Raw genomic sequence first — 72089 nt, forward strand, 5'->3', positions numbered from 1 at the left:
GAAGAAATACACAGGGAGACAGACACAGAATCAGAGAAAGACAAACAGAGAAAAGAGAGCTGCAGGGCATGGGGTCAAGGTCTGGAAATAGTTGAAAAATCAAAAACGTAGGAAAAAGATGAGCACTTTAATGTCTAAAATAACTCCCTGGAATGCAAAATATGAACTCATGAGCATCAAGATAATAAATAGAAAAAAGTTTCTAGGGTAGTGGTCCTTGTCTCAACCTTGGTTGAACACAAGAATTATATTATTTAAAAGATCCTGTTACCTGAGCACTTCTCAAAAGCTCCTAATCTGATTGCTCTAAGAATGGCTCAGACAATGGGTACTTTTAAAAGCTTCCCAAGTACTTTTTAAGAGTTGATGGTGCTGAGAACAATTGTGCCAGCAAATTAGACACCAGAGTTGTCATTTTAAGAGGACTACAGTTGCCAGAACTGGACCATTATTTAAGGGAGAAAAGTAGGGGTCAGGATCATGCTAAAAAGGAAAATTGAGACTCACAGAGAAGTTCAGCCCAAGAGTCACTTTTCCTTATTCAATAACCATAACCATCACCATCACAGCATTGAATGCCTAACATATACATATGAGGACATGCAACATGCAACACACACAAACACACGTTGCTTTATCTCTGTGTGTGTGTGTGTGTGTGTGTGTGTGTGTGTGTGTGTGTGTGTGTGTCAATGGTGGGGCTTGAATTCAGGCACTGGGCACTGTCCCTGAGCTTTTTCACCCAAGATGAGCACTCTACCACTATGAGCCACAGAACCACTTCTGGTTTTCTGGTAGTTAATTAGAGATAAGAGTCTTACAAACTTTCTTTCCCAGGTTGGCTTTGAACCAAGGTCCTTAAATCTCAGCCTCTTGAGTATCTAGGATTACAGGTGTGAGCCACTGGCTCCAGGCTCCTTCTCTTTTAAGGCTACCTTTAATCTTGAATCCAGCCTAAACATCAGCTGGTGAGTGTACTATAGGTAGGGCAGGAATGAGATTTATAGTAGGATTTTCCTCATGGCTTTATATTCCTTTAGAAAAGCTATTCTTAAATATTGGGATGAATAAGAAGCACCTGGAAAAATTTTTATTAAAAGTTGATACCTACTATGTTGGATATGAACCTTACAACTTGGTGGGGAGGGGAGTAGGGAGGGGTAAGTGGGAGAAAATTAGGTAAGGGGTAACAATGATTAAAAACAAATGTACTCATTACCTTACTTATGCAATTGTAACCCCCTGCTCATCACCTTTTCAATAAAAATAAAATTAAAAAATAAGTCGATACCTGGATACCCTTTGTGATGTTATGATCTAGTTAGTCTAGGGCAGAGCTTAGGAGTTTGCATTTTTAATGAGAGTAATAGGGTCTTCAGATACAATTGTTAATAGCTACATTGTTTTAAACAGACTTAGGGAAAACTCTGCTAAAAAAATAATAAATGCGGCTGGGAATATGGCCTAGTGGCAAGAGTGCTTGCCTCGTATATATGAGGCCCTGGGTTCAATTCCCCAGCACCACATATGCAGAAAATGGCCAGAAGTGGCGCTGTGGCTCAAGTGGCAGAGTGCTAGCCTTGAGCAAAAAGAAGCCAGGGACAGTGCTCAGGCCTTGAGTCCAAGGCCCAGGACTGGCAAAAAAAAAAAAAAAAAGAAAAAAAATAATAAATGCTATGTGCCTAAGAGGTACCCAATGGGTTCAAAAGACTTGAAGTGTTAAATCATCAAAGATTGAATACTATGATCAATCTCACATGAACAGATGATCATAATCATGCCATTAAGAAAATGAAATACCCACACTAAAATCACTACCAACCTATTAGAATGCACCAATCCCCTAATGCCAACTTTCTAGTAGTAATACACATTGGTACAGTCACTTTAAAAATCAGACAGTTATTTCTAAAGCTAAAGAAGCATTCATCTATTGATTCAGCACAAGCCCCATTGTAGGTAGTTACCTAAATGAAAGTTTACAAATGAGTTCACACAACATCATATACACATTATTAGAAACTCTACTAATGATTACTTTTACATAATTAGCTTTCAAAAACTAGAAATAAGTCAGGTAATAGTGGCTCACACCTTAATCCTAGCTACTCAAGGGGCTGAGATCTGAGGATAGCAGTTCAAAGCCAGCCTGGGCAAGAAAGTTCCCATGAGACTTTTATCCCACTCAAAAATTGAAAATGGCTCAAGTAGTAGAGCACTAGCCTTGAGCACAAAGAGGCTCAGGGCCAGTGCCCAGACCCTGAGTTCAAGTCCTACAACTGGCAAAACAAACAAAAAACTAGAAATGTTCTTCAAATGATAAATGTTTGTACAATCTATGGCACATCAAACTATGGAATCTTAGCAATCAAAAAGAAGGAATGAACTATTGACATATACAAAAAAACATGGATGATTATTTTATTTAAAAAGCTTTGTACTAAGTGAAAAGGGGCTCTTTGTGGTCTGATTGCATGTACTTGGCATCTAGGAATGGTGGAATGGTGGAACTACGGGGATGGAAAATGGATCTGGTTACCAGGGCCTGGGTTCAGGGAAAGACTTGACTACAAAGGGATAGTTATGGGCAAGGTTTAGATTGATGGGAGGTTTTCTACATTTTATGGCTGGTTATTCAACTGTAGGGAGAACATTTTATTTTCTTTAAATTTCTTTGTTATTGTAAAGGTGATGTACAGAGGGGTTACATTTATGTAAATCAGATAAAGGGTACATTTCTTTTTGCACAATGTCATCTTTTCCCTTGCTCTCTCCCATTTTTCCCTCCTATACCCACCCACAAGTTGTATAGTTCATTTTCAACTTGGTGCCTACTGAGTATCACTGCTGGAGGAGTTTTTTTTTTTTTTTTTTTGACCATTCCTGGGGCTTGAACTGTGGGCCTGGGTACCGTCCCTGAGCTTGTTTTTTGTTTGTTTGTTTGGTTGGTTGGTTGCTTGCTTTTCTTGCTCAAAGTTAGCACTCTACTACTTAAGAGCCACAGCACCACTTCCAGCTTTTTGAGGGTAATTTACTGGAGATAAGAATCTTATGGACTTTCCTGCTTGAGCTGGCTTTGAACCACAGTCCTTAGATCTCAGCCTCCTGAGTACCTAGTACAGGCATGAGGCACCAATACCCAGTGAGAGATCATTTTGAAAGGTGACTCTTGTTCAATGTAAATTGTACCTCAATGGAGAAAAAACTCAGTATGAAGAAAAGAATACCACAACTATAAAAGTGGGATTATTCTGATTAAAAATCTAATTGAGAGCAGAACAAAGTTTCTGGTTTTGGGTGTATCCAATTTCAGCAGCTTGAGCAGATTCTTATGTGTAGAGATAATGCCCAACTTATTATTCCATGGATCAAGAGTACTTCCATATGCAACACAGGAATTATAAGAATAGCTATGCAAACTGGACACCTTTACTTATGCTCAAGATTGAGAGACGTTGAGCTGAGAACTTGAGCGAAGACATCTAGGTGTACAGGAATTAAAATGGTTCTAACCCTTCAGCCAACCATGTTTGTATTTTGAAATCACTGCCTGGTTATTTGTGTAATCCTAGAAGGTTAGGTTGGAGAACAATTATGAAGGTTTACTAGTGAGGAGTGGAGTGTTGAGAGATGAGGAACACACAGTCTGGGAATGAGCTTTTTTGGAGGCCAATGTTTTTAAAGAGAGTGAAACAGTTGGCTCTTACAACCTATCTATAAAGTTGTACTTTCTCTAGGGAATTTCTTCAATTCACATGTTCCCAACATATTCCTAGAATTCTACCTTAAAACAAGCTGAATAGAATTAGGGCCAATTTCTCAGCGTGGAAAAGTTTTGCTTAAGAAATGACACACTGCAGTTGGATCCTATTCTCCTACATCTGGAAGCCACATGTCTGCAGCAGCTGTATAAAAGTCAACCCACAAACCTAGGGTGACATTTTTTGCTTCAATCCAAGCAGCATGGACCTCACTCTTCTGTGGGTGCTTCTGCCACTGGTCACTGTGGCGTGGGGCCAGTATGGTGACTATGGGTACCCATACCAGCAATACCATGACTATGGTGATGATGGTTGGGTGAACCTGAACCGGCAGGGCTTCAGCTACCAGTGTCCCCATGGGCAGGTGGTGGTGGCTGTGAGGAGCATCTTCAGCAAGAAGGAAGGTTCTGACAGACAGTGGAACTATGCCTGCATGCCCACATCCCAGAGCCTCGGGGAGCCCACTGAATGCTGGTGGGAGGAGATCAACAGGGCTGGCATGGAATGGTAAGGGGCAGCTGCCACACACGGGGTGGGGATAGCTCTGCATGTCTCCCGGGTGAATGCCTGAAGTCTCAGGGGATAGCAGTGTCCATAATCTGAGCAAATATTACCTCAGACTCTGGTGGGTGGGTTCAGGGCTGGTGCAAAATGGGTAACATTATTGGACCAGACCAAAAGCAGAAAATGTCCATGGCAGATAGACTTTGTGCTTCTCTTCCTTCCAGAGGTAGCTGTATGCTCAGATTAGTTCAGGGGCTAGTGAGAATCTGCAAAATGCTCACTGCAAAATGTTGATTGCAGAAAGCTAAGTACAGAAGTTGAAAATCACTTCACAGTAATTGAACTTTGCTGTGACATTGGAATGTCATTTCCATTTTGTAATGATTTGCCATTTTACAAAAGCGTTTGGTCCGGACTAGTTGGGGGAAAAAAGAAACAGTTGATTCCCAGCACATACAGCTTGAAAAAAAAAATATTGATTTAGAGCAAGTGAATGGACAGAGGGGACAAAGAAATTGAATCAAAGGGTAGTGAAATTAAACAGTTTTTGCTGCTCTGATTAAATGTGGTCTCAATTTTCAGTACTAAGGTCCTTCTCTGCCTGGATTTAAAGTGGGTTCTGTTGCTGGGATTTAGTTTATGAAATGCTTTTAAAGAAGTGCTCCCCTTCCTGGACTATACTCTGCCCTTGTCAGTGGCATGGAATGGGCAGCAGTGTGTGCTTCTCTGTGGACTGGGATGGTCCCAGTCTGGTTCTCAGGCCTTGTACTTGATCAGAAGTGGCCCATCCCAGCAGCAATGGATGGCTAGATGATTCATTCACAACTGCTTGGAGGACCCTGGCTGTAGGGGTGGGGGAGAGGGTGAAGGCTGACCCTGAGGGAGGCAGGCACAGAGATGAGGAGGCCCTGCTGGCAGGCAGCCATCAATGGTATCTGGAAAGCGATTCAGACAGCTCTGCAGTGGGTTCCAGAGGACCTTGGTAGCTGAGGAGTTGGGAGGCATCAAGCATAAACTCCTAGGGCTCGCATAACTGAGAATCCAAGAGGAAAAGACATAAATAGGTAGATAAGTAGGTAGAGAAACCAGACAAGAGAGGAGCTTCTAATAAAAACAGCTGTGATTTATTGAGTACTTGCTCTGAGCGGCCTCCATGCTAAGCACTTTATATGGATTATCTCATTTAATGTTCAAAACAAAGCAATAAATCATTTTCTAGGTAGACAAATTGCAGCTGCCATTTAGAGATAAGGGGTGTGTGTGTGTGTGTGTGTGTGTGTGTGTGTGTGTGTGTGTGTGTGTGTGTGTTTCAGCTAGAAAGCTGGGATTTGGGTCCAGAAAGTATGTATTTGCAGTGATGGGCCTGAGAGCTTGCTGCCCTACCTACTGTGAGCTCCCACCCAGCAATGGACCTTCTTCCACTAGCACATCCAGGGCTCCTGATCCAAACTCAGGCTAGCGCTTCATGCTGGATGAGACGGGTCTTGCAAGGCCACAGCAGGAGTTGAACCCTGCAGATGGGGAGAGGGTCACAGAGCTATAAGTCTATGAGTCAAGGAACCAGGCTGCTTGGGCAGCCTTTACTGGGTTGTCCTTATCCACCCTACTCCCTTGGCAACCAGATTTAATGATCTAAAAACCCCTCTAGACAGATGGCTGACTCAGGCCAGGCTTGTAGGGAGGATGGAGTTCAGTAAATCCCCAGGCTCATTACCTGGCACGGAGCATGGAAATGACCTAGTTACAAATGTCCCTCTAGTCCCTCCATCTTGGGGGACCATCATGTGGGTAGGGCCTCTTTCTAACACCCTTTTGTAGAGCCACAGTTAAAAAGCACTCAGCAAAGATTCCTCACATCCTAAAGGGACAGAACTGGGCTGAGTCAGGAGACCTGGGTTTGGGTCATCATGCTAAGGTCAATGTACTGTATGATCTTGGCCCAGGGCTCAGCTTTCTAGGCTCCTTACTTCAATGGAAAAGGAGCCTTCATCTCAGACTGTGTAGACCCTGGAGGATCCACAGGGGAGTAGTTTATCTTTGAAAGTGTACTTGGCTTTGTTTAGCATCCTATTGGTCCTTGTGGCCAATCCTCGTAGGTTGAGAAGCCAAAGGATGTTTAGTTTTCAATTTGCCAACTTGTGGCTGGTCTGTTGTAACCTCTCAGTGTGAAGAAAAGTGAAATAGAAAACATGAATGTGAATAAATAGAGTCCATGGGAGTCTAATGAAAAAGAATGACAAACGAGACATGTCTTCCATCTCTGCTTGCACTTTCTGTGTGCAGAATCCCAGGATTTTTCCTTTCCTCCTCCACCCTCTGTTGCCTCCTCCTTATCACAGGGCTGAATGCTCACAAACAACTAAAATGGCTTCTACTGTAGGACTCAGCTGCCCCAGAACTGATACCAATTACTCCCCAGGCATTTTTTTTTTTTTTAGATGATTATGGCTTTGAGTTCAGACTCCAGTCTCAGGGAAAAATTTGGAAGGAAAGAAATTGCTCACAGGCTGAGAAGCAATTACATCTTCCCGTGATCTATTCTGGGGGAGGAGTTGTTGATGACTTAGTGCTATTCAGCTTCCTTGTATAAGTAAATTAGCTTTTCAGTTTCATTTTAAAGGGGGAAGTAGTCTCAAACAAAAACTTGACAACAATACAGTTGTCATGAAAACTTGACTTGCTGAAGAAACATACCAATAGACCTCCATCTTTAAAAGGTGCTGCCTGAAAGCTACTCTTGGCTAGATGGCTTTAAATGGTGCTGTTCATCATCTATTTTTCTGCTGAAAGCCACCTATTTAATAGATGCCGTTTTCAGAAGCATGGACACCAGCCTCCAGTACCAAAGCCTGCCAGGAGGCTCTCCCTGGGTCTCCAGGTACATTTGCCACCTTGGGACATGTGGATGCTGGATGAAGTGAGATGACGTTGGAATGCTAGAGTGAAGCTGAACAGACATGTGGGAGAAGGAGCCTTAGGCTGTCTTCACAGCTCCCAATGGTATCAGTAAGAAAAAGAGCAGAAAGGTGGACTCAACAGTCCAACAGGTTTTATTTAGAAGAACAGCCTGGGAATGGCAACCAAGTCTCATTCAGCCCAGCTGAAGGGGGATAATGGTGCAAAAACCACACATCCCTCACACCTGCAATCTCTTTTTATTAGGCAGGGTGAAGTCAGGTGGGACAGATGGAAGTAGGATAAGATGGGGGTGGGTTGGGAGAGCAGTCTTACCTTAAGTAGAAGGTTTCAAGGTTTCCACAATATCTGTGTCTGCCAGAGGCATCATCGCCAGACATAGAGTTGATCTCTGGCTCTCTTCTGAGACTGTTAAGTGGGAAGGGGTGGGGAGGAGATGATTCACTGGGGTTGGCAACAAGGACAGTTGTAAGACACAGTTGTCAGGGGGTGAAGTGAATGCTTTCAATTTGAGTTATTTTCCATCAGTATCATTTATCTCTGTGGCCCTGGATATTTGGGATTTTGTTTTGTGAAAGAGAAATGAGAAAGGGGAGGGGTGAGATAGAAGAGGGAATATGTGAGGAGGGGAGGAGAAAGAGAAGAGGAAAGGAGAGAGGAGGAGAGGGATGGAAATGAAGTTGTGACAATCATCTCACAAGGTATGTTCCTTATAAAAGAAAGTACAAAAGAACTCAAGAACAAATGGCAATCTAAGACAAACACCTGCCATATTATATCCTATTGATGGACAATCAATTAAGATGTAATGAATGTGGAATTTGATGAGGTTTACATGGAGTCTGAATTCACAGGAAGAATGTTGTGTATACTGATCTTTTGTTTTCTCTTCTGTGCTTTAAGGTATTCTCAAATATCAGCTCTGAGTGGCAATTTATTAGAACTAAATTTATAAATCCATCAATAAAAGTCCACATGGTAAAGAAACAGAAACTATCCCACAGTGCTCTGTGGTAAACTTGAAACTGATTAAGTTGGAAAGACACTCAATTTTCCATACTCTGACTATAATTATAACCAAGGCTCCATGAAGTACATAGCCACAGTTCCAGTTCCTGGTCCTGAATCTTTAGTGTGTAGAGTGCTTACTTCCTCTGATCCAATGTCTCCTGCCCTCATTCAGCATGCTTTATTTCCTGAAGTTCACAGACACTACCAGATTCACGTTTGTTGTTTCCTTCACATAATATAAGTTTCATGAGCATGGGGCCTTGTCTCATCGCCACTGTGTCCCTGGTGCCAGAAATGATGCTGACATATGACATGATTAATGAATATGAAAGATTAAATCAGTCTAGATAGTGTTTCCAAATCCCAGCCAATGTCCAACAATCTCAACAAAGAAGCCTACAGTTTCCCAGGGGGAAAATATTTTGCTAATAGCAGATTCTCAGCATGCCCATATCTGTAATATGGGCTCAGCATTGCACTTTGGTTTGTGGCATTTACTAACACGCAAGACAGTCCTTTAAGAGTTCTTGAGGATCGCCAAAATATGCACAAAGGGTGGCTTGTACAAGTTGATATTATGGCACAAATTCTTTACTAGGTTTACATTTGCTCAGTAATTTAATATATCAACAACCTTGAAAAGAAGAATAGTAAACTCTAATTTCAGAAGCCTTATTAACTAAGTTGTATCCTATGATATCGGAATTGTATGGTTAAAAATTTCACGACTAAATATTCAAGATCCTGGTTTGGATCTTGAGACAGGGAAAGTACATTGTTGAAATCCGAATAAAATCTAGATTTTAGGTTTGCACTAATGTTAATTTCTTAGCATTGTTAAACTCACTCAATTTACAAAAGCAGCACTATACAGTTAGGTGGTGAGTTGATAGAAATCCTATCTGTACACCTGTTCTGCAAATCTAAAACTTCTTCAAAATTTGAAAGATTTTTAAAAACATTGGAATGCAGACTGGCTTTGTCTGTGCTGGAAACTTAAGAGGCAAACATTGATTATAAAAGAATCCAAGAATCCAAATATTAGATGGGGTCTTAAGTGTAATGTAAAACAATCTTCTCACATAGTACTCTCAGAATTAGAGCCAACAAAGTAATGCAATTAAAAAATAAATGAGATCATCACAATAAATGTAACCTCTGTGACTCAGGCCTTAATTTACATAGTGATTTGTGGCTTATAAAGTATTCTCAATGGGACATTCATTTGCAAATTCAATGCTTGTTATCATGAGCTTTAACAGAATGCAGAACTGTGCCAGTTAATGACATATGGAAGGTGCCCCAGGTTCCTGATAGTTTAATCTAACTTACTCTTCACAACAGTAAGTGGAAGCAGGTAGTGATCACCACCTTTGTTTTGCATCTGAGGAAACTGACTTGACAGCATTAGGAACCTGCCTGTTCATTCCTAGTGACAGTACAACAGCCAGTCTGATACCTAGGGCCACAGGTAGATTTTTTTTTTCTTAGATAAGGCTACTGTGAGTTCAGAGCTTAAAAAAAAAAAGTCAAGTCTCTGCCAGAATGACTTCTGAGGGCAAAGAAGGCTGAGTGTGGGAGAACAAGATTATGGCAGATCTAGGATTCTTTCCATCTAGGTCACTCTCCTAAGAACTGGGAAATCAGTTGCCTGGGGGAACTTGAGCTTTCCCAAAACAAGCAAATTAGGGAGGTGTTGGGGGGTGGGAGGTTTCTAGGCTGTTCCTATAGGATAAAATCTTCCCAATCAATGAAAGAACTTTCATGAGCTGGAGGTTCAGGCCTGTAATCCTAGCGACTCCAGAAGCAGAGAACCAGAGTATTATATTTCAAGGCCAGCCTGGGTAGAAAGTCTGCATGCAAGACTCCATCTCCAAAAGAACCAGCAAAAGCAGGGCTGAAGGCATGGGCCACGTGGTAGAAGGCCAGCTAAGCAAGAGTTAAACACATTCATATTAAAAGAATTTGGGGAAATTAGAAACTACTCCTCCCTCTTTCTCTCTGTGTATATGTGTATGTTTCTGTGTGTGTATGTTTCTCAAAGTTTATGAACTTTAAAATCAGACAAAACAATTCCTAAAATGTAGCCCGACTACAAATCTATTTTTAACTCCTTAAAATTATTAAGAATTAAAAATGAATGGGTATATTTTAATGGTTGTGTGTCATTGGGGAAATTACCTTACATATTAACACATTGGTAATGGTGTTAAGAGATATTCATCATTATTATTATGAACTCTGAAGAAACTAAGAATCACAGAGACAAATCACACATGATTAGGAAGTTACAAATCTGGAGTGGAAATTCAAATTGATAAATATCAGAGCCTTTGATATGTTCACTTTTGCTTTGGAAGCATATGAGTCAATTATAATCTGTAATATTAAGCATATGTTATCAATAGCAGCCCTTGTAAGACATATGTATCTTTGTGCTATGGGGAGAAAAAGATTGGCAAACTGTCTTATCCTTCTATAATGTTTGAGACCTCTTGATGGAGATGATTCTCTTATCACTTTATCCTATCCTATACTTTGCTCAACTTTACTCATGACCTGCTAAGAGCTTAGACTTTTTGTAAGTTGTTTTTTATTTTTGGATTTTTTTCTTGTACATTTGAACTAAGACAAGTAGGGATCAGGAGGCAAGACTAAAATTCTATAGAGTAATTCACAAGCTAAACCAGGTTCTTACACACCTCCAAGTTCTGAATTCTATTCTTGATGACTAATGCCCTGGGACTTGAAGAACATAGACAACAGGAGAAAGCCTGGCTGAAATAAATTTGAATTGGGGATCATGTTCTTCCAGTTACTGTCTATTTTGGCTGAGGGTTTTGCAGGCGTTATTTCATGGAATCTTGCATTCAGTATGTTAAGGTCTAGCTGGAACAAGAACTTGTGTCTGTTGATTGCTCAACACGGACTCTTCCCTGCATTTTGTTGCTCCTATTTTACTTCTGTAGACAGAGAAAAGTTCTCTGTCTTTGCTTTCAGAGTGATGGCCATGTTCAGAAAAGATATTTTCTCAGAGCATAGCTCCAGATTTTGTTGTCAGAAGAGTCATTGCCTTATGATTTTCCTTACAGAAAATTTCTAGTGTCAAATAGAACAGGATTGATATTGCTCCAGTTTGTGAAAGTGAAATTGATTCTCAGCCTTCAAAGAGATGGTGAGAAAGTAGGGGAGAAGAAAGGCTCTGAAGCTAAGCACCAGACCTTCATCCTGCAAGGGAATGTTCCCATGGTATCTGCTCAGAATTCAGTTGGGGCTAAGACACAATTTACAGGGAAACTGCAATCTTGGCCTAATACTATGTTCTGCACATGCTTCAGGAGCAGCAAGCAAACACAATGAAGCAAATCAGCACCTCAGTGTGTCTTTGTACCTTAACCATTTCTTTTAGAGTAGACTTACTTTAGCAAGCACTTCCAGTTCCCCTCATATTTCTTCTTGTCTGCCTTGCTCCTGTGCCTGTAGCTGTGGCTAGTGTTCAAATGAGTCTAAGAAGCCTTTAAAAAGAGTGAGAGAGATGGAAGCAAGACCATGTACAAACTGTTCATGTTTGTGCCCTCATTTTCTAGTGGGCTGTTCTGGAGGGGGAAGGTAGAGGCAGAAAGATAGACCACTTTCCCAATCTCCATGGAAACTACCTGGAGGGAGCCTGGGGGCCTCTTGTAGATTTGAATGATGGGCTCTGATAAGACCATTCCACCTGTGATATGGAAGACAGCTCGTCAGTCATTCATGGTATTTATTATAACAAGACATAATGAAGCATCTATGCTACAAAGTGAGTGGCTAAGACATCCAGTGTTAGTGAGTTTTGTCTTGGAAAAACAATAGCTCAGAGAAGCATGTGAATATTCCAGTGACTCAAGACAGGAGAGCATATTTCACAAAATAGTCTCCAAACTACTGTGTAGCTTATGTGAAAGCATAATGACAAACATAAGTCATTTATTAAACATGAAAGACTGCTAGCCTAGACGTTTTATATGCATTGTCATATTAGCTCCTCATAGTAACTTTACAAAGTATAAGCTACTACTGTGCCCATTTTGTAGATGAGGAGATGAAGCCTGCTTCTCATGACACAGCTAAGCACAGGACACCATTCTAACAGCATAGCCCTTGCGCTTAACAACTCCATTCTGCTCCCCTCCATGATGTGAAAAGGCACCTCTATGTGGGGCACGCCCGGCTGGCTCCGCCTGTTTTCCCAGCCCTGTGGCCCCGTGGCTATTACCTGGAACCGGAAAGGCGGTTCTAGCTGCCCCCCTCCCCCCCCTTTGGGACCCTGTGTAGCCAACATGGCCAGGTGGTGAACCTGGAGGCGGTCCTGTGGGCCACCTCTTAGGATTGGTCCCTCAGCCATCCACCCTTGATGGACAGCTCAGGCCTCCCCTCAATACCTTGCTAGGTGCGCCTACACCCCTCCCCTTCCTGCAGCTTTAAAGGCCAAAGCTCCTCCCAAATAAGGCAAGACGGTGCATGACACTCTCCTGGGCTGTCTGATTGTCCTCCAGCGAAAAGACCCGGACACCTCTACCCGAATTCAATTCTGGAAGGGATGATTGCACACTACCAAGCTCCCAAGCAGGCTCACTCTATCAAAGTGAAAAGGCAATCTAACTGAAGGAGAGGGAGGATGGTGTTTCATTATCTTTTACTGTGTGTTCTTAGGCTCAGAGCCGTAGGGTCCAAACACTCTTCTTATCTGAGGTGGTTGAGAGAAAATGACGCAACAAACTTTCCATCCGGGCTGTGGGGCTAGCTGCCTGGCTGACAGCGGATGGGAAATTTGTGGAACTTGGATTGCCTTCTGAACTCGGACTTCATGAGACAGCTCTCCTTATCTTCCTACATTTATTTTTACTGAAGGGAACTTACCACCATGGCAATTCCATCCCTTGTAGAGGTTTAAGTACATAGGACAGATAAAAATAGAGGAACAATAACTCCAGGGAAGCCATGGGAAACATTGTGCTACATCTTCTCTCTTTGGACACACAAACTTTTGACATTACCTCTTGAAACTCAAATTAAGATTACCTCTCGTCCACATTACCAGGAATTAGGATCGAACAGACCTACCTAGAAGGACAATCATTTGGCCTCCCAATTGCACACCAAGTGGAAATAGTCTTGACATGATGAGATCAATGATGTAGTTTACCTAAGGCTAGATCACCAAAGGGCCATAGGTCTCAGATTATAGCATTGTTTGCATTATTGATTTCCAATAGCTGAATTTTCTAGTTTACCAGAAAGTCTTACAACTCCTGAATGGTTGACCAAGTACCAAGCCCAACTCTTAGTTCTTCTCTTTTATAGTACAAAGTGATTGAAATAGAATAGTAGCACTGTGTTAAGTAGTTGAGTGGATAAATGAATTAAAAATGCCTATTTGAATGTATATATGTATAACTGAATGACTACATCAGTGACAGGTGTTTTCCAATCAACAACAAAAATACTTAATATCTAGCTTTGGCAGATTTACAGGTTCATTTTTGGCAAGGAGAAAGAATAAAATATTATCTAGTTGCAAATAGTTTGAATGTCAGTAGTATCTCCCTCAGAAATCAGCACAGGTTACTTATTCTTACTTTATTTATTATATTTTCTTGAAATTTATCTTTACTTGGAGGAAAGCAGTATTATATTCTAGCAGCCATAATGGCCTTCTTTATCTACATACAAGAAGGGACAGCTCAATGCTTAGGATGAGTAAGAAATGCACAGAAGTAGCTAAAGAGCAATTCTGGAAGGACTTGTACTACTCTTTGATTATATTCTCTGAAGTTCATGGTAGAAAACTTAATCCCCAAGTTCATATGTTGATGGAACTTTGAGATGGAATTTGGGTCCTAGGCAGGTAATTAAGAATACAAGGTAAAGTTTCATGATCGTTACAGCATCAGTGGCTTTATAGGAAGAGAGAGAAAGACTCTAACTAGCACTCTTTCTCTGTTCCATCCTGTGATGCTATCTACCACGATATATAATATAGCAAGAAGGCCCTTTTCAGAGCCTGGCACCGTGCTCTTGTGCTTCCCAACTAACTGATTGATGAACTCAATAAGCCTTTATTCTTTATAAGTTATCCAGTATGATACTAATTTATAGCAACAGAAAACATACTAGGGCAGTTTGTGAAAGACTTCATTCTGTATAAGGTAGGAAACAATGTATTTATTATAGAGCTAAAAGTGCCAAACCTTAAGGTAGTATGGGATTGGGGGAATGGTAGAAAGTATTGGAGATGGAACAAAAGAAGAAATGAGTGTTCAGTTCTAAGCCAACACTTAGTTAGAAAGATGCCATAAAGATAATAATAGGGTTTTTAAAAGTCTAATTCCTAGACCAGTAGCAGCACAGGTAGAATGAAAGTAAAACTTCTTTCTGGATTGTGTATTAGAGTGGAGGAGTTACCATATTTGAAGAATTAAGACTATGGTAAGTAACTCTTGAGGGAATCTGAGTTCATTGGCCTATTGTTATACTGTGAGGAGCACCTCCAAAGGCTGGCCATTCTGCAAAAACTGGGGAGAGAGTTCTGAGACTCACCTAGTAAATGGAAGAAAGGTTCCTGTGTTAGCAGCGAGAATCTGGGGCTATGGACATAACTTTCCTACTGATTGGTCCTGGAAAAATCACTGTACCCATCTGGGCTTTGTGTGTTGTGTAGGGGACAATGAAAAGTTTATTTGAAGTTCATCACATATGTTTTTTTCTTCTTTTGTTTTAAGTTCAAAGACAATGGTTTCTATTGTCTCTTATTTTAAATGGCATGAGTAATAAACACTTTTGTAAAATTCATAACCAATCATTTGTGTATTCTTTCATCTAATTATATATTCATAGAAGTACATCAGGAACAGTGCCTCCCAAACTTCCTTCAGTTAAGATTCTGAGTCATTGAACAAATGTCATTTCTACAATATAACAAAGCCTGTTATATATAAAAACTGGACAAAGTGTTAGGATCCTAAGTCAATGAAATCATGTATAATGGTAGCAGGTGGAGCCTTGGGAAGGGTATGTTTATGTACCAGTGTCCTTAGGTTCTTTTCTCTTCAGGTACCAGACATGCTCCAACAATGGACTGGTGGCTGGGTTCCAGAGTCGCTACTTTGAGTCAGTGCTGGATCGAGAGTGGCAATTTTACTGCTGTCGCTACAGCAAGAGATGCCCATATTCCTGCTGGTGAGTACACAAGCCATCCTCAGCCCTCATGAGTCCTGGAGTGGTAGTTGGATTTTCTGGTCCATATTTCGGGCTTCAGATAAGTCTGAGCTGTCACAAACTAGCTTGGAAAACAACTGTCATCTAAAAGAGAATGACTCAGTAAAGAAGAATGTTTACACCCAGAAGGACCTTGTCCAATTTGATGCTTCCTATATAACCCTTTGGGCATTAAAGTGAAAAGATATTAGGCCCTCACTAACATTTATTGACTGAATAAATGAAGAATTGAGCCTAATCTCAAGTTTTGTGTGATGTTAAATGAGATTATTCATGTGTGGCATTGCCAATAGCTACTAGCACACAATTATTTCATGAGCATGGTCAAGCTTCATCTGAGGCCCACAGACTCTTGTCCTGTGCTTTTTCCCTTTACCAGGTTAACTTCTCACCACAGCCAATCTGAAGATCTGTTTGGGAGCCTATCATCCTGCAAACTCTCTGCAAAAACCATCCACTGATGGTTTAGAGTCTAGTATGTAGGTTTAGATAGAGCAAGAAGATGCTCTTTTCTGGATCGCTTTGCCTCTGAGACTTACTTCATTCATTTCTCCTTCCTAGATTCATGCCAAATTCTCCTATTCAAACTGACTAGAGGAGAGAGTACATGTGTATGTTTGTATGTAGCCAGACAAATATATGTAGCCAGCCAAATAGATGGATAGATGGATGGATAGACAGACAGACAGATAGATAGATAACTTGGCTGTTGATAATATATGTCCTTAATCTTTTGGTCTAAAGGACAAGCCAGTCATTTATGTCTTGGAAAGATATCATAGTTGACAACATTAGAAGCTAAGATCACTTAAGTGATTTATAATTTGATGCTTGGGACAACACTGGGAATTATTTCCTGTGACTAGAAGTGTGACTCTACAGAAGCCTCAGAGGCACACAATGTCTCAAGGGACAGTTTCAAAAGCTTAGCACTTTTCTTTTTGAATAATGACCAAAAGTAATACTGAATTCAAATAGCTCAAAATCAGCTGATACCTGTAGCAATATGGTGCAGTAGGCATCTCCTCTGGCTCCCCAAACTACTGCTGTAAAACAATTCTTTTATTTTGTTTTGTTTTACCTTGTCACTTTTTGGCTAGTGGGCTTTTTGGTTTTATGTTTTTGCATTTAAACATTTTAATTATTATTATAAAGGTGATGTATAGAGGGGTTATAGTTACACAAGTCAGGTAAAGAGTACATTTCTTTTTGGACAATGTCACCATTTCCCTCACTCTCTCCAAGACTTTCCCTCCCATCCCACACCCACAAAGTTGTATATATAGTTCACTTTCAATATAGTGTCTAGTATGTACCATTGCTGCATTTGTTTACCCTTTGTCACTCCATTTCTGTGCTTCCTCTCCCCTTACACTCCCAAAGACATATAAATGAACAAACAGAACAAAAAGAAAACAAAACCAGCAAATAAAAAGAATAAACCTATTGTTTCCATTTCCTGGAGTTGTTTTGATAAGGATTATTTTATATGATCAGATGCACATAGTAATTGCATTTTGTGTTCTTCCCCTAGGGATATTGTTCTTTGGTCTCACTGTGTGTGAATGCCTAGAGAAAGAACTCTATAAGTTTGCTTTTGTTGGTTTTTTTTTTTTTTTGAGATGGGATTTTACCATATGGCCCTTGCTAGCCTCAAACTTGTGATCCTCCTGTTTCCACTTCCCAAGTGCTAGGATTACAGGATGTCCATCCCACTCAATGGTGAAGTCATGTTGTGAAGTAGTCCTAAACCAATTTCTGCAAATGAGCAGGCACACCTGGGGATGATGGTACAACTGTAACAGTTGTGAATTAAAGACTAAAGACTAAAGATCTCCATGGGAGAATAAATAGTAGGTGTGCTGGTGTGGGTGGTGAGTTAGAGTTCCAGGCTCCTCCTTGCAGTCTCCTCCTTTCTCTACCTCTCCTCCCCATGGTGACTGCTCTGCCCCTAGGAAGTCACATTAATGCTCCAAGAAGCCCCAGTGTGTCATTTAAAATCATAACTGTGTTTTCTGAGTCTCTAAAATATTTAAAAATCTGATGAAAACTATATACCTTGTCTCTAAGGTGGGGGAGGAAGGGGGAAGGAAGATTCACTTAAGAATGTTTATGTAAGTTTTCCAAGAATATCAGGACTCCTCAAACTCCTTACAAGCCATTCATGGCACATTGCCTAGAACCCCTAAATGGCAACTTGATACTCCCCAAATTGTTCCATCTTTGAGGTTGGTGTGAGCTTCATAATGCCTTGACTCCTGAGGTATATTTATTTGTAAAAGATGATACATATACAGAACTGTGTTCAAAGAGGATGCAGGTTCCACAAGCAAGAGAGAAAGTAGGGAGGAGCCTTCTGCAATGATGTGAGGTATTGGCCTTCTTCAACCTCCCTTCCCCATCTTCTAATAAGGAAACCAGCTTCCCTTGATTGTAAGGCATTTGAAACCATTTAAAATGTAAATCACTTCTCCAAAACAGCTAGCAAAAACGAACCACCCAGCCTCCAAAGGAACACATCTGAAGAGAAATAAGACCTTCAGAGAGACAAGTGTGAGGATGAACAGCCTCAGGGCAGGCCTGCCCCTCTGCCCTTCCCAGATCCCTGTGGTATAGCACTGCCACTACATTATAACTACTAATTCAGTGGATTAGCATGTAAATGATTCTGGAGGACATGCAAATCAAGGTGAGATTGCCCCCCCCCAGTACAGTTTCCTTACCTAATGTTTTTATTTTCCACTCTAACATTCCTACCTCTGCCTTATAATATAAAGCTCTGCACAAGCAGAGATCTACTAGTCCTACTAGTGTAGGACAAAGCCCTTTAAACCATATCAATAAGTTTGTTCCTACTCCCTGTTTGTGTTGAGAGGATTAAATGAGGTAGTGTTGAAGAGCGAGACTAAAGCCATTTTGAAGTCAGGCCCCACTTTACCACACAAACCTGAGATAAGCAGGCCCTGTGAGCAAACCCAGGACAAGTTTATTAGGGCCCAGCGGGTCAAGAACTCTAACCACCTGGGAATGCTTAACTCTAACCGCCCCCAGAATGCCTCGAGCCCTGAGCCAATCAGATTTGTACCCGTGTCCTAATCTTGCTTGCTTGAACACCTGATTGCTATAACTTTGTTTTTTGTCTTGCTTGAACACCTGATGGCTGTAACTTTGTTTTTTGCCTTTATAAGCCCTGTGTAATCACAGCTAGGGGCTTCCTCCTAACCTCCGCTGTGTTGGTGGGTAGGACGAGGCCCGAGTTGCAGCTCGCTTGAATAAAGCCTTGCCTTGCTTTTGCATTTTGGACTGTCTGAGTCTCGGTAGCCTTCTTGGTGGTCTTCTCACAACCTGGCATAACAGTATGTGTCTGGCATTGCTACTGGCTATGATCATACAGACCTAGCCTACCTTAAAGCAGAATCTCTCTTACCAAACAAGTGTGAAAGAAATGAGCCTCTTCACCAACTCACAACAGGCCTTTCATAGGCAGAGTCTGCCCAAGATCAACAGAAAGGGCTGGATCACCTTAGAGGAAGCAGAACTTGTGTCTGGAGTTGGATATGCAGAGGAACAGGAATTGTGTCTGCTTGATGACCACTGGGATAGGCTGTCAGGGGTGCACTTGACAAGTAGCAATTAGACATAAGGAATGGGGATGGGCAAAGGGAACCTAAAATGGAGAATCCCTAGTTGAATGCATTTGTGCTGAAAGCCCTGAGCTTTCTCTCTCAGGGCCTGCATGCCAACTTTCACTGCTAGGGGAGTGATCTGATGAGAACTGATGAGGAGAAGGCTTGGTACCAGAAGCCTCCTCAAAATTCACTTTGCTTTGGAACGTTGCCCTATATTCTCCTGGACCTGGTGCCAAACAGAAAACAAGTTCTGATCTAATCAGATTAAGGAGGACTACTTTCATCAAGAGATTGTTGTTTTTTCCCATGTCATTATAATTCCATTGCACTATTAAATTTCACACATATGAATTTTTCTCCAATGGTCATGGGTAATGGCATGTGCAGAATAATTCTTGGGTAATTCATTTCCAGCTTTTGTGTCAAGGTAGGCTAATCTTGGGGAAGGATGAGATGCTCTAAGACTTTATAACCTCGATGAAAGCTTGGGCTGATGTAGAAATAATGGGTTGTTCTCACCCTCTCTGGGACGACCTACTTTCATCTCTAAAGTATCTTTTCTGTTAGAATAAATTATACCTTTAGTATGTTTCATTTGTTGCCTGAATTTTTCTCTCACAGAAGGGAAGAATGTGAGTAACTGTACTGACCCCTTGGTGTCACACTGACTCATTGTTCCCAAGGCAGAGGAGGAGAGATCTGGGACAGCCATATTTCCTATCACAGCAAACCAGAGGTCTCTGCCAAAAATGAGTGGGAGAGCCTGTGGTGAGGCCTGAGTAGCCATGGCTGGCTGGCTGGGGTCTTGGACAAACAGAGCAACAGGGAGCAGACTTAGAGTTCAAGGCATTGGGCCATCAATCAGACATGAATCTGAGGCTCTCAGATTTGGAAAACTGACCAACAGCAAAGGTAAAGGGTGGATGGAGGTAGGATGAGATAAAAAGGAGCCAGATAAATCCTTTAGAATTCTGATGGATTTCCGTGGTCTGTGCCAACACTGAGCATTGTTGTTTAAAGCTTGTCCTGTGTATTTGGGTGCTGAAGTCACCTGAAAGAGACAGGTTTGTATGTTTATATTGTTCTAATGATGCTACAGACTCCAGTGGCTACAGACTCCAGTGGCTACCCCATGGTGGTTCCAGACCACTGCTTCCCCACAAATGCTCAATTTCCTTTCTGCCATAAATGTTAACAATGATTTCCCAAGTGTCTCTCAGATGTAGATTGCCAGTCATGATGCAGAGAATGGTAATGAGTATGACAGATAGATGTGGGGAACAAAGCTAACTTTTGCTCAATCAATGTAAGCAACTTGAGTTGACAGAGCATTACTCTAAACCTCAGTCTGCAGTGACCTTCTTATCTTTACTCCCAATCCTCCACCCCTATTCTCTTCACCCCTCTTCCTCTTCCTCCTACACACACACACACACACACACACACACACACACACACACACCGCTTGTTGGTCAGAGGCATGGGCCGAGGGAAGAGAATTCCTCAAAAGAAACATAGCAAGTCAACTTTGAAACAGGTCTCATCAAGGTATTCCTCAACTTGGTCAGCTCTGTATCTAACAGCATGGTGATGGAGCTAGGAGCTACCACAGTGGCTGAAGGAAATGGAGCATTTTTTTCAGAGGAAAACTTGGAGAAGTAGCAGAATGAGCGCATATGAAACACCATGGTACACAGTGCATGACTCATTGTCCCAAGGGTGTCTAGACATTTTAGTGGCATCTTAAAATTGCCTTGAATCACAATGTCTTATCTTTCTCAACTGAACGAACGAAACCCCTAGAGCATAAATTAAGTATTATTCCTCCAATGTCTCAACATATTGCCTGGCACAAAATAGGCCCTTAAAAAATGTGTCAGACAAGTAACTGCATACTATGGACCTCTAGGAACAGCCACAATGATGAAACCTGGCATTGAAATGGTGATGTTTTGTAGTTGGTAAGGACTTTGTAGACATTATTTTATTTGATCCTTTGAACAGCCCTGCAGAGTGAAGAAAAGACTGTTTGCCTACTCCTTCACACAACAAAATGCTAATAACTCTGATATTTGAAAGCTTCTTTGCACCACATTAAATGGCTTGAATTACCTCCCTAGAACTAGACATATCTGTGGGGACCACTTCTCTCCTCCCACACTGAAAAATGGTCTGAGCATAGAGTCCAACACTGTTTAGAACTAGCTAAGTGCATGTCCAGCATGTCTATGCTTGTGAGTATTTAAGGATTGAGAAATATCATCACCCTAGGCTGGAAAAAACATCATCCCCCAAGTCCCAAGTGAGTGTGAGATTTATTTGTTTGGTGGGATCCAAGGTGCTGGCTCATTTCAATCTGGGCAGTTTCTTGTTGCATGATATCGCCTCACTGAACTCTGGCAAGAAAGTGAATTCCTGGTAGATGTGGACATGTTCTTACTAATACTTCCCATTGGGTAGAATGAATATGCAAATTTTAAGCATATTTATTTGCAGAGAAGTATTCCAATTCTTCGTCCACTGGTCTGTAAACCACAAACACATGTCGCTGAAGCTGCCATAGCCCTTCAAAGGCTGTTTTCATTCCCCCTTTCTCACAGCTCCAGCAGCTGCATCATACACAACAAACTGTCGCCTGGCCAGGCCAATTCTATGTATCCCAGGAACAGAAGAATTTGAATGAAGCAACTTTCTTCTTTAATAAATGACTTTTCTCTAGGTCCAGGGTCTTTCAGTGGTTCATTGGGTAATATATTTTTGATGAAATCATCAATTTAGGTGCTCTCTACATTGTTTTTCATTGCTAAGATTTGATGACTCTCAGGCTTTTCTTTCTCCAATGTCTGCCTCCCTCCCACCCCTTTCTCTGCATTCAAATCAAAAGATGGAAAGTGTTTTTCCTTAATTCTCTGATTGCCATAGTTAACAAAAACAAAGTCAGCTAAGCAAAAACATTTGTCTCTTTTCTCCAAGTCCACCTTCGTCTAGATTTTAATACCAGATGGGGTAGATTTTGCATGACCATCCCTGTAATGTTGGGTTAGAGATGGAAAAAGAGCTTACATGTCCTTCTAATGGGGTGTCTGTCACCTCTGTCTCTGCCTGTGACCTCCTGCAGCATGATTCCTAGGGATCTGATGAGAAGGGCAGATTGTACACCAATTCCTCAGAGCAAGCAGGGAGCTGTTATTACAGAGCTGGAGCTGTCCATGTTTGGAGGAAATAGGGCTGGTGGTTACACTGAAAAGGGTTTAGATACTCTGTGACAACTGACAACTGCCTTGCATTGCCTGTGAGCTAAGCACTCCTTGTGGCAGACAGCGGTCCCTCTGAGCATGAGCAACATCTTCCCTTTCATCAGCTGGAGTGGTTGGTGTAATTACTGAACTGTGTTTATAATTTAGACATATATTTGCTGACCTCTTGTGCGATATAGCTTCCTGCCTGTACTCAAACTTCAGAAGCACAAATATCAGAGATGTGGCTGATGGTTGGAGTAGCAGCTAACTCAAAGGCCAGTCCCTACTAGCTACTTAGAACAAAGGAAACCTCTCCATGGTGACCATCTACTGCTTTTGACTGGAGTCAAGAGCCAATTATTCATTTCTCCATTTCAGCAGTCAGTTACTAAATGGATATAAAATACAAAGTAGGTACAATACATGGATTTAGGTAGAGTTCCTAATAGTGAGAACAATTCTAATAAAATTTGTTTAATAATGTTTACCCAGTGTTTATGTATTATTGCATTTAATCCTCACCAATAGATATCATGATACTATTACATGTCTATCTGCCTCCACACTGTTGGCATAGTACCAAACCACCTCTCAATCGAGGTGAAGTAAAGCAGTAGGTAACAGCACAATAGACATTTAATGGCAAAAACAGAAGAGACCGTAGTTGCTTAAATTGAAGGGAAGAAGTTGGAGGTGGAGTTGTCCCTGAAGATGTTCAGGCCTACAGATGCCATTATGTCATATGATGGATGAAAGTCCACACGAGCTAAAACAAATGTTGCTGGCCATTCCTGGGCTTGGACAGAGAGCTAGGAATTCCGTTCCAAGAGAGCAATTTGAAAAATGTTTAAGGACCATCTTCCTCTAATTTAAGCCACAGATATTCTTCCACTGTGTTCCTTGTGTTGTGACACATATCTGAACTGGTTGAAATTTAAGCTCCCCAAATGTCTGAGGTGAACATTTGACATTGTCTCTCACATTTGAGGGCTTTAGGGTTCAAGCTGTCTATGTAGAGAAAGGCATGTGGGTGGCTGCAGAAATGCTGGCCATCTAGTCCCCACCTGCCCAGTCTGCAGCTCTTTGGGGAGAAGTCAGAACACTTGTTTCGTTGTGGGTGCTTTTCTTCATATATGACTACATTTGGCTTTTATTTTGCCCTTCTTTGCAAACACAATTCAAACAGTTTCTGATGCTGTATCTTTTAAGGATGCCAGGGTGCTGACAGGTGATAAAATCTGAAATATTTTCCTTGTTTGATGCTTACCTGGAAAGGCATTGTGCAGGAGGTTCAATTACAGGGTTAGGGGTTTGATTCAAGTAGAATACTTGCCTAGCCAGTGCAAGGCCCTGAGTTTGAACTCTAGAAGAGGGTGGGTGGTGGTGGATAGAGAAGCTTTTTTATAAGCAGATCAGGTTTATGGGAAAAAAAAATGCCCAGTGGTTTATCAACACATCAAGCCTACAATTCAACTTGAGGTTCTCTTCCATGCTTTCTTCTGAATTACAGTTGTGTCACAAAGGTGTGTATGGTATCAAGCTCCACTGATTGTTCCAAAGAGCTTGTTGTGTTGATCATAATCACAAAGCAGAGTGTGATATGCTTTCCTATAATTTTAACCAAATGCTAAATATATGGGGATGACATGTCATAAGACCTTAGAGCAGAATATTTACAATAAGTACTGGGGGAGAAGAGAGGAAGAAGACAAAAATGAAGTACTGAACAACTAGAGGAGGCATCTCTGAAATGTTGTGTGAGAATGAACTGAGTTCTAAAAAGGGTCTTGGAAAACATGCCAATTTTTAACTCTTTTTTATATTAGTATATATTAGTTGTGCAAAGGAATTGTGTTGTTACATTTCCATCTATATACCTACCACGTATCCTGATCAAATTTTCCCCTCTATCCTTCACCTCTCTCTCATCTCACCCTCTTTTTAAAATAACTTCAACAGGTTGCATTGTTCTATATACTTCAACCATATTAACCCTTCTTCAATCTGTTCCTTCTCCCCTTCCCACCAGTACCCATGCCCAAACAGACCTGTTCTCTATATTTCTATCATTCATTTTTTATGGTATTTTAATTGTCCAAGGAGTTTCACTGTGGCTTTCCACACACGGATCCATTATAGTTGAATCGGATTAACCCTCTCTATTACTCTGTCCTTCCCTCACCCACTCCCTCTCTTCCCTCTACATTTGCAATCATGTTCTGTAGCTATATCTCTGCCCACCAATTTTATCTTATTTCAAAAAAGCCTCCTTAGTTTCATCATTCTTGTTTGTTGTTTAGGGCCATGAGTCAAGTCTGAATATTCCCAGGATGACACTGAATGAGCCAGTTGACCCCAATTCTCTGCATGCCACACAGACACAGCAAATGGAGCTTGGTGCTTTGGATTGACTTTTAGCCTAATCCCTTAGTAAACCAGGAAAATGTGGTACATATACACAATGGAATTTTATGCCTCTATCAGAAAGAATGATATTGCCCCCATTCGTAAGGAAATGGAAGGACTTGGAAAAAAATTATACTAAGTGAAATGAGCCAGACCCAAAGAAACATGGACTCTATGGTCTCCCTCATAGGGAATAATTAGCACAGGTTTAGGCAAGTCACAGCAGAGGATTACAAGAGCCTAATAGCTATGCCCTTATGAATACATAAGATGATGCTAAGTGAAATGAACTCCATGTTATGGAAAAGACTGTTATATCACTGTTGTACTTTCAACATGCCTTGTGAAACTGTAGCTTCTTTTGTTGATGATCATCCTCTTGTATCCCCTTCCTGCGGTTGTACCTGCACTATCACTGTACCTTATCTGAGACACTGGAAACTGTATATACTGGTATTAGAACTAATGAAGTGAAAGGGCATATCAAGATCGAGAGACAAAGGATAAAAAGACAATGACTCCAAAAGCAATGCTTGCAAAACCATTTGGTGTAAACCAACTGAACAACTCATGGGGGGAGAGGGATAAGGGGAGGGGGGAGGGGGGAATGAGGGAGGGGATAACAAACAGTACAAGAAATGTGCCCAAGGCCTAACGTATGAAACTGTAACCTCTCTGTACATCACTTTGACAATTAATAAGAAAAAAAAACCAACAGGGTCTAGTACAGATGATTTTTCACACAGTCTTATCCTCAGTCACTTTATGTTGAGAAATAAACAGAACCCCAGTTCACAACTGGAATTTTGATGAGTAAAAGATGCTTCCTTCTAGAAATAAATTGTGTTTCTCTTCTACTCTTCAAAGTGGATGTGATCGAAAATATCTGAGTTCATCTCTGTGTTGTGTCCTATCCCCATGGCACAGAAGCCATATATGTCTTAGTTCTAACAGTCTATGACTTTTTATTGGTCAGCAAATGTTCATTGAACATAACTAGATCTGTTGGTAATTTCAGCCTTTAAAAAATCTTAAATGGGGGCTGGGAATATGGCCTAGTGGCAAGAGTGCTTGCCTCCTACACATGAAGCTCTCGGTTCCATTCCCCAGCACCACATATATGGAAAACGGCCAGAAGGGGCGCTGTGGCTCAGGTGGCAGAGTGCTAGCCTTGAGCGGGAAGAAGCCAGGGATGGTGCTCAGGCCCTGAGTCCAAGGCCCAGGACTGGCCAAAAAAAAAAAAAAAAAAAAAAATTCTTAAATGGTACTCTTAAGAGAAGGACATAAAGGCATATGTGCCCTTGATTTTACAAAACATTATTTATCAAAATGAACTTCAGGAAATGGAAACCAGAGGATTTTCTTCTTCATTGCTGTCTTTACTTTTTGTCTTGTTTGTTCGTGTATTTGTCTTTGGTAGGACAAAGGGTGAACAAATGCAGCAGTGGTACTTACTAGACATTACGTTGAAAACTATACACCTTATGGGTGGGGACAGGAGTGAGAAACTGGGAGAGAAAAAGGGAAGGAGTAACATTGCCTCAAAAGAAATGTGCTTGTTACCTGACTTATGTAACTGTAACCCCTCTGCATAACACCTCTATAATATTAATCAAAAATTAAAAATAAATAATCCTAGATGGGAGAGCCCTATATTAGTTTTAAAAAGTACCTTCTATTCAAACTGTTTTTTTCTCGATTCATGACTAAGATAATATTTATTTTGTTTTCCATTTTATTCAACTCTGTCCAACACAAGAAGTTGTCTTATGTTCTCTTAGCTTTCTTTTCTTGCCAGCAAATAGTAAGAAAAGTATGGGGAAATGAAACATTATCCCCTAATAGGCAAATATAGTCAAAATACTTCATGTACTTGCACGAAAATAGAATGAAGCCTGCTGAGTCTGGTTTTAGAAAGGGTAAAGGGGAAGAGGGAGAATGACAAAAGGGATGATTCTGATAGAGATGTATGTAAGCACTAAATGAAGAGGTTAAAATGAAACTTTGTACAACTAATTCTTGTTAATGAAAACACGAAAAAAAATATACACTCATAGACAATAGATGTTTATCTGAAAGTGGATGTGGGCACATATACATATACCCCCCCTACATACACACACATACACACACACACACACACACACACACACACACACATCATAAGGTAGTTTTTTGAAAGAGGATAAATAAGGCTCCCTACTGTGCTTTTTCAGTATTTTAAAATGAACTCATTTCAATAATTTGAATAAAAGTCCCTTCTGACCTGCCTTCATCTCTCTCTTGCCAAGCCAAATGCTTGTTTGTTTTAATTGGTCTAGAAATGGTGGCAATGCTCAGCTTGAAGAGGCTTTGCCAAAATTCTGCCTGAACTGACCTAGTAATTCATCAGAAAGCTGGAACACAGTGAATTCTTCCCCCACTCACCCTTAGGAAGGGCAATACTACAGCTGCTGAAACACTGATCATTCTATTTCTTTGTGTATCTAGCTCTGAAAGTTTAAATTTGTTGTCCTCTCTAAGAATCTATTACTAGGACTTGCATTTATTAGGATTGTGTGTGTATGTGTGTGTGTGTGTGTGTGTGTGTGTGTGTGTGTGTATCCTTGTGTATTCATACATAGAAGTACGTGCATATGTGTAGGAGATGTTATAAGCAACTAAATTCAATAAATTTAAAAATCCTGGCTCAGGTTGAAAGAAAAGGTTTTGCTATGGATAGTGTTTGGGACATTCATTTCCTACTATCAATGGAATCTATTTCTCCATATTTTTTTGTTTCACAAAGTAGACATGGCTTCTATCAATGTCCATGTTAACCCAGTCTAAACTTGATCTCATGGTTTATGATGACAATAAATCAACAACTACCAAAAAGAAAAACAAAGAAAGAAGCAAAAGGAAAACCTAAACCTGGCTAGGGCGGTGATGGAAATGTACCAGACAGCATGCACTTCCCCTTCTCCAGACATTCTAGAATCTCACTGGACAGCAAGATCTGCTCTACAAGAAGGCATCTCAGAAAAACTGTCCAACTGTTCCTTACCAAACATGAAGGAACAGGGAATCTTAGTTCTCTACCTTTGGAATCTTTCAAAAGCAGATCAGAGTCGTCAACAAAACCTCAGGAAAGTACAAATGTAGCCCAATTATTTTCAAACAGATTTGGCAGTTGGATTTAACCTAATTTACTTTTGCCAAATAGAGATTCTACCTTAGCAGAAATAAAAATGTTTGAAAAATATTTGTTGTGCCGGTACTGGGTCTTGAACTCCAGGGTCATGGTCTTGCTTAGCTTTTTCACTGAAGGCTGTACAATATCTCAATATCTGGCTTTTTGGTGGTTAATTGTTGATAAGAATCTCACAAAATTTCTGCTCAGGCTGGCTTTGAACTGTAGTCCTCAGTTAACAGCCTCCTGATTATGGTTAGGATTGTAGATATGAGCCACTGGTGCCTATTTGGAAAAAATCATTTTTATATATTGTATCCAAAGAGTGCTTCTATAATGTTCTAGAAGAGGTATTATGTTCTTTGAAATGAGTAGAATGCCCACAGACCCTATTTACATTATTCATGTTTTCAACAATTCCCTCTTTCTTTGGGTAAACTTTCAGTCTTTATTAGAATCCTTAGAGATCACAAACCAATGGGACCAGGTAAGACCTTTTTAAGTCCATTTATGAAATTTTTACCTGATGTTTTCATTAGAAATAGGTAGTTACCACCTCCAGATCTCATTAGAAACACAAAATGGCATTCTCCTTTCCCTTCATGATCACATTAAGCAAAAGCATGCAGTCTTCTCTGTGTTCTGGCTTGCATTTAACAGAGTATCATTATGTTTTAAGAAAAGACAAATGATAAAACAAAGACAAATAAAGGGGAAGAAATGATTGTAAGCCAAGAGAGTAGGGTTTAGCATGCTGGCCACTTCTTCAGCTTTTTGGATTAACCATTAATTTTGCTGAACCTAGGCACTGAGATCTTCGTGGAACCCCTTCCAGTTTCTAAATCAAGTATTTTCAATATTTCACTGTAATCCTTATAATCTTAAGAGAAAGATCATCAATCTGCAGAAGGGAAGAGCTTTCTTTCTTCAATACACAATGATAAATTTAAATGAAATTATTGAAACGCACTACTCAACAGTTTGACAAGCAGCATTTGCTGAAAGGATTATATTGGTCAGGAAGACCCTCAGAGGCAAAATCTTTATTAGAACTAGGAGATTCTAGGAGGAGAAAGAGGAGGGGAAGGAAGAAGAAGAGAAGAAGGAGGGAAAAAAGGAGGAGGGGAAAAAAGAGGAAGACAACTACACCTGCCACATACCATTATATTTTTTATAAGTAGCAATAAGATTTCCATATGATGACTTTCATTATTTCTCTTTCGTGCCAGTCCTGGGGCTTGAACTCAGGGCTTGGATGCTGTCCTTGAGATTCTGCTCAAGGATAGTGCTCTTCCATTTGAGCTAAACTGCCACTTCCTGCCTTTTCTGAGTAGTTCATTGGAGATGGGATTCTCACCAACTTTCCTACCTGGGCTTGATTCAAACTGCAATACTCAGATCTCAGCCTTCTGAGAAGCTAGGATTATAGGCATGAGCCACCAACACCCAGCTCCTTTCATTCTTTTATAGATCAGGGAACAGATTGACTCTCTCAAAGCCATTTATTTATTAACAAATATTCACTATGTACCTGGGAAAATATAGCTGCTTGAAAAATAGTGTAGACAAAAAGTTCTCCTCTGTAAAGCCTACATTTAGTTATATAGTTTTAACGTCTTTTGATTATTAGTCATATTATGAAATATGTACAAACTATTACATAATATTTGCATCAAATAAATACATACATATATTTGAAACAATTTTTTCACACAGATGAATTTATCTTTATTGCATGCATGACTCGCCTGGATGTGTTTCCATTTCTATTTTATTTCTTCAATTTCACTGATTTTATGATCTAACAGTGAGTCATAACAAAGACCATGAAAACATGGTCTTCAGTGACTTGAATAGAGTTGGAATTATATGAATATTATTCAATAATGCTTCAAAGTTTGGAGAGTTACTTGCATGTTTTTCAGCATAAAGTTTAATGGTCAGGAAAAGAAAAGTGAAAAGTAGAAGAGTACTACCTTTTTCCAGCCAGGGATGGAGGCTAGGATTAGTTGAAGCCAGTGAAGTCCAGTTTAGATCACCCAAGATGTTCTCAGATTTAATTCTCTTTTCATAGTATGTCTTCTATTTGCTCCAGTAATAACATTACATTTGTTTGTTTTTGCCTGTAACCTTTTGTTTCCCCACACAGGCTGACAACAGAGTATCCAGGCCACTATGGAGAGGATATGGACATGATTTCCTATGACTATGATTACTATATGAGAGGTGCAACAACCACTTTCTCTGCAGTGGAAAGGTGAGAAGGGTAATCTTTTCCAATGAGAAGACAGGATCCTGGGTGCAGAAATTCTTGCCCGGGGTTTTCCCTTATTCTGGTTTCCTATTTCATGAAGGATTTACCAAAGGATTGGCTGGACAGCATCAGGCAATGAGAAGTGAGACGTTCTCAGGAATTTATCTAGCAAGGCAGCTGTATCTCATTCTTGGAAATGAGGTAGACTGTAGGCTGAGTCCTAAAGTTGCTATCACTTAATTAGTGTTTTAAGATCTTCCCTACAGTCATTTTCAAAGAGCACTTGTTTGCCTCAAACATCCAAAAGAGAGAGAGTGTGAGAGCAAAATGGTTACAGAAGTATACACTATCAATCGAGACACTCTTTATTCCTGTGCCTTGCTGGGCTCATCCCTTCAGGCTATAGGAAAGAAGAGAGAAGAGAAGAGGAAATTGGAGAAAAGAAACACATAAAACCTACCCACTTGGTCTGTTCAGGCTGTTATAACACAGAACCTTAGTCTGACTAATTTACAAGAAGTAGGAATTTATGATCACAAATCTGGAAGCTGGAAAATCCATGCTGAAGGTCACAGCAAATATGATGTCTAGTAATGGCTCTCTCCTTCAAATATACACTGTACAGTGTGTCCTCAGGTGGCAGATGGAGCATGTAGCTCACGTCATTATCTTTATAAGGTCACTAATCCCATTCATGAGAGTGAGCCTGTATAACTCAAGCATTCACCCAGAGGCCCCCCCACCTTAACAATTACATTGGATCTTAGGTTCCAACAAAAAATTTTAGAGAATATTAGCATGGATACCATAGTACCTACTAACCACATATAGAAACCAAAGACCTTTAAGTCATTCACTGATACAGTGCAAAGTTTTATTTTTTAAAACAGAGATTAAAAAAAAGAATAGGGCACTGTTTTTATTTCTTTACTCATAGCCATCCTTGTAGCTCTCTTTCAAATACATCAAAACAATAAGAAGAAAACAAGAAGATATAGTAGATATAGTCCTTATATGTAGCTGTCTCCAGCACCTCTACTAACATACAAAGAGGAGCGAATACATTTCAGAAATTAAAAGTTGCTTTGACTCACTTTTAGTTAGGTTATAATCACTTTACACAGAAGTGAATTCCTGGAAAGTTACTAATACATATTTTGCAAACAGAATATAGTTTACAATAAGTCACGAGATAGTGGGCTTATGATAAATTTGCATGTGGTTTATATATCATGTTTCCAGATGAAATTGCATTTTGTTTAACTTATTTAACATAGCATGCAATTTCTTATGGAAAAGCTTTATGATCAGATTCTATAAGCAGAAATCCCATGCTTACCTGTAAAAGAACTCCCTTAGTTTTCATACATTGCTTATTTTTACTTTACATGAAGTTTTAACTGTTACCTATTTCTCAGAAACAATTTAGAATGAGAACAGTAGTTATATTAAAACTCATTTTGTCTTTGGAAGAAATAAATGAATGATAGGACATGCACAACAAAAATATTTAAGAAAATAAAGAAAAAAATAAAAACTTAAGAATTCAAAGAATATGGAAGCTTTATGTTATTTGTCAGGGTAGTGTTCCCTGGAGTGCAGAACTTAATAGCAATATAACAGGATGATTAATATGTCCCCAGGTCAAAAGAAAATTAATTTTATGTTTACTGGTTTAAAAGATATAAAATAATGAAGAAAGAATTTCAACCAAAAATATCATGAAATAAGCATATGTAGGTAGTTAAAATGTCCAATTTCTGTTGGACTGGGAATTTTCCATTATGTGGATAGCACAGAACCATGGAAACAGAAATTCCAGTGTACTGTTTTAAAATGACTCCCCCACCCCCAAGAAAAATGAGCATGCCCATGTTGCTGCTGTCAGTAACCATCAGTGACTTAAAGATCCACAAATTAGGTTTTCTCTAGTCTTCTGAAGATGGTGAAGTTCCAGAATTGGAGAAATACTGTTTTGTTTGTTTGTTTGTTTGTTTTTGGTTCCCTGACCGGGAAACAAAGAGAAATACTGTTAGTGCAAGAGCTTCCCTCCTCAACTCGCCAGGATTTCTCATGACAAACTCTCTCAGCCTATGTGTTTTTCATATCTAGAGCATGGTAATTCTTTGTTGTTAGATATTATCCTGTGATCCTTGATGTTTAGCCTCCACATTAGATTGCCTCTTGCACCCTACTCACAGTTGTGACAAGCAAAATTGTTTCTCTACTTTATAAACTTTTTTTTTTGCCAGTCCTGGAGCTTGAACTCAGGGCCTGAGCACTGTCCCTGACTTCTTTTTGCTCAAGGCTAGCACTTTGCCACTTGAACCACAGGGCCACTTCTGGCTTTTTCTATATATGTGGTGCTGAGGAATCGAACCCAGGGCTTCATGTATACGAGGCAAGCACTCTACCACTAGGCCATATTCCCAGTCCATACTTTATAAACTTTATGACAGATATAGATAGACAGATGAGAGATAGATAGATAGATAGATAGATAGATAGATAGATAGATAGATAGATAGATAGATAGATAGATAGATAGATAGATAGATGATAGATACGGATATGTACCGGGCTAGGTTCGCCTCCCCTGGCACAGGGATGCTAGGCTTACTCTGTTATCTGTGCTGCCTTTCTCACCCTCTCCCGTGGTCACCCGACCCGCAGGCAAGGCCAGGGTCGAGTGGGGGGCTAGGGAAGACCTCAGGTGCACGTGGCCGAACGAGATCCCTTTTCCTCCCTCCTTACCCACGAAAGAAGCCAGGCATACACGGAGTCTCGAAGACAGCTTCAAGAGCAAATCTGATTTAATAGGGGAGTGGCTAACAGTTAATATAGTAATGCTGATGAGAAAAGGGGTGATAGACCAGGAGCTGGCGATAGGCTGGCGAGCTTGTCTTAAGAACCCCTCATGGGCTAATGTCACCCCCTTAGCGCCACCCCTGGGCAAAGCCTGCGAAAAGGGGAGCACATTGTGCTAGCTGGCGAGAAGTTGGGGGGCTGGTAGCAAAGCCAGCCCTTCTGGTTCCGAACCCAGAGAGGTGTGGCCTGCTTCCGCACTGCCCCAGGGCTGGGGGAAGGGCAGCGTCTCAGGATAGCTCTCCTTTGCCCTTCCCCCCCTCAAGGCCAAAGCTGAATCCCAACAGATATGGATATAGACATAAATATTTAGGAGAGCACATTTGTCCCTAGTTGGAAACCACTGTCTTAGAGGAAAACCAGATATCTCAGTCCTATTAGGATTGCTTGTAAAGTTTTTTGAATGTTAATTAATGGCCTCTGAAAATAAAAGATACAGTGGCTCACACCTGTAATCTTAGCTTTTCAATAGGCTAAGATCTAGAGGCTAAAATTGGAAGGAATATATAGTTTGAGACCAGTAGAGGCAAACATTTGCAGAATTCTATCTTAACCAATCAAGAGCTGAGCATTGTGGCATGTGCCTGGCATCCCAACTCCACGAGAATCATAAATAGGAGGATGGAAATATAGGTGAGTGAGGAACATAAATGCAAAACCTTTTTAATTATTTGAAAAATAATCAAAGCAAAACAGGCTGGAATCATGGCTCAAATGGTACAGTGCCTGGTTAGCAAACTCAAGGCTCTCAGTTCAAACTCTAGTACCATAAAGAGAAAAATAAAAACTTAAAATATGCCAAGGGCTGAGAATGTGACTTAGTGGTACAGTGCTTGCCTAGCATGCATGAAGCCCTGGGTTCAATTCCTCAGTACCTCGTAAACAGAAAAAGCCAGAAGTAGCACTGTGGCTCAAGTGATAGAGTGCTAGCAAAGGAAGCTCAGGGACAGTACCCAGGCCCTGAGTTCAAGCCCCAGGACTGGCAAAAAAAATGCCCAGCCATAGGTTCTTGCTTATGTTTGTTCCCTGATATTGTGATAAATAATTTCTGTAATAAATACATTTGTTTAGTAAAAAAAAACAAAACATGGCATCGGTTGCTAAACACCTTAAAGAAACCATGCCCTCCATTGACATTTTTAGAAACAAATTTATTAACCATGTTCTCAAAGATGTGTGCTGGAGAATTCTGTATCCAACTGCTTTAAATGAACACCCTGGAGCAGACAGAATTAGAAGCCTGCCTTAGCAGAGAGCACCGCCCGTCCAGAATGAATATAGGCAGTCCTGTGCTTTGGAAGGATTTGCATAATTGAATATGGAAAAATGACTTTGCAAAGGGGCATAATGGCTATGTCCCCTGGAGGGACTAGGGTATTAATGTAGCATAAGATAATGTCCAAGATTTAAGTCCATTGATCTTGAAATTTGACGTCAACTATGACTTGTCTTCTCCTCAAACAAGTCTCTTTTCTTAAAGTCTGATGCTTTCCCTAAATGATGAGTCCATATGAGAATTATTGAGGAAGCATGCTCAGTATCCCAGGTAATTCTGGATATATTGTAAGTGCTGGTACATGGTCATTACAATCATCACTGCCATTGTTAAATGATATTAGACCACAGGAACATCAGGCAGCATAGGTGCTCAATCCTCTTTTACTAAAATGTTGAATAAGGAACATGGCCTCATCCTTAGCAAAGGACATTGCCTGACATGTAGCCACTCCGTGTTTTATGAAATGGAGCCATTCCATATTCTCCTATACCCATCCCACCTCTTAAATAAATGATAACTCCATTTGCAATGTGCCAGAAAGCCAAACAGATTATTTTTTACTTTAAGGAATTCTAAAGTTGTTTCCTCTCACTTTATTTCTCTCTAAAAAAAAAAAATGCTTTCTGAAGAGAAATCCATACATAGCCTAGAGCCTAGTACAAGGTAACTGCTGAAACAGTCAGTGAGAAAATGGATGGCCTTCTAGAAAAATGTTCTGTAATGAAATTACCACATTAAGTAAACACTTCCATTTCAAACAGATGCTAACTTATATGTCCTGGACATAGCTTGGGGGATAATCACAAGCCATGAACAGGTGCTTCTGCTTGTGTGTTATTTTAGGTGGTCCTCTATTAGGGGCAATCTGCCTTTTCAAATCTGTCAGTTCTATGGAGACTTCATAGAAAAACCTTCTAAGAACAAAATGAGATGTGGAGATCCTTCAGTTCTGAGATCCAATGTCCTTCCTTGCTTACAATGAATTTTCCCATGGTGGGGACCTCCCTGATGTTGGTTTTCTCATTCTCCTCCTGCAGGGATCGCCAGTGGAAGTTCATAATGTGCCGGATGACGACTTATGATTGTGAATTTGAAAATGTTTAGATTTTCCAACTTCCAAAGCTGGGTGAAGGAAAAGGGGCCAATAGTTCTGAGGGTATCACAGACATTAACTTCAGTTAGAATGCCTATAGCTCCTTCTGCTGCTCTCTTTCCTTCTCCCTGAACTGGGAGCTGCTTTGACAGTGGCCTGGGCCTTGCTGACTAGTAAAACCCTTATAATTATATCCACAATAACACCGTATTTCTCACTTTCAACATATTTCTTAGCGACCATGTCAAGTGACTGATGGTAGCTTCCCTGTGTACCACATACTCATCATACACAGCATGCCTCCAGCCTCCTGGAGCACCTGCAAGAGCCTTGGGACTGCTTTTACTGTAAAATGAGTTTCTAGTTCACCATAGTGAACTTGGAGGAAATGCAGGGCAGAGCTTGAGGAAGGGTACGATAAAATAGGTCATCTCTGGCTAAGTCTGTTTGAGTGATTCCTAGGGTCCTCTCTAAGAGCTTGCCTTTCGCTTTTAGGGGACATGCACCCACTCTCCCCTTCACCAGAGCCACACATGCGTCGAAGTCCAAAGGCAGAGCTCTGAGTTCCCAGAGAGAGGGGACTGGCAGATGAAATTGGGGAGGTGGAAGGGTATGCAGGCAGCAGCGCAGAACGACTGCCAAGAATTTCCTGAACTCTAAGATGCATGCTAGCATACTTGGTGATGAAAATGAATTCAGGGATAGGAGGAACACATAAGAGTCAGTCTCAAGTAAAACAAAATACAAGAGGGTCAGAGAATAAGAATCACATTGGGAGCTTGGAGAGATAAGAGAAGAAAGGGTGCTTTGGGAAATGGAAAAGCAGCTTTGAAACGCCCACCGCTGGAGGCAGGCCTGGGATTCCTGGGAAGGTTGCATACATCCTGAAGCCACAGGGAACTGTGTCTCCTGGGCTGGTAGTCAAGATCTTCTGGGGGCCCTAAGAAGCCACTCTCCCTGTATGTGCAGCTTAGAATTGTCTTGTGCAAAGGTAGCACTATCTTTGTCCTGTGATGTCTCTGCACCAAGCCCTTTGTACTCTCTTCCTTACAAAAATAAATAAAAATATTAACATTCATTATATTGCAAATATTAAGAGTCACTTTTTTACTCTCTGTTTCCAGTCATTCATTCACACTGAAAATTCAGATTAGCACTGTGATTTGTTCCAAGCCATCAGGAATACAATGATGATGACTGAGTGGTTGGAGAATAAGATAATTAAAACAGGACGTGTTACGTGTTAAGTCCTTACTTTATCTAAGGGCTGGATTTAGGATGAAACCACATCTTTCTTTGAGTTGAGCATGATTGTTTTTCAGTATACTTCAAATAGTTCATGTCCTATGCATGTCAGATACAATTTTATCCAACAGAAGCTCTCAGTTCCTTTATTAACAAAGTTTGTCTTTTCTTTTCTGATCTCATTCTCTCTCCCAGTCATCCCAGAAGAACCATCCATCTAGGTGGTCAGACAGGGAATCTCAGCCAGTGATGGCTGCCTTCCCCACCGCAGAAGACCCCAGCCCAGTGATGGGCCAGGCAGAGCTAAGGATGTTCTCCTGTGTCTGCTCTGACAGGTTTTCTCACATTGTCTATTTTGTTTTATTTCCTCCATTTCATTGTTGCTGCCTCTTTGCCAATTTTAATTCACAGTCAGAAGCTTCCTGTTGTTAGTTTTCACAAAGAGAGCCATTAATACTTTAGTAATTGCAGCTGTGGTTCAGGATGACAACCTGGATGTAGCCATAGTTGGGTATGGGTGCACAGCTGGAAGCGAGACTGAAGTAGAGTGGGGGTTCGCTACAATGAAACGCCCCCCCCCCAGTGAGGGGATTCCTGGTTCCCCCAAGAGTCCATCCACCACACAGTCTCCAGCTACAAGATGACAAAAAGATGGATTTATTGGGGAAGTAAAAAGTGAACAAAAAGTGAACCGACCGGCCTTGGTTGCAGCCCAGACTCGTGAGCCGAAACTGCCTACCACATGTGCAGGATCAGGGCCCAGACTCGGGAACTGGGACTGCCCGCACTTGTGCAGCCCAGACTCAGGAGCTGGAACCGCGTGTACATGTGGCCTTCCAGCCTGGTTATAAGGTAAACATCACAGACAAAATTGCCACACGCAGGTGACCAATGAGGATACAACACTTACAGAGCATGCTAGGCCACACGCAGGTGGCCAATAGAGTTACAGTCTGTCTCATAGTATCTATTTGAACCAATCTAACATTCTAGTTAGAATTGGTGCATGGATTTGGCCGGGCTCACATGATGCAGGTGGATAGGGCTACTCATAGGAGGACACAGGTTCCCTTGAAGCTTCCAGGCCTCAGGTGGTCAATTTACATAACTTATCATAATAAAGGGGAGCTTCCCTGGATAGGGTGGGGGAGAACTTAGTGGAGATGGAGTTGGCTTCTGCTCTTATCTGAGCTGGAGACAACCTGAAGTCCCTCCACAGTTAATGATGGCACTGGCCAGATCTGACCTCCCTATTACAGAGACAAGCAGTGCTGATTGGCTGACTTGGCATCATAGTGGTAGAAACAAGAGGGGGGTGGCTGAGGAAAGGCCTGTAGCTAGAGGAAAATCCAGGAGAACACATATCAAGGAAAAAATGTAAGGCAAGAAGAGCCTACTGCAAATGGAGATTTTTAAAAATAATATTTCTTTATTGTCAAAGTAATGTACAGAGGGGTTAGACTTTCATATGTAAGGCAGTAAATACATTTCTTATCAAACTTGTTACCTCCTCCTTCATTTTTCTCCCACCTTCCCCCCCTCCTGGCTCCCTTCCCACCCTCCCCCAAGTTGTACATTTGTTTTACAGCATTTCTTGACCTTTTATCCATTTCTGTGCCCCCCTTACCCTCCCAAAGACCAATAAACAAATAAACAAGACAAAAAGAAAAGAAAACAGTAACAAAGAAAAAACCTCTTTCCATTTCCTAGAGTTCATTTTGATAAATATTATCTTATATGATCAGGGGCACATAGGCATTGCACCTTTATGTTCCTCCCCCTAAGAATATCCTCCTTTGGTCTCACTGTGTGTGAATGCCTAGAGTCCTGTGTAATTTGTCATATCCTGGTGCATTTAGATCTAGCTTCTGCATATGAGAGGACACATGCTCTGACCAACCTTTCTTGATTGTATTTGCTTCCCTATGGAGAGGCTAATTTCTGCATCATGAAATTGTTGTAAAAATTAAATGAGGGTACCTGTTTAGCATCTAATAAGCACTCAAAATGCAGTAACAGAAGGGGAACAGTACTAGTTTGTACTGAAAATAAAGTTCCTCAGGTAAGGTAAATTTTAATAGGAATTTTATGAGTTTTCCCAGTAATAAGAAAAAATATCATAAAATAGTGGGACTCTGGGCTGGGAATGTGACCTAGTGGTGGAGTGCTTGCCTAGCATACATGAAGCCCTGGATTTGATTCCTTAGCGCCACATATACAGAAAAAGCTGGAAGTAGTGCTGTGACCCAAGTGGTAGAGTGCTAACTAGCCTTAAGCAGAAAGAAGCCAGGGACAGTGCTCAGGCCCTGAGTTCAAGCACCAGGACCAGCCAAAAAAAAACAAAAAAGATAGTGGGACTTACTTAAGTTTGGATCTCATTCATCCATTTGTTCAGTTATTGCATAGGCAATGCATAGTTCTTACATTTCAGAAACCAAACGACTCAGATAAAAGCAAATAAGGCATTATAGTACAATTTGATAAGTCAATAACAGATGCTGTTTAATAGACAGTAGTAAGGAGTTAGGGTATTTCAGACAACTGAAAGATTGCCATGATAGGCATAAAATAATGTTTTAACTTGAGGAAATTTCCCCCAGGAAATAAGCCTCACTAAGGAGATTGGAGTCCTACTATGCAGCCATTATGTCCAAAGTAGGATTGAAAGCTCACAATATATATGGCAATATTTTTCTGTTATTGCAATTTATTTTATTTTATTTTTATTATTATTATTATTTTTTTGGCCAGTCCTGGGCCTTGGACTCAGGGCCTGAGCACTGTCCCTGGCTTCTTTTTGCTCAAGGCTAGTATTCTGCCACTTGAGCCACAGTGCCACTTCTGGCCATTTTCTATAGATGTGGTGCTGGGGAATCGAACCCAGAGCTTCATGTTTACGAGGCAAGCACTCTTGTCACTAGGCCATATTCCCAGCCCTGTTATTGCAATTTATTATATGTAATTGGAACGCATAATATGGGGACTCCTGGTCCTAAAAATGTATGCACAGGAAATTCATATTTCTCTCTCTCTCTCTCTCACACACACACGCACACACACACACACACTATTTCTTTGCCCTGATGAAATGGTCCCTTTTTTTTTTTTTAGAATTGATTGGAATTTATTCATTAGAAAAGGCAACTTGTACATGTAGAAAATAAAAATCTACCTTATCAATAGGATAAGGAAAATTACATATAATAATTAATGAGGAAAAAGGATTTGACAAAAATTAATAACATTGATGGTGAAAGCATTTATTAGCAAATAAGGAACACAGAGAATTTTCCTAAACTGGATAAGACATAGTCAAATAAAAGCAACAGCTGATAATAAGAGAATCAAAAAGTTTCTGTTTAACCTTTGAAGAGTGCAGGAGTGATCCCTTTTGTAGTAATATATAGTACTAAAGTTCTAGCCCATACAATACGATTTTTAAAAAGTAAATAAACAAAACATATATCATAAAGAAGAATTGTAGCTGACCCTATTTGTAGATTCTTATGTAGATTCTTATGCAATTCTTATGTAGAAAATCCAAATAATCTCAAAACACAAAATACCTTGATAGGTGGTTTCAATAAGGTTATGGAAAGAAGAACAACAAAAATTACTCAGTGAATTTTTGTAAGACAATCTCACACTAAATATTCACTACCATTTACAGGTACTTCAAGGAAAGGGGAATGCCAAAGTATAAACAGAGAAAAACATGTGCCAGATCTGTAGACTGAAGTTTATAAAAGGTTGAAAAATAAAAGAATTGATAGTGTAGAGAGGTGTTTCACATTTATGGATTGGAAGACACAATCTAGAAAAGAGGCAAATTCTCCACAAATGTATTTTATTTGCATAATATCTTATTTTTTATACCTGCACCAGGACTTGGATTCAGAACCTTGCATTCAGCCTTCTTGCTACAGTGCTGCTTAACACGTGAATCATTCCTACAATTCAGGATTTTGTTGGTTCATTGGAGATAGTCTCTTGGACTTTTCTGCCTCAGACTGGCTTTGAATCAAAACTTTCCAGGTCTCAACCTCCTGGAGTAGCCATTCTAGCTACAACAAATGAAGGAAGTGTTCCCTTTATCCTGGCTCTTCTTCCCACAGCTTGTCTTTATTTATGATTGGACCAAGGCATGAATCTGAAAACCTTTTTGACTTCTTGCAGGTGACTATATTTTCACAAAAGTATTCATGAATACACAAAGGAAAAGGAAAAGAAACCTTTAAATTCTAGACATTACCATCTTCCAAGTATTTTTCATCTGTTATGAAAAGATGGAACTTTTCTTTGTTCAACTGGGCCATGATCTAGATGCTTAAGTTTCTTCTCCTCCTAGTAATCAGATAAACCATTCCTCAATGTCTTCCATACCCACGCAGTTATGTATAATATGGTGGCCAACAGAACAGAAACCATATGTTCAATAGCATACACATGCCTTATAAAGTCCCAATCAATTTTAATTAAGCCACTTCTGCTTAGCTCTGTTTAGTCAAACCACATTGTCATGGGGCGCTACCTGAACCTGGTTAACATTCTGGAATCCCTCAGGGAGGTCAGGTAAGTGGACCTCTTCCCAGAACCTTCCTGAGTATGAAATCCCTACATATTAACCTGCTGGTTTTCTGTGACTCACCTCTAACTCTTGCTAAGAACTTAAATCCACCGTTTTATGTGACCAGCTACCTCTGCTCACCACAATGCAGGCCTAAGCACCAAGAGGAAATCCACTTATCCTTGTTTTCAGGGACAAATACAGAATTTTGCAAAATGAAAATTATTTTATTCTCTGGAGAATTCCTATGCATTTTTTTTATTCTGACACAATTTACCTTCACCAACATATAAACAACTAGCATTGATGATACTTAAAATCAAGAGAGAAAAATAATTTTAATCTTAGTGAACAAAAATAGTCACTGGCTACCAAGCAGTTGAACTCTACCCTAGGATGGTATTCCAGCTGAAAGGTGACCATATGGCTACTTCACGGAAAGAATGAGATTATAAAACCAGACCCTTTCATCTCACCAGCTGCCTAGTGGGTTGTAATTTAATATGCAGAATTACCTGCTCTTTCCAACATCTCTCTCACAGTCCCCAGAGACAGTAGAACAGATGTTCCGCCTGTCATGTGGCTAGTGAGAAACTAATATTTAAGACAGTAGCTGGAAATCTCCTCCCCAACTCTCCTCCTCTCACCTGAAAGTTCAGGGCCAAGTAGAGAATTGGCTTCTTCACAATACTCTTAAACCCTCCCCAAGTCCAAGGTTCTTCAGGGCATTCTGTGTCTTCATTTTCCCTTCACAGAGGGGTACTACCTCAACCTGGTTACCATTCTGGGATCAGTCTCTCTCATTTACTGATTTCTTGGGTTGTAGGAGGGTGATTGGCACAGAGTGATATCCAAGATAAACACTATAAAATTCAGTTGTTCTTCAGTTTTTATTGAGAAGACCAGCCAGAGTTCTCAGTAATTGACACTGAATATATTTTTAAAAGAACTTTGACAATTCTACAATTCTGTTAAAATGCAAAAGTATTGTGATGGTTCTGTGGTTCTGAGAAGGATAGATGCCAACTTCTAGACCTCCAGCATTATTAGATTGTGTGTGTATGTGTGTGTACATGCGCTGATGCGCACGTGCACACACACCAATCCTGAAGCTTGAACTCAGGATGTGGCTGCTATCACTGAGCAGTTTCTGCTCAAAGCTCTCCTTCCACTACTTGAACTACAACTTCGCTTCTAGATTTTTGCTGGTTAACTGGAGATAAGAGTCTCACAGATTCTCTTGCCCAGGCTCACTTTGAATTGAGATCCTTGGAACTAAACCTCCTTAGTAGCCACTGGCTTCTGGCTTAACATTTTTTTAAAAGTTAATCCTTTAAAGAACTATTCACTGATGATGAGTGAGTTTGGCAGCATACAGTCTGTCACAGTTATCACTTACACAGTCAGAAATCTCCATCACTATAGGTAAGGCAGTCGGTGCTTTTATAAACTATGAACTATACTGAAATGAGTATCTCAGTAGCTCACACTGGTAGGCACTTGGTAGAAATGAAACCAAGCCTTGTTGACCAACCTCTGAATATACCAAGGATCAAGTGTCTGTGAGGCTCAGGTTGTTAAAAGATACATATTGCAGATTTCTAAAATTATCACTATCACCATGGGTTATATGTGCTCTAAGTACAGTATATGCATTGATTTATTTAACCCTGATAACTCAAAAGTAGATGATTTCTTTTATTTCACACATCAAAAAGGTAAAGCACCCAAAAGTGAACAGCTTGTCTAGGTATCTGGGCTGGCTCACAAACCACATGTCTTCCTGTTATCTGACAATATCTCCACATCCTATTTGTGATGTGTTTCCTAGGTATGGATGCCATACCCAGGAACCCTGAACAAGAACCACATCAATCAATCCATTAATTTTTGCCTCTGTGGGCCTCTTTTCTTGGCAGGCTGAAAGGTGAGCTCATTAGCCATGATCTCCATGGAAAGATGTTCTTGGAAACCAAACACGCTCTGAGTCACACCTTCCTGTCCCCTACAGCGGGAGGACATGTCATGCAGATTGGTTCCACCCGCAGGCTTCCAGGAGGAAGCCTCTCCCAACATGAAGCAGCGCAGCTTGTATTGGAGAAAGACTTCATAGAAACCCACAGTGAAGGCAAGCTCTTAGTTCTCTCTTCTATATAAAAGTAAACAACCAAAATTTCACAGATCCCTGCCAAGAGCTGAAAACAATAGGAAAAAGCAGACAGGTGACTCTGTGGACTCAGTTCTTCCAAGCTTAACATCATTGCTTGTTCTCAATTGATAATCTCTCATGGCTGAGCTTTTGTGCACATATGTATACACGATAAATACATAATGTATAGTAAGGTATTATTTATTAATCACCTATGTTGTTCCTGGCACAAAATGAAGCAACACAGAGCACACTCTTTTATTTAGAGAGATATTTTTTGGTTCTAGAGAGGGGCACAAGAATTGAAACCTGGAAAGCTTGATGAATAAAAGAAGGCTCCATACAGTCAAGCACACAATGAATACAATGCTTAGGAAATGCTATGCAGCTTCTGAGATAGAGGATCAGTATGGGCTGGTGAGCCTATGATGTTGGAAGGAGCAAAGGCAGCAGAAGGTTCATGCTAGTAGCAGTGATGCCCGCACAAGTGTATAAGAGAGAGGATGCTCCCAAGGCACTGAGGGAAATCCTGATTCCACTTCTTGGAGATAAATGATTTAGTCAAAATACCCAGTGACAGAGATAGACCTAGAATTCAAGACTCCACAAAACTCGGCATGGTGATGAACATGCACAGAATTTCAGCACTCAAGAGGTGAAGGAAGGAGGATTGTAAGTTCAAGGCCAGCTTGGACTATGTAAGGAGACCATGTCTCTAAAAACAAAAAAAATAAACATCAGGTCTTAGCTTGGTGATATATGCTGTCAGGTTCTTATCCCTTGATGTAGTGAGGGGAAGGGAGAGGGGAGGGAGCAGGCTTTGCTCTCAGGCTTGCCATTTAATACGCACAGTTTCTTGAAACAGGTGCTTACTGTTGTTTTATAGATATGGTGAAAGGTTCCCAAAATAGCAACTTGTCAAAAGTCACACAGCTGATAGGAATTGACTTTGAGCCCAAGTCCAACTGTTTTCAAAGTCCAGCTGTCTCCGCTATGCCAACTTTGATTAAAGGTTTCCTTTGGGACTAAGGAGAAGCATCATCTCTAAATTCTGCTTTTCGAAGTACTGTAGGTGACAATTGGACAACAGGAAAAAATGCTTGACAGATGTATTCCAATAATTTAAGTATTATTACCCTTGAAGAGAGATGGCATTGCAAGGAAATCTGGAACAATTATTGAAGGTTTACCAAACTAGACCAATGAGCAGTGCAAAAATTGTAAAGTTGCTGTTCCTCCTTTTCATATTAACATAGACTTTACCCATCATAGTAAAACCAGGACTTCCTTCACTTACAATTTGCTCCTTATATATCTTCTAAAATGTTACTGAAGTAACAAACTCTCAATTCCCCCAACATAGTCAAGCCCAAATCAGAACTATTCTGACAGTTGAGATAAAATTGCATTTTCTTGACCCCCTCAGCCTTCACAATTGTTTCCTTTCTCCACACAAGAATCAACAATTTATCTTTGCCGTGAATGTGCTGGGAAGTGTTCTGCCTAGAGAATCAGCACACTCAATAAGTTCCACTCTTCTTCTCTTCAGCTGACTGGGCCCCAGGACACTCAGACCATTAGCAGACGTGTGTTGGCCTGATAAATCTAGCCCATTGCATTTCTGGATGTTAGCTTTTAATGTTATCTAAGAACTGTGCAAGATATTTTCAATGTAAACCAAATTGATCACTAGAACTTGATAGTTATAATAGATTCTAGTCTGATAAATTATGTTTTATTCACCTTACCTTTCAGTTAAGGAATTTCAACACTAATCAAAGGGAATGAGTTAATGTGGTTTTGTGCTTAAGACACTGCAAAGATCTCACTAAAAGTAAGAAGACAAGAAAACCTTGAGTGACTTTCCTATCAAATCAGTATTATTTACCATTACAACAGTGGCCTCAGCTTTGGTGCATACTGGTCCCTGTGATTTCAGAGCAGGTCTTTATCATCCCAAGTTCCATGTCTTTGATTCACCTGTGGCCATACATACATACATACATACATACATACCCCAAATAATGAGGATGACAACAATTAATTACTTTTATGCATATCCTGAGCCAGACCCTTTTTTCATCAACTTATATGCACCTCATTTAAATATTCATAGCCAACTTCCAAAGTAGCTATCATTAGCTTCCTTTTACAAAGAAGAAAACAGAGTCAAAGAGATGAGTTACTTTCTCAGAGAAATATACTCCATGCAGTGGAACAGATTCATGTCTGAATAACTACAAGGCATGAGTATTCTAGTATATTCTGTGCTATCCTGAGATGCCAGTATGGGCTGTGCCATGCTGGTTTCTTTAGGCCACTCCTGGACTGCTAAAACATCTTTACTCTCACCGTCTAAGGCTCAATGGGCACGTCACCTAATCTACCCAGCAGCAAAGAGTACTTGAAATAGCAGATATTGAGTGCATTGTTGGTGCTCAATAAATATTGCTGAGAGGCTGGGATGTAGATCAGTTGCAGAGCAAGTGAATTTGTAGGGCCCTGAATTTAACCCAAGTGTGTACCTCCCCCCCACATGCATACAGACAAGTATATGTACACATTTATATGCATACATATCTATATATAAACATACACACACATATATATGTATATATATATATATATGTCTTTGGTAAAAATCAAATACCATAAAGGGTAATTAGAAAATAAAAATCAAGTAATCGTCACAAAATTCTGCTCATTTCATAAGGAAAAACTTTTTTTTTTTGCCAGTAATGGGGCTTGAACTCAGGGCCCGAGCACTGTCCCTGGCCTCTTTTTGCTCAAGGCTAGAACTCTGCCACTTGAGCCACAGCCCCATCTCTGGCTTTTTCTATATATGTGGTACTGAGGAATCGAACCCAGGGCTTCATGTATACGAGACAAGCACTTTTACCACTAGGCCATATTCCTAGCCCGGAAAAACTTTTAAAAATTATCTTTTAGTAGTTGTACAAAGGAGTTTCAACTCAACATGTCAATTTATGAGTACAATATGCATTTTCAAAACTATTGTTACATAATATTAACACCATTGTAGTCACTGGTAGAACATACTATAGCTAATTACATTTGCCACCCGTAATGCTTCCTTTCATCAAGCAAGGTTTCAATCAATTGGTCAACAAATATTTATCAAATATATCTTGTGGAGATAGCACCATATTGGGTGCAATAGAGAATAATGAAACAATAGGTCTCTATACTCAAGCAGCTCAGTATTTACTTAGGCAGAACAAAGAGACACCTAAGAGCAATAAAAGATAATCTAGAAATACAAAACTCAAGGCATTAACCACTGCAGATCTGATTAGATGAAGGCTTAATGGAGCAAGTAGGAGTCAGGAAAAGATTTGGAGAGTTGGAAATAAACATGTTTTGCCAAACTTGAGAGGAAACATGTTTCTTTCATTTGTCACTTGATTGGTTTAAAAAACATGCCTTGAAACTGAGAGTCCAAAACAAATTCACCTCCATCACCAAGGGCTTTGGGCTATGCTTGATTACTACTGGTGAATAAAACACAGTAAACAAATGTGCCATCCTTTCCCACATCAATGTCATGGGTACTATTGCCCTCATTCTACAAATGAGGAACTAGGTACTCAGAGATTGTGATTTGCCCAACTTTACAAGGCTATACCAGACAGGAATAAAATTTGAACTCTTCTTCTGAAACCCAAACCTAAGGAAGCTCATTGCACTACCATGCAAAAGGTAAATGTGAACTTCTGCCAAAATGTGTCCTTAGTCCTTCCAAATTCTCTGTAGCATGGGAATTAGACCAGTGCTGTTAAGGTAGATTTGGTTTAGAATATTTTACTTTAACTTCTATCATATGTCTTCTAATGTAAAGTAAATAATCCTCTCTAGTCTACATTTGTGACACCTACCAATTCAGTCAACATACAGCTATTATGACTGAGTTGTTTTCAAACAACCAGTCAGATTAGTGAAGAACTAAAAAAAAAAATCTGACTTGCTGAATTAGAGATTTTAAACACATTAGTTAAAAACTTAAAACAAAATCAGTCTTAAGATGAATGTTACCTCATCCTTCAGTGTGATCATATTTAATATACAAAATTCCTGTTTATAAACAGTATCATGACCTAGTTGAAATTACATTTTGCCTCTGAGAAGTTCTAATTAAATTTATTTAGATGATTCAGACTTATTCATTGGTGTCTTCTAGCTTCCTTCACACATTTATTCTCATACACTATACTCTCTTGTCTTAGTTTTATTGAGTGTATTACTGTTGTTCTGACTTGAGCATCACACATATTAAATCTCTATAGAACTCTCTACTTTCCTAGGACACTAAGGGTATTTGATCTATTCATCTGAATCTCTCCACAGAGAATTTTCAGAGGTGTTTTTTGGAGGTGTTAGAGGCAATTGTCAGCTTCTCTCCATCTCCCACATGGTGGATCATTCTCTTTCCCCTGCAGTGAATCCTGAGGAGACAAGGAGTGTGACTTGCTGCTTTCTCAAGGCAGTATTGATGAAGATAGTTTTGAAGAAACTCAGCCACAGAGACCTCCTAGGTGAAACCCAGGGATTAATCCTCCATTTTGTCTTCAGACTATGTTCTGGCTGCAGCTATTCCCCGTTCACTTGTGTGAGATAGCTTCATTCTACCCTGACCTGACTTTCAGGCATAGGATCTCTTTGCTGAATTACTAGATAAATATCCTTCCTTAAGAAAACTATTGCCGCCAGGCGTGCTAGTAGCTCACGCCTGCAATCCTACCTACTCAGGAGGCTGAAATCTGAGGATCCCATGAGGATGGCAATTCAGAGTCAGCCTGGGCAGGAAAGTCTGGGAGACTCATCTCCAATTAAATACCAAAAAACCAGATGTGGTGTTGTGGCTCAAAGTGGTAGAGTGCTAGCCTTGAGAGAAAAAAAAAAAAAAAAAAAAAAAAAAGGAAGGAAAGAAAGAAGGAAGGAAGGAAGGAAAGAAAAACATGCCAGGGGGCTGGTGGCACACATCTATAATCCTAGCTACTAAGGAAACTGAGATCTGAGATGGTAGTTTGAAGCTAACCAGGGCAGAAAAGTCCCCCTGAGACTCTTACTTCCAATTAACCACTCAAAAACTGTTAGTGGAGCTGTGGCTCAAAGTGGTAGAGCACTAGCCTTGAGCAAAGAGAGCTCAGTGATGGCCCCCAAGTCCCGAGTTCAAGACCCCAATCAGGATTACAAGTCTTATATAAATTTAATTCATTAAAGAAAATTGAGGTATGGGAGAAAAACTGGGAGAGAGCAAGGGAAGAGGTGAAATTGTTCTAAAAGAAATATACTCTTTACCCGACTATGTAACTGTAACCCCTCTGTACATCACCTTTATTATAATAACAATATTTTTTAAGCAGGAAGGAAATTCAAGATTATTTTTCCAGGAAATTTGTCTCTCAAATGTATTCAATAGAAGAATTTGTCCTTGGATATTTGCCCTAAAACATACTAAATTCCAAAGACAAAAAAAAAAATCCAACTAGCTAACAGAAAACTGTTCTGCTAGATACAATTAACAAAAAAGAAAGAAAGAAAGTAATTGAAGGGCTGGGAATATGGCCTAGTGGCAAGAGTGCTTGCCTCCTACACATGAAGCTCTCGGTTCGATTCCCCAGCACCACATATATGGAAAACGGCCAGAAGGGGCGCTGTGGCTCAGGTGGCAGAGTGCTAGCCTTGAGCGGGAAGAAGCCAGGGACAGTGCTCAGGCCCTGAGTCCAAGGACCAGGACTGGCCACAAAAAAAAAAAGAAGAAGAAAGTAATTGAAAGTATTATTTCCAAATCAATCTCACCACACAAATTTGCTCAAATATGAATCCAGTATGTTATGGTAAATTCCTCTAGAGTCCTGTGCTTTGCTATACATTTGTTCCAATAAACTTCTCTGTTGGAAGTATGCAGACCAAGTGGTGACAGGAAACAGAAATAGGGATATTTGTGATGATCTCATCACATTGGGATGAACCCAAACATATTAGAAACCAAGGAGAGGCAGGGTGTTACTATATATAGCCCATAAATCAGAGCACATGGTAGAATCAGAATGAAATAGATACCTCTGCAAAATAAATACCAAAGTTTGGGAAGAATGATCGCCAATGATTTCCAAATAATTGACAGCTTCTGGGACAGGAATTATAGATATCTTATGACAGTATATGTCAAAATTCCAGCAAGAGCACTAACCATTTCTTCTGTGACCTCCATAGTCCATAAGAATAAATGACAAAGCCACACTTTCAGGAAAATATTGGAGTTTACTAAATAAATACATATACCTGCATGGGTACACTTACATGCATACATACATATATACACACATACAAATTGCTTGCCAATATGATTTTCTCAAAAGTAAAATCATTAAAATAAAAATGATGATAATGATAAAATATTCTAATTTGATCCATTGAGATTGACCAAAATTGAAAATTTTGACCAGCAGAGACAACTCAATTGACTCAATGTTTTTCTTTCTTTCCTTTTTTTTTTTTTTTTGGCTAGTCCTGGGCCTTGGACTCAGGGCTTGCGCACAGTCCCTGGCTTCTTCCCGCTCAAGGCTAGCACTCTGCCACCTGAGCCACAGCGCCCCTTCTGGCCGTTTTCCATATATGTGGTGCTGGGGAATCGAACCGAGAGCTTCATGTGTAGGAGGCAAGCACTCTTGCCACTAGGCCATATTCCCAGCCCCTCAACGGTTTTCTTATTCAGTGTCACTTATGATAAAATTTACTTCAAGTGTTTCCTTTCACATTTGCTAACATTTCTACCTTTTCCTAGAAAGAAAGAGATTTTTGTCTAAGACTTACATTTTGTTTTCTGTCTTTTTTGTTTCTCTTCAGTTACCTAATCATCCTTAAATCAGTAGTGGCTCAAGTGAAGGGCAAATTTCCTTGGTTCAATATGTCTGTATCCTCATTTGTGTCTTCCTTCATAAAACTTCACCCTCTTTTGCCCCAGATCTCAGCATCTTCCACTCTTTACCCTGTGATGGTGCTTTCTCCTAGGTGTCCCTCAGTCTAAGCTTTATTGACTTTTTCAATAGGTGTTTTATTTGTGCCAGTATCACCTGTATGAAAAGTTAGGAACATCACAGACCTTTCTTTATTTGTTGCTAACTCTTAAAGCGTCTACAATATAGGATTCACATTCAGTGGTCAGTGAATAATGTGACAATTACCTCACTAATTCAAAGCTGAAGGAATTTAGGAGACATGAGGAAGATTTACTCAGGAGATCTAAGAAGGGCAAGTAAGGGGCTGAAGAGTATAGCTAAAGTGGCAGAGCATTTGTCTAGCACTCTTGAGACCCTGGGTCCAATCCTCAGTACAGCAAAAATAAGAATACTAATGATTAAATGATAAGAATGTGGATGCTTACTAACATGTCAGTACCTGTGTTTATAATATGTATCAGAGTCGATCCTCACATCAACACAATGAGGTAGGATAGAATTTTCATAGTTCCCTTCATTTGCTAGATGAAGATCCTGCTTCATGAGGCCAGAGCTGCTCCCGTAAAGCTGCAAGAGCAGAATGGTATCTCCCATGTCACTCATCTCTGCCATGTGGCCACTGACTCACCTGCTGGCTGAAATATTTTTGTATAAGCCTTTCTGTCTATTGCTAGTCACCTGATCCATGGTGTGAGATATTCTATTTGCTCTAGAACAAAAGAACTTTCACTATCCAGGAATATAAGATCAATTGAACAACCTGTTTCAGCAGGTCTAATTGTCTAGCTGATTCTTCAGATGGACAGGGGACAAATTCTTCCACTGACTACATCTGAGGGGAAAACTGTCCAATTGATCCAGAATATCTTACTAGAGCTTCACATTTCACATTTTCATGCCCATCCTTTTAAAGAAAGTTGGGAAGTTTTTAGTGTGTAACATGCAAGTTAATCTACTATGGTCTTTATGTATATTATCTAATTTAATGTAACTACCCAATGAGCCAAGACTTAGGCTGGGATGTAGCTCAGTGGCAAAGCACTTGCCTAGCAAGTGCAATGTCCTGAGTTCAACCTCCAGTACCAAAAAAGATAAAGACCAAAAACAAACAAAACCCTGAATCTCAGTTAAATTGCCCACACAGTGGCAGAGTTAGGTTTCCAAAAGACATATGTTCAAGCACCTTAGCAAATCTTGCAGTTTTTTCCATGAGCTAATTTTCCATTCAGGTTTTTAAAGATTACAAACATTAATAAGAAAAACAGCCATCATGAATCTATTCTGTAATTTTGTCTTCTTTGTGAATTAGAACGCAGCTGCCATTATTCTATTTTAGGTGCAGACACTTTAGCACTAACCATTTTAGTCCCCGAGCAGGGAAAATTGCTTACATGAACTTGGTTTGCAAACCACTGCTAAGCAAATTAAAAACTTGGAGAAAGGCAAAGGCACGGATCCTTGCCTGGTACTGAGAATGTTCCTGGCAGCAAATTGATTGGCTTTCTCTAACACTTTGCAATGCCAAGGGCTGGGATCCAAGACAGCACCAAGAAAAGGACTGTTGGGCTTTGTGAAATCTAGTCACCACTAAAGACAGCTGGGTAAAATGTGGTTTTAACAATCCCAACGTTTTTTAAACATTGCCCTGAGTTCCAGTTGGCAGCTCTGGGTATTTCTGCCTCTGTTCTCACCATCAAACTGCAAGTCTTCCAATGTCAGTGTTTCAGTGTCTAAGAATGCTCTGGGTGGCTGGCAGCTTCACCTCTGGGCTCAAAGCTCCACCACCACTGTCCCTGAATCCTTAGCAGCAGCCCACAGCTCTGGACTCTTAGCACTTGCTTTGTCACCTGCCATGCATCGTTCTATAGCTGTACCTTCAGAGTCACTTTTCCTCTATTGGAAAGGCCATACATGATTGCAGCTGGGCAGTTCTGTTGACGCATACCCTACCTATAGCATCTTGGGAGTGTGAAAAACATTCATTTTGTCCAGTCTTTGTCCCTTTTCAGTCCAAGTTTGGGCCTAACATATGCCCAAGATATGGGCCTCCATATATACCAAGAGAATTCGAGCCATTAGACAAGCTTGCTCTCCACAGAATCCTGTTGGCTAACCTCTCTCTATTCCTGGCTTCTTCTACAATGGGTAAGCATATTCATGAGTCACATGTCTAATTTTTTCAGTAAGAGATTATCCTTCTCTATCCTTGACCTTCTTGCCGGAGCATATTTGTTTAACAATGAGTTTCCTACTTTCTGCATCCTTTCATATCTAGGTTGGATGGGAACATCTCAAAAAATCAAAGACTGGTTCTTCCTAGCTTAATATCTTCTTCCAGAATTTATCTCTTTCTTCTCTTATTTACTATAAGTAGCAAAGGAAAACCAGACTTCACCTTCAATATTTTGCTGGAAAATTTCTTAGCTCAATATTCATCAACATCCCTTACAAGTTCTGTCTTCTACCCAAACATAGAACAAAATTTGGTCAATTTTTCTGCCACTTTATAACAGTAATCTATAAAAATTATTATCTTTCTTCTAGTTTCAAACTTGAAACTGGAAGGAGTGACAATAATCAAGAGGTATTGAAGTCTAGGAAGGAAGGGACACTATATTCTGCAGGCAGAATTCTGGAAAATGTACTTTTCTTTTAAGGCCTCTGAACAAATTAGATGAGAGGCCCTCCCATATTATCAAGGATAATCTTTATTTAAAGTCAATTGATTCATTCTCTTGGCTTATTTAGTTTTCATATGATAACAAAAAGATATTGCTTCACAAAATTAATTTATTTGATATCTAATCTGACAGAAAACATACACACAATTGTATGTAGGAGTGTACATTTACAATTTTGTTCCTAAATGAATACCATGAATCCTAAAGAATTATTACTTATTATTATCATTTTACAGTGCTCATCCAAGAAGTCAATTGAAATGACTTCTGTTCATCCCCTCAGTTCCTTGAAATGGTCCCAAAGGTAGAATGTTCTGTCTTCTGCATAGCAACCCAAAATGCTACAGCTGAAGCATTACTTCAGTTTAGATGGACATTAGAGATAGACCACTTGTATATTTCTCAAATTATGCTGGAAGTTCTTGAAAAATAATTGTAGGACATTTTCTTTCTAGTGTTGTGAGGAAGGCTTAAAGAATTGAGATGACATACATACATTGTTTTGTTTTGATTTGATTTGATTTGGCTTTTGCTGGTCCTGGGGCTTGAACTCAGGTCCTTGGCACTGTCCTTAAACTTTTGTACTCAAGACTAATGCTCTACCACTTGAACCACAGCTCCACTTCTGGAATTTTAGTGATTAATTGGAGATGAGTATCATGGACTTTCCTGCTTGGGCTGGCTTTGAACTATGATCCTAAGATCTCAAACCCCTGAGTAGCTAGGGTTACAGGCATGAGCCACCTGTGCCTAGCTTCCCTAACTCTCTTTTAAAGAAAAGTTTGATTGATAGGCATACAGGGGGCAAATATGCCAATGTTTTGGATAAAGCACTTGCAAGCTAGATATCCCATAATAGCGTTAATTCTCCTTTTTTTTAGGGACAGTATTCCATAATTTGGGAATATAATACAGATACATATTGTCTCCAATGTGCATATTCAAAGTCACAACTATATAAGAGAAAATCACTTTTTCTCTGGCTGTTTTTATTTTCCTTTCTAAGTTCCTTTGAGGTGACTTACTCAGAAGCTTCAGAAATTGGAGCTATAAATAGCAGTCGCTGAAGAAGAAAGGATTGCTGGGCTTAAGGACTTGGGAATGCTGCCATTAAGGCATCAAGTCCTTCACCTCAGTGTCTCTGACATCCAGCCAACAATGGCAGCACGCTAGAGATAGATCTCCTTGCTCTGTCACCATGCTGTGGCCATTAAAAGTGAGCCCAGGATTATTTTAACCTTCTGCCTGTAATGTATACAGTAAACAGTGCTGTGTCATGACTATATGACAATTTTAAGTGTGGAAGGACCACAGGTCCTGAACATTTTAAATTAAAGTCGACTCTGAAATCATCTACTGTCTCTTAGCTAGCAAGAAGTCAGCTCTCCAGTATCTCTGACAAGTGGAACACAAAAGAAATCAGGTATTTTAAGCGCTTTTGAATAGCTATTGTGGCTACAACTTATTCATTGATTATTACTAACTAGAGAATGTATCCTCACCAAAATCTTATGAGGAAGTAAGTCTAGGGCTTTACATTTAAGGGCTTTGAAGATGAGAAGAAGAAAATGATTTAAGTAACTACACTATTTCTCCCAAAATTATAGTCATAAAGCCTAATTTATATTACTCCTAACAGGTAACCATACAAGATTTTAAAGTTGTAGGATGACATAATGTACCTTTGTAAAATATGTCTTTGATCCAGAGTAAAGGGGAAAAGACAACCTAGGAATCAACCCAGGTGCTGAATAAAGAAATTCAGTACATGGAATATTATTTAGCCATAAAGAAAAATGAGATTATACAATTTGCAGGACAGTGAATGGAAGTAGAGATCATCATGTTTAAGTGCAATAAACCAAACTGTGGAAATCAAATATAGTATCTTCTCACATATGCCAATTCTATCCCTGAATAGACAGGAAAGTAAAACAGACTCTGTTTGGGTCTGGGGCCTGTGGGAAGATGGGGAAGGGTGAGGTTCCCCCCCAAAAATCGATTTTGAGAGCAGGCTCTTAATGACTTGAAGTTCTCCAGTAACTAGGCTTCACCTGTTGAGCTCCCTATATCACTTCCCAGTATCGCTATGGGCTGGGAGGAGGGGTGCTTATCCAAACCATTACAAATTTGTCTAGTTATTTTAATAATTGAAACCAACCATCCAATTTCTATACATTTTTAGGAGGAACAAATGCTTTCTTTAAAACATGAGATCTTCAGAATAAGCACTTCTTAAAGATCAAATGTGTTTTAGCTAAACTAATACTGCTTCATAAAGTCCCTCCCTCTTTTCCTTCTCTATTCAAATGTGTGTTAACCAGAATAGTTCTCTGTAATGGTTATAATTGCTACTCACCAAGTGTTTCTTGTGTTCTAGTAGCTAGGCACATCGATGAATTTATTTAATGGCTCCCTTTGATTTGAATTAGGTCATATAAATTGGGAGCATAAATTGGGTCTTATAAATTGAGCCAGTCAGATGGGAGCAGAAGTGACATTGTCACTGAAGGTTGGGACACAATAGAATCTTTTCTCTTTTTGTCTTTATTTATAGTGACAACTATCCTTTGGGGTGATAACTACTCTACCAGTCCAAATCTCAGCCCGAGAAGACAAAAAACAGAGCTCCCAGACTACGCATGAGAGATACATAAATCTTGTTATTATAAAGCAACATTTGCTTTGTTCTTATGTTAAGTGATAAAAGCCAGACACAGGAGAATAAATACTGTATGATCTCACTTATATATGGAATATAAAACGTCTTTTACAAAAATAGAGTAAAACAGTAATCACTAGGGCCTCGGGAAGAAAAATAGAGAAATGTAGACAGAGGGTCTAAACTTTCAATCATAAGAACAAATTTGGGAGATCTAATGTTCAGCATAGATGGTGCTAGGCGTGTTGATTAGTTTGCTTGTGACAACTGTCACACATATATTTTAAAACACTATTTTGTGATTATTGCTGCTGTATCATACCAATATTCCTGGTTAATACTATTTTTAAAATCCAACATTTCATATAAACATTTCCTTTATTATGACACTGTGATGTATAAAAAGATAAACTAGAAAACTCTTAATCTTTCAAGGAATTTACCACCTGGTAAATCTTAGAGCCAAACAGAGAAAGTAGTTCCCATACTTTTCTATGCATCTGAACTCTTTATGGAGCTGGCACATCCCTACTACAGTCTAACTGGACATCAGTCAGTTATGGAATGGGCTACACAGCTGGACATAAGCAGAGATTCATAGATCAAATTCTCGTCAAATGCTTTTGGTCACAGAATCCCTGCAAATGGCTTCCTAGTTCATCCAGGAAGTATAGAGCTGTCCTTGATAGTTTCAGAACAGTAACCAATAGTTAGATAGAATGAGGTCAACACAGTTGAAGTAAAATGTGGATTTTGGAGAGTCAGAATAAGCACACAGGGCCAGGCTGAAGAAAACAGGCATTTAAGGGAAAAGGAGAGATTGATAGGGCTTTCCTTGGTAAGGTGTAGGTAAGGATGGAATCGGTAATGGATAGAGATCAATCTCTTCTCCATGTCTATGCATTTGCAGAGTCCCATAATTACCCAGAGGCCACTGAACTCAAGCTCCTCAAGAGCAGAGACTTCACCCCAGCACTTATAATGCAAGAATGTGTGCTTAATATTCATTGAATAAACTGAATCGTGTCTACCAAGTGTCATTGGCCTTTATTGGAATGTCCTTTATCAAAGTTCTTCTTTTGGCCAACTTTAATTTGGATTAGAGAATCTAAGGAATTGTGCACAACTCAACTTTAAAAATAGAAACACTAATTTTGAGTTTTCCATTTTCAATCAGTGGTCTGATTTTGTCTTTATTTTAAGTTGTTATTTTTTCATTGTGGATTTTTTGCATTAATTTTGAGTTTTAAGGATATAGAATTGAAATATTACGTCCTCTAATTTCTGAGATTTTTTTTGTGCAGTCTTAAATTTGATGCATCAGTCATGGTTTCATACTGGTCTCCCTTACCCCGTATATTTACCATTTTAATAACCAAATATCCAACAGCCAAGGAAGGTTGAAACCAAAGAGGACTATATTAAGTGCAATGTAAATATAGCCATCTACATTCTCAGGTAAATGACTCATGAGTTCTCATGGTAGTTCTATAGAAGCGGCAAGGTGATCTGGCATACCTACAATCCTAACTACTCAGGAACCTGAGATCTGAGGGTCACAGTTTGAAGCTAGCTGAGGCATGAAAGTCTATGAGACTCTTCTCTACAATTAACCATCAAAAACCCTGAAAGTGGAGCTGTGGATCAAGTTTTGAGTGGAAAAGCTAAAGGACAGAGCCCAGGCCTGAGTGCAAGCCCCATTACTTGTGCACTCACGCACACACATGCACGTGCACACACATACAAACACATAAGGCAGATCTTCTGATATTTCTCCCTTCATTTTAAGCCCTCTGAGATTCAATATAGACTCTTTAAAGACATGACAGGTAGTACTATAAATTATCTTTCAAAATTTAGAATACATAAGAATTACCTAGGAAGATGGTTTAAAATTCCCAAATAAACACCACAGCCATCACCACCACTTGCCTAGCCACTGTTCCTATAATTATAATTTCATGCATCTCATATAAAATATAGAAATCCAAAAAACCCCAAAGACTTCTTATTTGTATAATCTACCTGTTACACTTTGAGAAGGGTTGCCAATTCTTTTGTCACTGTTTTAATCACTTATTAATACGAAGGGAAATTAATTGGCAGTCACGGTATTGGAAGTGATTGGCAGCTATTTATAATAGATGAAGTATCAGTGGTTTAACACAGCATAAATTTATCTCTAAAGCCCACAAAGTCTAATTGCCAGGAAAGTGGCATCCATTCATGAACTGGTGCCATATTCAAAACTGGTTTCTGGGTGGGGCTGGGGATATGGCCTAGTGGCAAGAGTGCTTGCCTCATATACATGAGGCCCTGGGTTCAATTCCCCAGCACCACATATACAGAAAATGGCCAGAAGTGGCGCTGTGGCTCAAGTGGCAAAGTGCTAGCCTTGAGCAAAAAGAAGCCAGGGACAGTGCTCAGGCCCTGAGTTCAAGCCCTAGGACTGGCCAAAAAAAAAAAAAAAAAAAACAAAAACGTTTCTGGAGGTTGCCCCAGGAACCTGCATCAAGGGAATGAACGACCAAAGAAAGAGAGCGAGAAAAATTAGATGGGAGTTACTTGGGAAGAACCAGGTCCACAAGTGGTAGATATTTCCACTCAGGTGCCATTACATGCATGGCCCTGCCCAGGTGCATGGGAGCTGGGAAATATCACCCTATGTTTGGGGATCTGCTCCCTAGTAAAACTCTTTTCTGGTAGGCAATTTGGACTTCCAGTAGTAGTCTATGATCAACACAGACATCTATTAATGGAGAGTATATGCCAAACTATGGCAATGAGCAATGGAACAATTTTGAGGTAAAAATGAGGATACAGAGTGAAAAATTGGTCTCAGGTTTAATCTCCTCAAAAATACTATATCCTAATCCATGTAGACTTCCTTACAAGGCAAAATAAGAAACTAAAATTAAAAATAAATAGAACTTTGCCAGTGTGACTGTTAAGGATCCTGAGATGGGAGATTATCCTAATTTATCTGGAGCAAGCCCCAACGCTCAATTATTGTTCTTAAAGGGGAAGGAAGGAGAACACCTTGCACAGAGATACACAAAGAAGAAGGTGATGTGAAATGGAGCTGAGAGAGTTTGAAGATGTGGCTCTGAAGATTTGAGTGACATAACCACAAGCTAGCAAATGCCAGCAACCATTGAAGCTAAAGGCACCTGAGACGCACCCCACTAGCTCTGAAGGGATCACAAGGTCTGAGACCACCAGGGTCTGATCTCAGACTTCTGGCCACCATTGTTGTGAACACGTAAGTTCATGTTCTTTTGAGGTGTTGAACTTGTAATTTGTTACGGTAGTCACAGAAAACTAATACAAAGCCCAAGGAGGTTTGGTCATTTTGCCAATGAAGAGATTGAAAATGTAAATGCCTACCTTTTTGCAGAAACTTCTCCCCTGAAGGGCTAGAGATAGAAGATGAGTAAATTAGAAATTTTATTTTAGCTTTTCCCAGCACTCTGGCATAAATATTTATCAGTTTCCAGGACCCAAGATTTACAGGAGAAAAGCAGGAATTTTAGGGCACTAAGCTGGCATCCACCTACATCTCCAGCCAAATACATGAGTCAGCTCACAGCAGTGAGCATTGCTGGCCAAGACTGCATGATGAGCCAGGTGTTTAGATCTTTTCTTTTGCTCTGCTCTAAATTTGCAGATTGATCAGCATATTTTTCAACTAAAGAAAAATTCTGGAGTTTGGCAGGCAAAAAATCTATAGAGATTAATGACCCCTTTAAAGGGGGACCTAATTAATTGACTGGAATGATAAGTATAGCTGAGAATTATGATTTGCTGTACAAAAGCTCACTGAACCATCATGTCAAGGTAATCTTCATCAAGTTATTAGCCAGTGGAGAGTGCATTGTCCTTGTTCTTTCCAATTCACAAGGACAATAGGACACATTCCATTAAAAATCTCAGAATCAAAGAAATGCCTCAGGGATTTAGAGCTTGCAGTCTCCAGGGTGTCTCCAGGAAATATTTGAGTAGGTTCAGGAGTAATATAACATGGGCTACACCAATGAAGGAGCTGCTTGAATCTGGGAGCTCTTGAATTTCCCTGTCCCCTTGACTACCTGAAGATAAAAGCACTGTGCTACTGTCAGAGGATCTGGCATAAGTCCTGACCGAAAACTTGGCATTTTTCATACTCTTGGACTACAACTTTTTATTTTATTTAATTATCTTTAAGTAGTTATACAAAGGGTTTCAAGTCAATGTATCAACTTATGAGTACAATACATTTTGATCAACGCCACCCCCTTCATCATTCTCCCTCATATTTCCCAGCCCATCCCTTCAAGTTATCTGGTTCCATTTTCATGTATGTACGTGGAATATTATGACTATAATTGTCCACCCTTTATCTCCATTTGCCTTCCTCTCTCTTGACCACTCCCAAAAACACATGTCTAAAATTCTTTCCCAGTTCTGACACCCATGATTCTGCAGCTAGGCAATTATCATAATCAGGACCAAGACTACAGACAGATGCACAAGTCCGTGCCCTGACTAATTCTGTCAGGCCCAAGACCCAATATGCATGTCTGGAATATGCTGACACAAAGTCCTCTGGCTTGCAGATATTCACAAGCTGCATTTTACATCTAACAAATGCATATTTGTCTGCCACTTCTCAGCAAAGCTTGCCTGCAATGTGAATCATCAATCTATTGATTTCAGAAGGATGTATCCTCTGTTGGGAGAAAAGAGAAACATCAGTATTGAAAGAAAGCTTGTGGGACTACACAAATACCACTATGCAAAAGTCATTGTTGTCTTAAAACACAAGGTTTTAAATTCTATATCCTATCCCTAGGTAGTATAAGAAAATTGCAGCTTGGAATAGTAAAAGCAAATCACAAAAAATAAAAAACTTATTATGAATGAAAACCAGATGAAAATGTAAGCTCAAATTCTAAGGCTTCTATCTTACTACATCATCTAATGAACTTGCTTCCTGTTAGGAGGCATTACTTGTTTATGAGAGAGAACTATTCTGGTATGAACCTAACTCTTTCATGTCCTAAGGATAACAGGGGAAAATTAAAATTTCTCATATTCATATATGGTGCATAAAATAATATATAATATTATGTATTATATACTATATAGTTATATAATCATTATACTATCACATTATATAGTATATAACATATGATATACTATATTAATATAGTATGTAGTATAGTGTATAATATACATTATATAATATATAGTATGTTATATATACTTATATAGTTATATATTACTATTATATAACATATGGTATATAATATATTATATTAGACATTGTATATGTATATATTATATAATATATTATACATACATTATATTATATAACATATAATGCATACATAATATGTATGTTATATATTTCTTTATTATATATATTATGTCACTATCCCTTGACCATAATAGTGATTTCCTGACAGTGTTATCAGAATTCAATGGTGACAGTATATGTAAAAATCTTTCTGTATAGCCAGGAATATCTGACATCTCAGGAACTCATGCTAGCAAAGATTGAGGACAGCCTTGGGCATGAATACAAACGGAGAGAGTGAATAAATGACTGCCTCCAATGACTTGCCTCAGCCACCTACTTTGTAGTTTCATTGTTTTTATTTGACTGTTATTGTTTTTATCTTTTGATTATAATTGATGGAGCAAGGCAGAAGGAGTAGAAGCCAGAAAGTCAGGTAAGAGACTGACACAGGAGAAACCCCGTAGGTAAACCAGTGTGAGACAGAAGCTGAAGATGACATGAACTTGGATGTAGTCTTGCCCCGGGGCCAAATGCATTCTGGAAGGTGAGGCATATGAGTGCTGGATGCTCAAGGAGTGTCATAAATTTTCAAACAGGACAAAGGTGAATTTGCTCATTTGTCCCAAGGGAGTTGAACTGAGACACAAGTCAAGTGAGTCCAAGAGTTCAGCCAGGTTGGAACCAATGAATTTGTAGACTACAAACCTCTGAGGTTGTAAACTTCCTCCCAGCAGCTAACTGCAGTCAAGCTGAAAAGTTAAGAGTGTAGGCCGGCAGTGCTTCATGAATGGAGTATGCAGAGTGATGAGAGAGTCAAGGAGGAGGAGGGGGAGGAGAAGGAGGAGGGGGGAGGGGGAGGAGGAGGAGGAGGAGGAGGAGGTTTGTTCAGGGTTAAGAACATGCAAAATTATGCATTTATAAAATGAACAAAATAGTGTCAATTGCAAGATTCATTCTGTTCACTATTATTACTACTCTAAGGCTTTACAGTGATTAAAAACTCAAATCTGGGAGGTCTTTTTTTCCTAGAGACTTTTTTGCACAGATTTAGAAGTAGCGTTTTCATTTTTCCTATCTCACCAATCTTTCCCACCTTCTCAGTTAATGGTATCAACCTTTATTTGTTTGCTCAGACCTAGTCACCCACATTATGTCTCCTTCATGACGGGTCCCCACTCTCCCTACTCCTCAGCCAAGCTGTCTTGTCATCATCAGAAATCCCTTCTGAATTCAATCTCTTTTCATCATTTCCTGTTTCAGCCACTGGCAATTTTTCTTTGTTATTTTAACACTGGATGATAATTTACCAAGCCCTATCCAAGTTCAAGCCTTCATTATTTTTCATCTTTATTACTCTCTCAGTCTCCCTGATTGTACTCTTGTTCTCCTCTGGATTTTTCTTTCGATTATCACCCTTTAAAACAAAAATTAAATTATGTTGTTTAAAATCCTACAATTTTATTTATTTATTAATTATCAAACTGAATTACAGGGAGGTTACAGTTTCATACCTTAGGCATTGGATACATTTCTTGTAGTTTGTTACCTCGTCCCTCGTTCCCCCTCCCCCCTCCCCCCTTTACCTTCCCCCCCCCCACCATGAGTTGTTCAGTTCATTTACACCAAACAGTTTTGCAAGTATTGCTTTTGTAGTTGTTTGTCTTTTTTTACCCTGTGTCTCTCGAATTTGGAATTCCTTTTCAATTTCCTAGTTCTAATACCAGTGTATACGGTTTCCAATATACTCAGATAAGATACAGAGATAGTGTAGGTACAACCACAGGAGGGTGATACAAGAACATCATCATTAACAGTTACACATGGCATGTTGAAAGTAGTTACAACTGTGATATAACAATCGTTTTCATAACATGGAGTTCATTTCACTTAGCATCATCTTATGTGTTCATAAGGGTATAGCTATTGGGCTCTTGTGATCCTCTGCTGTGACTTGCCTAAACCTGTGCTAATTATTCCCAATCAGGGAGACCATAGAGTCCATGTTTCTTTGGGTCTGGCTCACTTCACTTGGTATAATTTTTTCCAAGTCCTTCCATTTCCTTACAAATGGGGCAATGTCATTCTTTCTGATAGAGACATAAAATTCCATTGTGTATATGTACCACATTTTCCTGATCCATTCGTCTACTGAGGGGCATCTGGGTTGGTTCCAGATTCTAGCTATGACAAATTGTGCTGCGATGAACATTGTTGTGCTGGTGGCATTACTGTGATTTTGTTTGTGGGCTTTTGGATAAATACCCAAAAGTGGGGCTGCTGGGTCATAGGGGAGTTCTATATTTAGCCTTCTGAGGAATCTCCATACTGCTTGCCAGAGTGGCTGAACCAGTTTACATTCCCACCAACAATGAAGTAGGGTTCCCTTTTAGCCACATCCCCTCCAACAATTGTTATTGTTAGTTTTCTTGATATAAGACATTCTTACTAGGGTGAGATGGAATCTCAATGTTGTTTTGATTTGCATTTCTTTTATGGCCAGTGATGTAGAGCACTTTTTCATATGTCTCTTGGCCATTCTCATTTCTTCATCAGAGAAGTCTCTTTTTAAGTCTTTAGCCCACTTGATGAGGGGACTATTGGTTCTTTGCGGTTTTGTTTTGGAAGAAGGTAATTTTTTTAGTTCTGCATATATTTTAGAGATGAGGCCTGTGTCCATTGAATGGCCGGTAAAGATCTTCTCCCAGTCTGTGGGCTTTCTGTTTATCTTGCGAGCTATGTCCTTTGCCCTGCAGAAGCTCTGCAGTTTGATGCAGTCCCATTTGTCCAACCCTTCTTTGATTTGTAGCATTTCTGGGTCTTTGTTAAGGAAGTTCCGTCCTGTGCCAAGGAGCCCAAGTGTTTCTCCTACTCCTTCCTTTAGTGTTTTCAGGGTGTCTGATTTGATTTCTAGGTCTTTGATCCATTTGGAATTGATTTTGGTGCAGGGTGATATATAAGGATCTAGTTTTAGTTTGTTGCAGGTGTTGAACCAGTTTTGCCAGCACCATTTGTTAAAGAGTCTATCTTTCTTCCAAACTATTGTTTTAGCTCCTTTATCAAAGATTAAGTAGGTGTAGTTCTGTGGATTCATTTCTGGGTCTTCAATTCTGTTCCATTGGTCGTCAGGCCTGTTCTGGTGGCAATACCAAGCTGTTTTTATTACTATAGCTTTATAATACAGCTTGAAGTTGGGTATTGTAATTCCTCCAGCACTGTTCTTTCTGCTTAGGATTGTTTTTGCTATTCTGGGTCTTTTATTGTTCCATATGAATTTCTGGATTGCTCCCTCTATTTCATTAAAAAATGGTGTTGGGATATTGATGGGTATTGCATTGAATTTGTAGATAGCCTTTGGCAATATTGCCATTTTGATTATATTAATCCTCCCAATCCAGGAGCATGGGAGGTTTTTCCATTTCCTTAGTTCTGCCTTAATTTCGTTTTTCATGTTTTTAAAGTTTTCATCATAGAGGTCTTTCACTTCTTTGCTTAAGGTTATTCCTAGGTATTTTATGTTTTTTGAGGCTATTACAAAGGAGTTACTTTCCTGATTTCAGCCTTGGTCTTCAGGTCATTAGCATAGAGAAAGGCCGTTGATTTTTGAGGGTTTATTTTATATCCTGCAACTTTGCCAAAGTTTTGGATCAGCTCTAGTAGCTTGGGGGTACAGTCTATGTGATTCTTTAGGTATAGGATCATGTCATCTGCGAAGAGAGAAAGTTTAACCTCATCTTTTCCTATTTGGATCCCCTTTATATTTTCTTCTTGCCTAATCTGGCTAGGAATTCTAGTACTATGTTGAAGAGAAGGGGAGAGAGCGAACATCCCTGTCTTGTTCCTGTTTTTAAAGGGAATGGCTTTAGTTTATCACCATTTAGAGTTATGCTTGCTGTTGGTTTGTCATAAACTGCCTTGATTATATTCAGGAATGTTCCATGGAATCCCAGTTTTTCCAGGGCTTTTAGCATAAATGGGTGCTGGATTTTATCGAACACTTTTTCCACATCCATAGATATAACCATGTGGTTCTTTACCTTGCTCTGGTTGATGTGATGGATTACATTAATTGACTTGCGTATATTGAACCAACTTTGCATCCCTGGGATGAATCCAGTTTGATCGTGGTGTATGAGTTTATTGATGACCTGTTGAAATGGATTGGCCAGAATTTTGTTGAGAATTTTTGCATCTATATTCATCAGGGAAATCGGTCTATAGTCCTCTTTCTGTGATGAGTCCCTGCCTGGTTTTGGGATGAGAGTTATACTGGCTTCATTGAATGTGTCTGGTAGTGAATGTTCTCTTTCCAATTTTTTTTTTTTTATAATTAGAACCAGCAGAGATCTTGGCTTTGAAAACACTCTATGGTCAACCCTGGCTTTCCACTCCACTCAATACCATTCTCCCTTCTGCTACCACATGGTTCACATCGTCCATTTTTCTGTGCTTTGAATTTCCCAAGGCTGTTATTGACTCAGGTCTTAGACCTTGTAGTTCATTCTGTTTGAAATGACTTTCTCTTGACTAGCTTCTTCTTGTTATTTCTACCAGTATTACTTCCTCAAAAAGTCTTCTTTGATCCACCCAGAAGAAACTCTGCTTTGCAACTCCACCCCTCCCTGTCCTCTGTGTCCCATTAGCCTGGATAATCTCTTCAGATCATTTACAATATCACCTCAGTTTCCTGTTTCTTTACATTGCAAAGTCTTCTCCATGTCTGTAAACTCCATGAGAGAAAAGGGTTTGTCTTGTTTATTAGTACATCTCTAATGCCTGTAACAAGGATTTAACAAACACTTGCTGAATAGAAGGAAGAATGATGAAATGAATGAATGATCAATATTGAATGAGTTTAGTATGAAGTTTAATACCCAAAGCCTCTCTCCATCCTCTTATTCTTCCATATACTTATCAACAGATATTTGAAAACCATTCAAAGATTTCAGTAGTGGCTCTGATCATTGTGAAATTTCAATCAAGAAAAATGATTCTTGCTGATAATTTAAACATCTAATTGTTTCTCTTCTCAATAGCATCCTAACTCGACCTTAGTTCAAAAGCATACCTAATTTAGACAAAGCCAAACACTGAATTAGATGAAAGTTAGGACTGTTGGAGATTACTCAGACACAAAAGAGAGAGTAGCATCTAGAGTGAGAACAGCTGGACTAAACCTGATTGGTCACTTACCCAGATGAATTACTGAACCTCTCTTATACTCTGTTTCATCATGTAAAGGTAAGATGACCCCATAGATCTGCTGTAAGGATTAATACAGTTCTATTTATAAGATGGATCTGGAAGTTCAGAAATACTGTCAAATCATAATTGTTAAAAAATATGTCTTTGCATTAATGATCTGTGTCTGCAGAGTTCACATGTGTTATAATTTGTCTTATTAAAAAAAAGATTCTTATGGTTTTTAAATGAGTCACTGCTCTGGAATAAGTTTGCATTTTAACAAGAGTCCTTCATTTGGGGGAAAAGAGAGCTTAACAAAAGGAATAAATACTGTGCTGGAATTTTCAATTACTACCCAAGGAGAGGAAGACAGGGAGATTTTTATAAGGAACAGACTTAGAGCCTTAGGTTTCTGTTAGCTCTTGTTGAATGAGGTTATTTAATGGTGAATTGTAGGGACCTAACCTGTAGGGAGAATACATTAATTTCTACTCTGGAGATTTGCTGAAAAGATAAAATGAGAAATTATGTGTAGAAACACCTGGCCTCAGTCCCAGCTCATTGAGAAATTGTGTTTACTTTGTTTCCCTTAATTTACAAAGTTCAATATAATACAGCCTCTTTTCTAGAGGAAGGAGCCCCAGACAGAGTGTCCTGAAAGAACCTTTGAGTTCAGTGAGATGAAGGAAGATTTAGAAGGAAAGATCAGAGCTAGGGTTGATGGTTTTCTAGGCACAAGAGGTATTCAGTTAGAGATCCCATTGAGAGTCTAAAGGCTGGTGAACACAAAGAAAATACACCTGTCTGCTTGTCTTATCAATTCAGCTATGGTTGTGTTTTCTACAAATGATTTTTCCACCTTATCCAAGACAAATTGGGAGCAATCCTTACTTCCAAATTCAGCACTTACAGACTTATATCTGAAACCAGAAAGGAAATTTTCAAAATGCAGGCCCCATTCAAGCATGAGCTCTCTAAATTCAAGGGGTTAAACATAATGCTCATCAGAATTAGACTTCTGCTGGGGACCAGCCCTCCATCCCACCTACAGGTCCTTCATGGCTTCTAACAGTGAAAGAAGTCCCAATGGCAAAAGTGGCCTAAGGAGAAAAGGATGCACAAAACAGCAACACAAATTTACTAAGGAACAAGCACAAGAACTTCGTGAGCAATTCATCAGCTACCATACCCTGATTTTACAAGCAAAGAAGAACTGGCAATAAAATTCCACTGTTCAGTGCATGTAATTAGTAACTGGTTCCAGAATAAGAGAGCCAAACTTCCACCTGAAGAGAGACACAGGATGTTTGCTAGGTGGAAACACCAATTGTATCTACCTTTCAACCACCAGGGTGTTCAGGCGGCAGCTCCCAGCTATGCCAGGGAGAATTTCCCAAGGGCACAGAATGCACAGACAGCTAGCACTGATTGGTCTTCTCTGGAGAAACAAGAGAATTTTAGTCAGCAGATGTATTCCAATGACAAAAGGTACCTGAGCTATGTCCTAGGGGGTGAAGATGACACAGGAAACGAGCATTCTCTGGGTACTTTGCTCCTAGGCTTCAACTGCACTATACCCCTATATCGCTCTATCATTTCTGAGAAGGATTTTGACGAGGATGAGTCTGAGGCCAAGGGAAGCCAACATGAAGAAAGTCCCTGTCTTTTGCACCAAGCTTCTAGGGAGTATGACCTATGGCAGCAGGAAGAGCAGAAAATGATTCCTATTATTAATCAGGACCACGACAGAACAGGAGCTGCAGCAGAACCGGGCCATGTCTACTGCAGCAACCTCAAAGACCCAAGGATCATCAGACAGAGAGGATGCTAATCCAGGAGCAGCTGACAGAAGGTTGAAACCACAGAAACCTTGGTGCAGAAGTTGCCCTCCCCCTTTAATTGTTGATAGTCAGGTTCCTCAAGTTCATGGAGAACCCTGTTTCTTAATGCTGCTGCACACTGAAATGATTGACATACTACTCTCACTGCCTCTGATGCAATTTATACAAGGGCTTCAGTTTCCAATTGGGATGAAGGATCTGCAAGTACAGTTGTGTTAGATAGGTCAGCCCAGGCACCCACGGTAATCCAAGGCAAAGGCCTCCCCCAGAAAACTCCAGCAATAGATTTTATTCATGTTATTTTTCAGTGCCAGTACTGGAGCTTGAACTCAAGGTCTATACATTCTTGCTTAGTTTTTCTCAAGGTTAGAGCTCCACATTTCCACCTCTCTTTTTGTTGGTTCATGAAACAGCTCTGATATGTCTGCCCAGATTGACTTGAACTGTGATCCTCAGATCTCAGCCTCCTGAGTAGCAGGGATTATAGGCACTGTATTGTTTAATGGCAATGGGTTTTAAATTCATGAAAGCAAGACCTCTACCATTGTCATGCCTTCAGCTTGTTTTTTGAAATAACTCCTTATAGGTGTCTATGTGGCCCAAGCTGGCCTCAATTTTGTAATCCTCCTGCCTCTCAAGTAGCTGAGACTGCAGATATGCACCACCATGCCCAGTTTATGGGGGAAGGGAGGTTCCTGGGATATCGTGCAGGGGAGGCTGGGAGGCAAGTGCTCTAACACTGAGTTTCAAGCAGTAAGTATTTTGTAATCTGAGACTCCACTCATATATTAAATGCTTGAAACTTGAAAAAAATAATGCTCATCAAAGCAAATACAGAACGTGGAAAGTAACAGGTTTTTATACCAGAACTGATGTCTCAAATCTATTCAAAGGATTGTGTTAACTCATCTGGAGGTTGCTGATGAGTGGTGGAATTAATTTCTAGTTAACAGAACGTTTTCTCTTTGTTTCTAGTCTAGGTGTTCTTTGTTCCAAATGAACCTTAATTGTTTCTCAGAATTAATTTCTAACTGAATCGTGTGTGTGTGTGTGTGTGTATGTGTGTGTGTATGAGAGAGAGAGAGCATTGCAAAGCAGGCAAGTGTGTCTATATAAGGAGACATCAAATGAGCTACTAAATATTTTTTTCAAAAACAATGTATTCTGACTAAGCCAAACTTATCTACTTATCTGAATCCAGACTAGTGAGGCAGGCAGATAAAACAGGGTCCATGTTCAACAAAGCCTCTTGATCCAGCACACAGATCCATCTTACCTAGGGAACACCCATAAGACCCTCCCAGTTCCCTACTCCATGACCATCAAAAAGCACTGACAAATGTCCCATGGAACAAGGCAAATGGGTATCATATCTTGTTAACAAGGATGCTTGATCAGCAAAATAAAATTCCCCTTAATGGCACAAATGCAGTACTGTACTTAACTGTCAAGTGAACTTTCAGGACAGACTACTAAGGCCTCATGTTTATATCGTACATGTCATTAATATCATCCTCACAGAATGTATTGAGAAGAACAGACATGTTCAACTGAAAAACTGATATAACCAACACCCACCACTCAAAACTCCTGCCTTAGCCAAAATTAACCTTAAATTGTCCCAGACATCATCCCTTAGGGCCTTTGAGCTCTCTTGCTCAGACCCACTCATGGTCATGAAGCACATTCCTTAACTTCCACTTTAGTAAACCTGTCTTCTCATTATTCATCTACTTCTCCTTCAATTCCTTGTTCTAGATGCCAAGAACCTGGAATAATACCTAACTCAGACCATCATGCAGTAAAACAACAGGAAAGAAGAAGCAGCGAAATCTGAACAGGACTGAAAGGCCACAAAGCATTGCCATTATTGGTCCCTGTTCTGACATCAAGGGGGGCCTACTTGCTCAATTTTTCTTACAGGAGCTCTAAGACTAGATGGGCATTCAGAGCTTCCTGAAAGCTGGAGTGGAGGGAATGCCATATCCAAATTTCTCATAAGGACAAATGTCCTGACAAGGACAGATGATAAACATTTACTTTGATTCACTTACAAACAATAACAGAGTTGCTCAAACAATATTTTAAGGAAGAATATAGAGGTCATATAAAATAAAATGATAAATGGGAGGTGTGCTTGTAAAACAAAATTCTTGTCTTAGGCATGATTGAGAAGTAGGGGAGAGGCAAAGAGAGAGGAAAGGATTAAGAAAGGAAGCTTGTTGCATTAATGGTGGCTGTAATTACTGAAGACACTTGAGAGAACTCTTTCTTGAAGGCAGTATCAGAGACTGAAATCTTCCTATGTCTGGGTAGAGTTGAACCAGAAGCAGCAGAATGGATAAATTCAATGGCTGGATACATTTGTATCAAGACCATAATTTGTGGTGTTTCCAGATTATGAATTCTTTACCAAAGTGCTCAATTATGCGGAATTGGATCTATTTTCTATTTTCCACTACTAGTAATGACTGGGTGGTAACACTAAACGTAAAAGCAGAAAGAATCCAGAATTGGTATGTTCTACCCTCCAGTGAACAGTAGAGAACTTGGCCTTTAAGCCCTGACTACATGAATTCAAATATTTAAACAAGGTACTTTCTAGAATGTTTGGGGAAATTAACTACCTCCAAGACTTTCTGTGTCATTACAAAAAGTAGTGAAGATATCGTGTGATATTGTGCCTTTTTTTAGATGGCCTTTATTATTCCATGTAAATACTCGTAAAACACGAAAGAGGGATATAATTGTGGGCTATCATCTTTAGAGATGTCATTAGATGGTACATATTTGGATCACTGGTAATCTGGTTATGATCTGAGTTATGATTTATGAGAGGCAAAAAGTTCCCTATCACATAACCTACCCTCTGCGTCATCAGGCTCCCAAGAATAGGGACAGCAATTCTGTTAGCAGAAGTAGATGTCTGAAATAGCTGTTAAACTCTCTCAGTGTCAAAGTTGTCAGGGCTTGAACTCCAAATAAAGCTGTAGCAAAGGAGTCGCAGAGTGACTGTGTCTAGCAAAGGAGAGGTGATCACATGTGGCATTCCTATTGGCTTCAAGAGAGGCATTTACTAGCTGTGTGGAAAGAAACAAATTCTCTTTTTCTCAAGAGACTTCTCTTACTTGTGAGATAGTAATTACATCTTTACAACAACCCTTGTGAGGCAGTAGGATGATTGTAAAAACTGAAGAGATGATGTATCTAAACATCCTTGACAAATAATAAAGGTTTAGGTGATTGTTATTCTCCATTTCAAGGATCACTTTTGCCCCCTACATAATGGTGGCTCAATTGAGAATCTAGCAGCTTCTCTGAAAAATCCAGCAACTCCCATCACCCCCCTCATCTTGTCTGTCAACAAGCCCACATCACCAGACTCCTTAAATTCACCCTGCATCTATCTATCTTCTTCTTTACATATCTCCTGTTACCACACTGATACCATAGCTCTCATTAGGGCTTTCTAATAATAATACTAACTCCTAACATATCTTCCTTTGTATACTTTGAACTCACTAAAATTCATTCTCCAAATAACCAGAATGCCCTTAAGGATGGAATCAAAAGTCATGTGTGTGTGTGTGTGTGTGTGTGTGTGTGTGTGTGTGTGTGTGTTTGTGTGTGTGTGTGTGTTGTAGGCTTTGAACTCAGGGCCAGGGCACTGTCCCTGAGCCTCTTTTTGCTCAAGGCTAGCTCACTACTGCTTGAGCAACAGCACCACTTCCAGTTTTTGAGTGGTTAGAGATATGAGTCTCACAGAGACGTTTCTGCCCAGTCTGGCTTTGAACTGCATGCCTTAGATCTCAGCCTCCTGAGTAACTAGGATTACAGGTGTGAGCCACTAGCGCCTGGTTTCAATAGTTTTAGTAATACTCTTCACACCTAAATTAAACCCAAACATGAACAGATCTGTCCACTTCCTCACCACATCCAAGTCCTTACTGCCCCTCTCTCATGGGCTCTGACCTCCCTAGCCTGCCCCAAGGTTATTAAGGTTTTCTTTGTAATGTTTTGTAGTTTTAGCTCTTATATTTAAGTCTGTGATCATCTACATTAAATTAATTGTCATATATAGTATAAGGTAAAGTTTGGGAAATTTTTGCATATGGA

The 72089-nt window shown here is 39.8% G+C and overlaps 1 protein-coding gene across 1 annotated transcript; it reads left to right on the forward strand.

Moving 5' to 3' along the window:
- The first annotated feature begins 3882 nt into the window (after positions 1-3882).
- Dpt (dermatopontin) lies at positions 3883-36465 on the forward strand. The gene is made up of 4 exons (XM_048357777.1): positions 3883-4268; positions 15282-15407; positions 30042-30149; positions 35328-36465. Exons 1-4 carry the CDS (start codon positions 3964-3966, stop codon positions 35392-35394), a joined length of 606 nt encoding a protein of 201 aa, XP_048213734.1. The 5' UTR covers positions 3883-3963; the 3' UTR covers positions 35395-36465.
- The last annotated feature ends 35624 nt before the right edge of the window (positions 36466-72089 follow it).

The sequence above is a fragment of the Perognathus longimembris genome, chromosome 11, assembly GCF_023159225.1.
Source record: "Perognathus longimembris pacificus isolate PPM17 chromosome 11, ASM2315922v1, whole genome shotgun sequence".
Taxonomy (NCBI): domain Eukaryota; kingdom Metazoa; phylum Chordata; class Mammalia; order Rodentia; family Heteromyidae; genus Perognathus; species Perognathus longimembris.

Coding starts and splice junctions, on each gene's coding strand:
- Dpt (XM_048357777.1), top strand. CDS start 3,964: ATGGACCTCACTCTTCTGTGGGTGCTTCTGCCACTGGTCACTGTGGCG. Junction 4,269..15,281: donor AACAGGGCTGGCATGGAATG/GTAAGGGGCAGC, acceptor TTTTCTCTTCAG/GTACCAGACATGCTCCAACA. Junction 15,408..30,041: donor AGATGCCCATATTCCTGCTG/GTGAGTACACAA, acceptor TTCCCCACACAG/GCTGACAACAGAGTATCCAG.